Source organism: Adiantum capillus-veneris, chromosome 17, assembly GCF_014529385.1.
Source record: "Adiantum capillus-veneris isolate H3 chromosome 17, ASM1452938v2, whole genome shotgun sequence".
In the NCBI taxonomy this organism is placed as follows: Eukaryota; Viridiplantae; Streptophyta; class Polypodiopsida; order Polypodiales; family Pteridaceae; genus Adiantum; species Adiantum capillus-veneris.
The window spans coordinates 5,858,342-5,930,430 of record NC_140947.1 but is presented as its reverse complement, the minus strand read 5'-3'; the positions used below and the strand labels follow the sequence as shown (position 1 = coordinate 5,930,430).

Genomic DNA, 72,089 nt, shown 5'->3' with positions numbered 1-72,089 from the left:
CAAATCTGTGAAAACAGTTGAAAAACTGTATCCCAGTAACACTCTGGTGAGTCTATCGCGATAGACTCAGAAATTCACTGTAGAAAAATCAAAATTCAAATCTGACTTCATAATTGGGTTCAGAAGGCCCATTATACCCTGTACACAAAGTTTGAGTGCATTTGGACATCTACAAGGGGTACTTGGTGAGTCTATCGCGATAGAAATGTCAGGGAAAAAATTTGAGAATTTTTTTTGAAACCAAGTATACCACTAGGTTTATCATTGCCTAAGGAGTGCACACACCAATTTTGGGCTCAAAATGACCACTTGCAAAAACATCAGATAGAGCAACTTTCCAAATTACATCACTGTTTTGGTCATAACTTTCACATACGGACTCCAATTCCAAAACTTTTTTTATCAAAACGTAGCTTGAGAGCAGCACTACAGATCTTAGAGTAAATTGACCAAAATGGTTGCCAATTGACCAAAATGATTGCCAACGGCATACATTTCATTCAGTTTTGAAAAAAACGATGTTTAAGGCCTCAAAATGCATCCGGAAGTCAAGGGTGTCTAAAACCGACAATTTGAGAGAATTGTGAGAAAAAGCTCACGGTTTTGGACATAGTTTTGAATTTTCCCTGACCAAAACACTTGAACACACTGAGAGAGGTATTACTACAGCAAGCTAGATCTATTAATCCTAGAAGTCATGTCTACATCAGACTCAGACTCAGACTTAGCTTATACAAGCACATGGATTGCAGGGATAGATGAGCACCCTCCCAGAATAGATCTTCCAAACCTACAGTACAGAAAGACCAATTTTGTGGAGAGAGTTTGGACGTATAACCATGAAAGTGAAGTACTATATAGGTATATTAATGGAAATCAATTCAACCTTTACAGTTGCTTAGAGCCTTACCCAGATGAGTTGACAGAGTACAAGCTCTTATATGTCTATACATACGAGGTCCACCGAAAATGGACATCTTTATTTGTTGACAAGTATGGACGAGAATATAGAGCTGTAGAAAGCACAAATCCGCGAACCAAATTAGAGATGAGTGGATATTTGGTCAATGAAGGACCTCAGATACATCCACCAAACACAAGAACCTCTAAGAGAATTCCAAAGAGGGGACCACCGCCTGGATTTCCTCCTAGAGTGATAACGAGAGATGAAACGATACTAGAGAGGAGTATGGTTCCATACTTTGCACCCCAAAGTATAAGACCATCTCAACTCAGAAAATGGGTAAATAGAAAGTACAATGGCATAGGAGACCCATACGCCCATGTCTCGGCTTTCAAGCAAGTCCTACGAGCAGAACGAGTAGAGGACTTCCACACGCAGTATGAGGGTTTTGGACTTACATTGGAGGACAATGCACAAGCATGGTTTGAACTATTGAACTGAAGAGAGTTCACAACCATTGAGAAAATGTTGGATGAATTTGTCCAAGAATTCTCCAAGAGGGGCATAAAACATAACACCCTTCCTAAGATTCAAGAATTTAAACAAGGCGAAACAGAAACATTGCGACATGCAATACTGCGTCCTACCCAAGAGTTACCCACGCCAGAACGTCAGATCCTATGCTTCATCAGAGGACTTAGGAATGAGAATCTCCAAAAGTACCTATACATGAAAAGATACCAAACCTTGGAAGAGGTGACCAAAGAGGCAGTTGACCTAGTTGACAATTGCAAATTCTATGAAGAGGGTCAGAAGAAGATGAATGATGCGAGTGAGAAAAAGAAAACCGCTAATCTTGAGGATCAAAGAGGGAATCTAGGACAAAACCAAGTAAATGTTGAGGAGCAAATCATAGAGAATGTGATGAAACGCATCAACCACTCTGACAGAGTACCAGCCTATAGAGTTCCTCAAAGATGAAGGTGCATGACATGTGGAGGGGACCATCCGACGCAACATTGTCCTGACTATAGACCTAAGACTCCACTAGGGTTTGAGCATGTTATGTCTCAACCGCCTAGATATCATCCTGTAGCGGAACAAGTGTTCTTAAGTGAAAGACCCATAGCTGCTAGAAATGCATGTGTGAATCATGAGCTTCAAATAGAAAGATATGTGGTAGATCAGGGGCCACTTCAAGGTCAATATCAAGTATTGCCACAACAACCAATACGTCCATGTGACAGATGTGGTAGTAGTGATCACTTGTGTAAGGATTGTCCACACCATGATATCATGATAAATGTATATTGTAATGAATGTGCAGTCACACATATGATTTTGGATTGTCCTAAGCATCCAAGAAAGAAAGGTAAAATGCAACCACATGTTACCTTTCCTTCTACCAGCAAATCAGAGAAAGAACGAGCCACAACAAAAGGAGAGACGACAACAACAATAGAGCAAGAAACAATTGCAAAAGAACAGGTGCTTAAACAACAAGAAGATGAAAGTAAGCAAGTTGCTCCAGTAAACATTGTCACAAGAGCACAAGCAAAAGTGCAAGAGCAGAAGCCTACAGATGGAGAGACTAGTAAGAGTTCCAAAAGCCGTAGAAACTCTAGACGAGCAAGAAGGACTAGAATGAAAGGGAGACTAGAAAGGGAAAAAGGGGAAGAAAAGGCTATTACAGCTGAGTTGGAAACAACTCAAGAGCAACAGACACAGCAAAGGGAATTTGAAACCCTTAAACCAGCTGAAGCACCCAAGAGTGCTAGTTCAGGAGGATCTGTCCTAGTGGACAAAGTGAATGAGCCTTTAGACATGATTTTACAGGCTTATGAGGCTAGATTGGCAAATAGACAGACCTTAGAACAAAGATGGATGACCCATCCTTATCCCGAACTAGAGAAGCAGAGGCTAGAAATGTGTAAGCAGCTCATTAAAACTGCTCAAGCATTGCTAGAACCACCTCCACCAGAAGTGAAGGATAGGATAGTCACCCCAATGCACAAAGACGAGAGCATTAAAGTAGACGAATTGCCTAGAGAAGAGGTGGATCATAGGGAAGAACCACTGCCAAGGTCGCAAGACTCGAGGGTAGTCCAAAATACAACAGATGAATCAATGAGGGATTTCCCACCTTATGTTCCTATAGTTGAGGAGTAGTGGCCAGAGGAGTTATGGAAGGCTGTTCGAGATGCCCAAATAAGAGAAGAGGATGCTGGACCAACACCATTTCTTGAAATCACATTAGATAGACCACAAATGAGTGTTGATGCGAGGTCATATCATGGTGACGTAGGATCGATAGCCTCCGAATACAGTAGACCTGCATCGTTAAGAACTTTGCCACAGTACATGGGAGATTTTGAGGCAAAGTCTGAGATTGTGAGAGTTCCATCATAGAGGCTAGGAGGGACAAACGAATTGGACACAAAAAATTTGACTGACTTGCTATCCACGCCAATGAAGTGCACAATTACGTTGGCAGAACTTTTGAAAATCAGGCCAAGTATGTGGATGGATATAGGAAAATGCTTGGAAAAAATTGGGATCAAAAGCCCGTTAAGGTTCCTGGAAAAAGAGCTAGATGAGATCGAGAAGCCTAGATCAAATGTAAGACCGGTACCTCTGAACAAAGTAGGAGAGTACTGTGAAGGAGAAGATGGTAATGCCACTTTGCCTGTCGAGTACAATGGGATTGAAACGAAAGCTATACTTGACAGCAGAGCAGGAATTGCCATAGCAACAAAACAAATATGGGAGAAATGGGGTAGGCCCGCCTTTAGAACAACCAAAATAAAATTAAAGTTAGCGGATGGGCATGTGGAAAGACCCATGGGATTGCTAGAAGCGATAGTAGTGTCTTCTTGTGGTATAGAGTATGTGCACACTTTTGCCATAGTTGACTTTGGCAAGAAACATAACTATGAAATCATCCTTGGAAGACCATTCATGAGGCAACTCAAGATGGTACAAGATTGGGGTTATGATTATCTATACTTGAGACATGCTGAAACCACAACACGTGTAAATCTGAGAAATCATAGTTACCAAGATGTAACTAGAACGCCCGTGGAAGATTTTGATTCTGCAACACAAAGTGGATCAACAGACCATCCGTGGATGGGCAAAAAGAAAGAAATCTGGATGTGCGGAGCATCGGAGTGTAGTGACTTTGGGAGAAATGAGAATTCCTTAGAGAGGGTCTTAAAAGATGATGCTTACATAAGAGAACCTTTTCCGAAAGACGCGTTAGAACCGCTAGAGTGGACTCAGATATTGGCTACTTTGGATGTCTGTGTTAATGAGACCACACCAACAAAATTTTGCGATAAGAATGGGTATGACATAGTCCCCTACTACATGCTAAGGGTCATGGGTGAGACAGATGACGAATCTGAGTATGAGTTCGAAACAGGGTTATCAGCTATGGGGATAACACAAAACCAGATACCTAGCCCGAATACTGGTCATATAGAAATAGGTGCTCTTTGCGATCAGTGTGCAATAACACACTTGATTACAAATTGTCCAACTTGAATGCATAGTACAAAGGAGGAGCCGCAAGTCAACGAAGAAAAGTTGAAGGAAGAAGGGCTAAGATCCAAAGAAGATGCTTCAGGTCCCCAGCGCCTACAAACAAGCAATATGAAGACTTGGAATCAATCAAAGAAGAGGTGCAGCAAGTGATAGGAAGTTCAGACACTATTGGTGACATTTCAACAGCTGAAGTCGAGGAAGAAGAGCCTATGACTCTACAGGAACCAAATGCTGATTTTGTCTCTCCAAAAGACATATCAGAGGAAATGGTGGTCAAGCAGGAGCTAGAACACACAGATGAACTCAGAAGTGTGAACAATGAAGAAGAAGACGCAAGGAGTCCAGGCCAAAGATTGCTCAAGTCACTCAAGAGAACACAGGCAATCTAGTACCAAAGAAGATCAACTTTTTGCTAAGTGCACAAGACGGAGTCAAGATGAATTTTATGGTAGAAATTGATACAAATTCCACGACTAATGTCATGTCATATGGCATGTGGTTACTTCTAGGTAAGCCAAAGCTTTATGATATTCAGATAAAGGTAAATCTCTCACCTGAAGTGGATGTTATAAGTATGGGGATTGCAGAAGCTACTCTCCAACTACACTCACAGAATGTCAAAGAAAAATTCTTGGTGGTAGATTCTCGACAAATGGGAACACACTTGATTTTGTCCAAGCCATGGGCACAAGTCTTTGAAGACGAGCCTGAATCTTCAACAATGGTCATCACACAAGCTATCAAGTGGCAACAGAGGTCAAGCCTACAACAGTTCAAAGATTCTTGGCTATTGAAAAAGGCAAAGCTAAAGTAAGCCCACAGTCTCTAGCCCAGCCAATGCAAGTGCAAGACAAAGCCTCTACATCAAAAGCCAAACCATCAACAAAACAATGGAAACCCAAGCAAAAAGTCTATCAACCAAAGTTTCCATCGCACGAAAGTCTCCAAAGGAAGTCAAAACAGGTCAACCAAGTGCTAGTATCCAAGGCACATATTAAAGTTAATGATCTAATTTGGATACAATCACAGGAACAACCTCAACAAGCAAAGGTAACAGGATGGATCACATCAAGTGAGTCAATTATTGCACAAGGCTACAAGAAAGGAAATTCAGATGTTTGGGTCAACAAGCCCAAAATAACAGCCTGGCGATATCCATCCCATGCCAACCACTCAGTCAGGAATCAACAAAGCCGTCAACGTCAATCACATAACCCAACCAAGAGAAAGGACAGGTACAAAAAGCAAAAGAGAAGGTCTTCCACTGGACAAACCATACGACAAGTCTGGGTAATGAAATCAGAATTCTACCAGACTACCCAACAAAGTCAAGTGAAGATCACCTCCAAGCAAGTCCAAAGATTCATTCCAGTCGAGTTACTCGAAGCACAAGGATTCTATGAGGGTAACTTTCAAATTTGGTTACCTAATGTAGTAGCTTATCAAGGAATCACCAAGGAAAAGCAAGAAACATCAAGAAATCAAGAGCAGCCACCCGCTACACCCAAGAGTACTACAACCTATAGATGGATCCCTCATCAATTACTACAAGAGCAAGACTTTTACAAAAGTAACAGCCATATTTGGAAATTAAAGACAAGGTACCATCAAGTCAAAGAAGAAACAAGGCAAGTGGCAAAGGAGATCACACCAGGCCCAAGAACAATGTGTGTTCCAAAATCCACGATTGAGGCTCAACAACAAGAAAGATACACAACTCCTTTACAGCCTCTTAACAACAAAAAGAAAGCAACAGTAAATGCGGAGGTCATAGTTTTGAAGAACACTATCTGGAAGAAGAAGACTTCATCAGCCATTGCTTCAACATCATTACCTGTCTCATCAAGCGACCACAATTTGCTACCAAGGAATGAAGAGCAGATATATGCCAATGTATTGGACAACATGGCATCTCAAACAGAAACTAATGAGAAAGGCCTAAACATCAAAAGCATATGGAATTGGATTTCAGGCCGTGATCAGGTAAGTCCAAGTCGCCTTTAAACTTACATGGCATAAGAGTCTAGAGTCGGGCAGCTAAGCCACAAAATGAGCAAAGTGTTAGACCCAAGCTTCAAGTTAATACTTTTCTGTGGTCTATGAGTCTAGCTAATAGGTATAAGCTCAAGCTGGAGAGTTGAGCATACATAAATTCATGTCGCTCATGCTGGAAGATATGAGCATAAGAGTCAAAGTCCATATAATATATAAGGTGGAGAAGGCGGAGTAGTCCAAAACAAAAACACTCATGCACTTGACACAGTGAGGAAGAGTGGAGAAACCTCGACAGCAAAAACCCTTCTTGTGAGTAGTGAAAGCTTTTGAAGCACTCATGCTATATGTTTTTCTTGCTACACTAACTCCATGAAGAACCCATCAATACTTTTCTCTTGCACCGCATCTTGTTTAACATGCATAACTCTGTGCAAGCATATAGATGTCCCATCATTGGACATATGCATTAGGCACTCTTTTTTATTCCACCCATGCACTTACACACACAAATGACGATGACCAAGCGGAAACAGGTTTTATAAGCCTTTGCTCAATACAATGACTTTGACTTCAAGCTACTAACACTTATCCATGTATATCAAATCCATACTAGTAGCCATATGGCCATATGTACTTTAACTCAGCATAACTCTATAACATCAGAACCTACGTACATATAGCCTCGCATTTAATTATGACTAAAGACATTTTTTTCCACTGGATTTTTCCCTTTAGTTTTATCCAGGTATCCAAGACCTTCATTTTGTATATACGCTATATTTTACTTTTACTCCTTTATTTTTTATAACAACAAATACAAGAAGAACCACGATATCCCCACACTACTAATTGAAAATCTACTAACAAGTCAAAAGGGAGAGGCCAAAAAACAGCTTGACAAAGCTTCAAGTCAACTTACAGGTACAGCTTCCAGATAACAACCACAGGAAAAGCATACTAGAGCTACAATGACAACGAACTGCTGCACCAACAAGTAGATACAACCTCATGCAATTCAAGATACAACAACCAATCGGAGGGGGAGAGTTCCAGGCTTCAGATACACTACAGGTACAACTTCAAGGCAGCTTTAACATCACGCAAAGCAACCAACTGCAGAAGAGGCTGCCACAACAACTTCAACCAACACCAAGACATCAAGAACTCGTCAAGGCCAGCAAAGACATAGGGTCTTGTCGGGGACGACAAGAATTCGGAGGGGGAGAGTGTTGAAAGGACGCCCTTTCAACAACGTTTCCATAAAGAGTCCATTAAAGATTCCTCAAAGATTCTGTAAAGATTCCACATGAAGATGGTGATGAAGTAATGAAGATGAAGATGGATGCTGCAACATAAAGATACGAGTTCATGGACGTCATCGAATATCCCGTTATTATTATTTTGAGCCATTACGGTCACTTTTGTAATGTTTACGGGAACCTCATATTTTAAATCGGCACTTGTATTTTGGCCGCAGATGCTTGTATAATGAGTAAAGCCAACTCAGTTTCTTGTAATTAAGCTCTGTAGAAGCCTAGGGACAATTCAGGTCATTTGGCCGGACATTAGGTTTGAAGGCTTTGTATATAAGGTGAAACCTAAGGCTTTGTAAGGAACACATTACGTTATCTCAAATAATTTACAGTCGTGGGTTCTGCACCACAGAGAAGTGAGCTTCACGCACACACACCGTCGTGCACACTAATCACATTGCAGATATGAGAGTAGGAGCGTGTTAGCATCGAGGAGCTCTCCGTGTCGACGCAAGCAATGCAAGCCGAGGACCACATCGCGAGCGCGCCTGCTACGAGCTATATTTGGTCGTAAGTACCTCAAACGACATCCGTTCTGAATGATCGAGTAGTCGTTAGAATCAAGGCGAGAAGCTCTTCGTGTTGATGTATTTGTAGATCAGTTTCGGACACTTTGGAAATTGTTGTTTTGAGTCTATCGCGACAGTGATTAGAGGTCTTACAGTTATGGTTTTCAGGGTTTAGGTGTTTGGCCACATAGGATATGTCCTTGTGAGTCTTACCCTCCGATTTCGAGTCATTCCGATATGATTTGAGACTGTTTCGAGCTTGTAGTGTTTCGTAGGATGCGTTGTATGTTTCTTTGCTTTATGGTAGTGTTGTGGTAGGATTAGTGACTGTAGAGTGTTGTTCGTGTCTAGCTTAGGGTTGAAAACCCAGAGATTGCCTCCATGCCCTAGTCGGGTCAGCTACGTCCTTGGATTGACAGTTTGTTGGTCTGTGTTCTCGTTGTGCTCCATCGTCCGTCGCGGCAAACCCGCTAACACAAACTAAGGTAGCAAAGCACAAAAAAACCAGATCATTATCCATTTGTAAAGATCAGTTATATGAGACCAGATCTGTATAAATGGAAAATTAGATCCGGCTAATATCCAATCACACCAAAGATTAAGCCGAACATATAAAGTATGTGTATAACCAGTTAGACCAGGCCAGATCATCAAGTATTAACTCCCCTTTTTTCTACAATTTTGAATGTAACATAAACAACTGCAACTATCAGAATATGCAGCATAACCAATATACCACATTCTAGTAACCAGAATATCTATGCATAACCAGCACCACCACCAGGCATTCAGCCTTATACTCACCATCAGTATCAAAAAATCAAAATAGTAACCATATGCATGATAGATTTGATGTCATATTCTAGCACAGTAGCAAAGGATTAAGTAACCCTTTGCTGATGTGTAAAAGATGTACCCAGTTCCTCATTCCATATCACCACCAGGCATTCAGCCATATATTCACCATCAGTATCAAAAAAACCCGAATAGTAACCATATGTATGACAATTTTGATGCCATTTTCTAGCACGGTAGCAAAAGATTACGTATGTATGCAGCCAAAAAAAAAAAAATACTGATGTGTGAAAAGCTATACCAAAAAATCCCAAATGAACAGATCTTCCAATAGTTTAGATGTTTTTTTTTTTAATCCTGTTTATAATCAAACAACAGAGCACGGGTTTTGCATTGAGATAAAAAACCTGTGAGCAGACGCAATCCCAAGCAATTCTCCAAGTTGCCAAGGGAAACCAAGCCTAAGTGAAGGGAAGAACCCCTCACCTTATATAGTGGAAGAGGCAGGAAAGATCTCCGAAAATAATCACTTGTGGCGGTGCCGCGGCATCCTAGCATCGGTTACTCATGAGTGTAAGAGGTTTCCGAGCTAAGACTCATTCAACGAGAGGGAGGCAAAGAATCTGTGGTAAGCAGCCATTCATTACGTGAGCCCGTATGAGTGAGGTCGTGTTGCACTAAGTGTCGCGACAGAGTGATAAAAACCTAATACAACCGATCAAATCCGAAGCTGCCCAGGTAAGAGGCCAAAGAAGGAGTTTTAACTAAACTAGGTAAGAGATAAATTAGGGGGTTGCACCCACAAGGTAGCCCGAGGGTTTTTGGATAGGAATTTATAATTTATGGTGGATAGCTCTAATTCCCCCAATGTGATCCACATAAAAAGCTAGTAGTTGAATAATAAAGCACATGGTAATCTCCCATAAGGCAACAACTCAAGTTACAACTCGAGTTCAAGCAGTCGGATGTTACAGTGATTCAGAGCATAGTCAACAACTCCCTTCAGATGAGGTGCAGCCCTATAGCAATAGAAAGCAGTATTTTAATATGTAAAGCATAAGGTAAAATTCCCCTAAAGCAACAACTCAAAACCACATATTTGTAGCCAAAACTAGTGATACAGGACATAATCCGAGCCCCATACATCTATCAAGGTCAGATGTTGTGACCAAGTGTGTGTGTGTGTGTGTGTGTGTGTGTGTGTGTGTGTGTGTGTGTGTGTGTGTGTGTGTTTAATAGTATAGTCACATCCAACATACCATCCTCATCACGGTGCAAAAAAGGTAGCCCCAAAAGGGGCTAGAGTATTTCAGGGTTTAATGGGAGGTCCTTTAATGCATAGGCTTAGGTCTATATTAATGTAAGGGTTTTTTTAAAGGGTCATTCCAACCTTAAAGTATAAACAGAGGTTTAGTCCCCAAAGGAATGTTTGACAACCTCATTACTTTATTCAAGCCTAAATGGTGGAGAGAGGGAGCTAACCGCTGAGGGGGATATAGGATTTAAGCCATTAGTCCCCATTGTAGTGTTTAATGGCAGACCATCCTTACCATGGTGCAAAAAAGGTAGTTGCCCTAAAGGAGGTATCTGGCTTTAATAGCTTTAATGCATAGGCTTAGGTCAAAATAAAAGTAATTAATCACTTTGAGACAGATATTTCAAGGTGTAAGATAATTCAATAGTGTGATATGTGTGTGTGTGTGTGTGTGTGTGTGTGTGTGTGTGTGTGTGTGTGTGTGTGTGTGTGTGTGTGTGTGTGTGTGTGTGTGTGTGTGTGTGTGTGTGTGTGTGTGTGTGTGTGTGTGTGAGAGTGTGAGAGAGAGAGAGAGTGAGTGAGAGAGAGAGAGAGAGAGAGAGAGAGAGTGCGCGCGCGCACACATGTGTGAGGTGGGGGAGGTGGAGGACAGGGGGGAGAGAATATTTTAGGGTACTGCTTTGAAATTGGGGGGTCCTCTCCATCCATCTCTCTCTCTCTCTCTCTCTCTCTCTCTCTCTCTCTCTCTCTCTCTCTCTCTCTCTTTTGGAAAAAGTTCCTTTTGAGTGTAGTGCCATATAAAATCGCTATAAGATCTAGAAAAATCCACATAATTATTTGTACAATATTCCTTGATCCACCATCATGAGCTTTTAGGGAGGAGGAGATTTTTTTTCTTAAGAGTTATTGAAATTTTCTCTAAGCTATTACATTGTTTGTAGGTATAGGGTAGGGGGGTCATAGTAATGCTACGAACACTATATGTAGAGGGTTATTTCAGTGCTTCAATTATCATAGATAGGTTGCTAGGGTGCTACATAAGGGAATAAAGTGTCATGTGGCGAGATCATATTCTCAAAGCTACCACTTCCAGGGTTCTACCTTCAAGGTTCCAATGAGAGCCTAGGTATGCTACCAGATAGTGTGTGCGGGCGCATGCGTAGCTAGCATGCATCAAGCAACAAACTAAGCCTCTCTGGAAGAGATGAAGGTAAAATACGTACCATAGTTGTAAAATGTCATTTGCATTCTTGAACAAGTTGCATATCAATGTGTGTAGTTGCATGCTCTCTCTTACCTTCATGTCTTTTCTCAAGGGAGGCTTTGAAAGACACCAAAATTTGATGCCCTTATGACTGATTCACTGCCCGTCTCATAATAGAGCCTTCATCTGCACAGCCGGATCCTCTGCATCTCCTCTTTCAGCTCGTGAATATCATTGAGTTGGAGAGCATCATTGAACAGTGTTTGCCAAGTTTTCCATTCCACAATCGATCGCTCATACCAATCCTGGAGCTCATCAATAATCTTGAAATATGTAAGGCAATCGACTGGTTCTGGATGTTGAGGGTAACGACTGGTTCTGGATGTTGAGGGTAAAGTGCTGGAAAAAATCTTGGCAGTTATGTCTCTCTTGTTGGGAAGGCATACAAGAGAACTGGAGAATCAGGCACGAGTTCTAAGAAATTGAGAAAAGCCTGGTTCTCTTACTGCATCATTTTTCTAGTTATTCTGATCAGCTGAAATAGTTTGCGGAGAGCAGTTGCCTGTTCTCCGACTGACATTCTAGTCTGAGGTCCTTTACTAGTGGCTGTCTGATCTTCAAGAATGGCCCGCACTCTTTGATCCAAGACTCCTCTGGCAATTTGCATCTGGACCAGAACCTCTTTCAACTGATCCCTAACATCCTTCATAAATTTTTAGGTTGGCTGGTTTCCCAGCAGAAGTTCTAATTCAAGAGCAAGAGAGCGACAATCTGCAGAAGACTGTCTTTGCAAATGTGGGTTGGTCACTCTCTCTTCAGCAATGATTATCCATTCAGGAACCCTTTCCAACAGTTGGACTGTGTTGAAACATACCAAGCTTTAAAAACACTCTGGGATTTCAACTTGGCAGTTTGTTGAAGCACGTTGTGTGACAAAATCTGACAAAGGTTAATGGAAACCTTTGAATCCAACGTCTTGGCTAGCAGCATACCAAAAACTTTCTCGGACACATATGTTGGATTATTTTTAAGACTCACTGCTTCAACTACAAACCTGTAAGTAGTAGAGGCCTCCAGTCCTGCCACTGGAATCCCTTGACCACTGGCTTTTCTTTTGCGCTTGGCAGCTTCATCCTCCTTTAGGACTATACTGCTCTGCTGTGGGGTTTCCACAGACGGCTTGGGCTCATTTGGCATCCGAAATGCAAAAGCAATGTCTTCTGGTGTAGCAAACACTTTTTTACCATACACCATAGCACTGCCATCTTCGGCATTGAAAGAGTCAAGAACCTGCTTTATGATGGCCGCGTCAAAAGCGATTCTTGTAGCTTGCAGAACTACCCGTAGATCCATAGTTGCAGCAAAGCCATAGCTTGGTCGGTGAATACGTAGCACTGAATCTTGTTGTAAGGAATGATGGGAAGGCTTTCCTTTGCAGTAATGACGATCGCTTGGATTTCCTCGAGAGATTCCTGCATCTTGTCTGAACGCTTCTTCCTACCCATACACTATGAGGATGACGAAATAGGTGAGGAAGAGGAAGACTTACTTGATGCTTCAAAGTCGTACCCAGGTGTTGCTGGCAAGGCTAGTTGACAGTCGACTGTCTCCTGAGAAGACGAAGTCTGTGGGTGTAGCGAAGATACCTCAGAGCTTGGCGATGACGAATGAACAACTGGAGGAAATCATCGCGCAGGAGATTTATGAGAAAAAATGCCGACTCTCCTTACTGTTATACTCGTTCGCACCATAAAATCTCCACCACTCGCCGCTCCTAGACTTGTGTGTGTTGTTGCTGTCATGGCAGACATGCATTGGACAAGACTTCTACCCATCCTTGAAACGATTACTGCTGGCGTGCCATCTGACTGTTAGGCGCTTAAAAATTGAAAACTGTGTTCCCAGTGATATTGGACTGGTTCCCAGTCTGGCTTGATCATATTGGTACTGATCCTGGGATCAGTCTGGTTTGGTCCTACTGGAACTGGTTCTGAAACTGGAACTGGCTGCACATGAAAAAGCCCAAAAATATCTGATTCTGGTATCCTGTGATCTTCAGTTCCTAATTCCCTAGTACCTTGTTCCTAGCAGACTCTCTAGCTTCTGAATAGTAGAGCTTGATCTTCGCACCATTATATACTCCTGGCAACATTAATCCAGATAGATCTTTCAGTCTTACTGTGCCATTGGAGAAGACCCAGTCTACCTCAAATGGTCTTGCCTAGGCAATCTTCAGGTTTGGCTTCTTAGGACCCAATCTAGACTAATAGAGAAGCACCAAATCCCCTTTCTAAAATTCACGGACCTTAATTCGGTGATCATGCCAGTGCTTCCTTCGTTGCTGAACAATTTCTTGTTCAAGCATAGCGCGTTTCCTAAGTTCATCTAACTGCATAAGTTCATCTATGCGCTTTTTCAGATTGTGGTTGAAGTCTAAGCCATACTTCACAGCCATTCTCAGACTTGGGATAACAAACTCCATAGGAACCACAGCTTCAGTGCCATACACCATTCTGAATGGTGTCAACCCAGTAGTGACCTTGTAAGTTGTCCTATACACCCATAAAGCAGTCTAGAGTTTCAAATCCCACTAATCTGGCTTCTTCTACACAACCTTAGTGAGAATAGTCTTGATTGTCTTGTTACTACTTTCAGCCTGTCCATTGCATCTGGGATAATAAGAAGTAGATTTTCGATGCTTGACTCAAAGCATATCCAATAGAATTTCCTTGGTGTCATTGATAAAATGTGTTCCCTGATGTGACACACTCTCTATCGGACATCCATATTGACAGACAATATTCTCAAATAGAAACCTTGCAGTTGACTTGGCTCTGTTGTCAGGAAGAGCCTTAGCTTCAACCCACTTAGTGACATAACAAGTAGCCCTTACTATGTACTTGTTCTTTCTGGGGGTAACCTTCTTAAAAGGTCCCATAAAATCTAAACCCCATTTCATGAACACACCCAGTGGTTGTACTGACGTTAAAGGAGTCATATCTACAGCTGTAGGTCTACCCATTCTTTGGCATATGTCACAAGTTTTACAAAAACTTCTAACACCAGTAATTAATGTTTTCCACCACAGACCAGCTTGTAGAATCTTCTTGTAGGTAACTTCATTGGAAAAATGTCCACCAGATTCGCCATTATGTGCCTCTGAAATGACTTGCATTCTCCCTTCCATAGGCACACAACGCCAAAGAATACCATCAACACCTAATCGATAGAGTGACCCTTCAATGATAGTAAACTTCAAGCTTTTGATGACCAAAGCTTTCTTCTGGTTCTGCTTCCAGTCCTCTGGGAAAGCACCTTGAGAAAGAACCTGATAAACATCATACCATTCAGGGTCAACTGATTCTCCTAATTCCAGCTGAACTAAATTAGCATCCACTGGTTCGTCCCTCAAGGGTACTTCTGAATAACCCTCTGTACTTTTGGACAGGAAATCAGCTCCACAGTGATTCTTGCCAGGCTTATGAAAAAGCCTGAATTCAAACTCCATTAGGAACATCATCCACCGTATCAGCCTGCCTTGAATAATGACTTTATTAATCGAGAATAGAAGAGCCTGATGATCCACATAAAAATGTAATAGTTTGCCTAACAGGTAATGCTTGAACTTTGTAGCGCTGAAAACCATTCCAAGGGCTTCTCGCTCAGTGGTTGTATAACCTTGTTCATCCTGACTGAATGCGCGACTGGAAAACTAAACAGGATAATCAGTCCTTCCATCTGGGTGAGCCAATATCGCCCCCATTGCAAGTCCCGAAGCGTCCACATGTACATGGAAAATACTGGTTTACTGATAATGGCTTTTTTTAGATTCTGAAAGCTTTCCTCACACTCAGCAGTCCAATTGAACTTATTGGTCTTCTTTGTGTGCTCGTATAATGGTACTGCTTGAGAAGTAAACTTATGCACAAACCTTCTATAGAAGTTAACATAACCCAAGAAAGAGCTTAGCTTAGATGCATTTCTGGGTGCTTTAGTTTGCTGAACACACTAGATTTTATCGTTGGCCATTTCTATTCCATTACGGGAAACCACATGTCCTAGTAGCTATCCCTTCCAGACTAGGAAAACGGATTTAAATGGATTCAAACAAATCCGCTTCTCTTGACAGCGTTTGAAAACCATTTCTAGGAATAGTAAGTGTTGTTCCTCATCTGAATATACAGTAAAGTCATCCATAAAGATGGCAAGGAACCGATGAATGAACTCATTAAACATTTCCATCATACACCGCTGAAAAGTAGCTGGTGCATTGCACAGCCCGAAAGGCATCACCAGACTGGTGCCTTAGCCTCAGTAGCAGTAGGTGCAGGTGCGTCTGGGCATTGAGCCGCGAAATGCTCATACTTTCCACAAGTGTAGCAATTCAAACTCCGGCTCTAGAAGTTGCCACGCCCTCTGCCTCGGCCCGTACCCGCTTGGAATCGGCCGCGTCCTCATTAGGAGAAATATGAACCTTGCATGGGCCTTGTAAGGAATCCTAATTTGTAGGGATTAAGATTAATGTTGTGTAGGGTTAAGGGGACAAGGGCATTCAAGAAGCTAGTTTTGAGTAGACTTTTCTAGCCTTTTTTTAGACACATGTAGGATGTGGACCTAAGAGGTCACTTTCTCTCTCTAACTTTTGGAAAGCGAAGGGAGTAAAGGGGTGTGGCCACATCAGCAAAAACGTGGGTCACTAAGATCCAAAATTTGACTTTTTATCAAAAAAGTTATTTTTACTTATTTTTGACTTAAAACTCCCTCCCAACATATATACACATCAAAAAATCATTTTTTGATATTTTTTTAAACCTACAAACACTAAAAGTCCACTTTTTCAAAAAAAAAATCCCAAAAAATAAAAAACCTTTGTTCTCTCCTCCTCCTTCCTCCTCTCTCCCTCTCCTCTCCCTCCCTACCCCCTTCTCTCCTCCTCCTCCCCTCTCTCTCCCTCTCCCCCCTCTGCCCCCTTCTCTCCTCCCATGTTCCTCTCCTCTCCCTCCCTACCCCCTTCTCTCCTCCTCCTCCCCTCTCTCTCCCTCTCCCCCTCTGCCCCCTTCTCTCCTCCCATGTTCCTCCCTCTCCCTCCCCCCTCTTTCTTTTCATTCTTTGCTTCCTCACGCAACAGCTGCCATGGTGCTCACGGACATCACAAATCGTATCCCTCCACCACCATGTACTCCGCACAACAAAAGTGTACATATTGTTTGTCCGCGGTGTTTGCACCGAAGGCCGTACGTGAGGGTGAGCAGAGGTCATCCCAAGATCGTCATACTGTCGGTGAGACAAATGTGTATGGTTCTTCAATATCTTGGGAGGGGAGAAGTAGGCTTGTTAGGCTATTGCAATTGGTTGTGTATGGGTGCAGGTGCTTCTTTGCATTCGTGGATGCACGAATGTCAAGCTCTTCAGCTCAAAACAGTGGCATTACAAGAAACAGTGGGTGCAGCTTAGAGAGGTCAAGTGTCACCACTTTTCCTCTAAAACAGCCTTCTTTGTTACATCTTGCAGGTAGGTGCTTCAAATCCATCCTTATTAGAGGTGGGTAATCTCATCCTAATGCAAGAATGGCTCAAGGAACTAGCATAACATGAAGCTTTTACGGTGGCACAAAGCTCTCCTCAAGCAATGTGGCTCCCACTACACCAAAAATCACTATGCTAACATGGAGAGATCCCTAGTAGGACAATACAACAACTTTTCATCAGCAGCACACCCTTTCCTAACATGAGGGCACCCCCACCAGAGATATTTTTATGTGATAGGTCACCCCATGAGCATACCATGTCATGGAATGGATGTAAGAACTATGACTGCACTACCCCTTGGAAGTTGTTCACGAATGTATGTTTATCAAAGTTAATGAGAAGAAGTTTGGACTTTTTTGTTTGTTGATGTGTAAGAGCACTCTTGGTCTACCATATTTTAGATTGTTTGATAAGTTAAATAAGATTTGTAGTCATTTAAAGTATCATTTTTTTTTTGTAAGATTGTACATGAGAAGACATGATAAAGTACAAGAGATCTTGACGGAATAAACCTCGATGAAATTCCCACCATGCACTTGTGACACCATACCTCTCCTTGAACCCTTTGACTTCTATCGTTGTGGGGAGTCCAATGGGGGGCTATTTTCAAATTTTTAGCATAACTTTTTTTTGAAGGAAATTTTGGTTATTCTAAAGTTTATACACAGTCTAGGAGTTCATTCGGATTGTTTTTCTTCAGTTTCAAATTTTGACCGAGTACACTCCTTGGAAGCCACTTTTGAAGGTGTTAGGGCGAGATTTTGGGAAAGTTTTGTATGTAGGAAATACTGTCCTTAACACAATAAAAAACAATGGTTCTTTGAGTATTTTTAGATTCCATGGTTTTAATGCTCGTTGGAGCCCGTAGATTAAGAAAAAAGTAAAAAATGTATGTCAACTTGCACATTGATTTGGGGAGAATGCGAGCAAGATATGATTTTTTATCATCACATGATGGTCGAAGAACGCGATGAGATGAACAAATTCATGTGAGACAAGCCCAGACAGATTCGGAGCCGATTGAAATCTAGAAGCTGTTGAAAACAACCGAAAAGTTCATGGCCATGCATCAAAAATATGCTCACACGGTGAAGGAGGTGCTTCAAAGCTATGGAAATCAGTATAAAATGCAAGCAATAGCGTTGGAGGCTATTCAAGAAGTTGTAGAGGCTCACATCATTTCAGATGACTTTGCAATGATAAAATGATTAAGAGTTGTGTCTATTGTCTCCATAGTGATTTGGCTTTTCGGTTTATCCATGTGTTTTAAGTTAAGTGGTTTTGACCATGAAGAGTTAAATTTAAATCAAATATTAACATTTTTGCCATCCTAAGGGGCAAACAAAGCTAGAAAATGCAAAAAAAAGGGTGGCCACAAGGGCGCGCAGATGGCCCATCCAGTAGTTTTGGATGGCTCATCTGCGCGCCCTTGTGGCCACCCTTTTTTTTTTGCATTTTCTAGCTTTGTTTGCCCCTTAGGATAGCAAAAATGTTAATAGCTAATGAAACCAGATGTTTATGTAGCATGAGACTAGATTTTTATATTGTCCAATGTGATTTGGCCTTTTGGTGCAGGGAACTAGTAAGTTGAGTTGAAGGAAGGCATAATGTGCTTGAAAAGTTAAATTTTACATTCATCTCACCTTTTCCAAGGTCCTGGAGTGCAACAATAGCCTAATTATGCAAAAAAAAGGGTGGCCACAAGGGCGCGCAGATGGCCCATCCAACAGTTTTGGATGGCTCACCTGCGCACCCTTGTGGCCACCCTTTTTTTTGCATTATATGGCCTTGTCTGCCCCTTATAATAGCAAGAATGTTAATATTTGATGAAACCAGATGTTTATGCAGCATGAGACTAGATTTTTATACTGTCCAATGTGATTTGCCCTTTTGGTGCAGGGAACTAGTAAGTTGAGTTGAAGGAAGGCATAATGTGCTTGAAAAGTTCAATTTTAGGTTCATCTCATCTTTTCCAGGGTTCTGGAGTGCAGCAATAGCCTAATTATGCAAAAAAAGGGTGGCCACAAGGGCCCACATATGGCCCATCCAACAGTTTTGGATGGCTCACTATGCGCGCTTGTGGCCACCTCTTTTTTTGCATTATATGGCTTTGTCTGCACCCCAGGATACCATTTTTTTTTAAGATTAAGTGAAAGCAAATCTTTATGCAACATGACAGTACAAATTCCACTTCTTTTCACTCAGATGTAATTAGAGCTCCCCCCCCTTTCTTTGTGTTCAAAGGTCCGGAGCATTCACTATGTAAAATTTTCCTATATCACGTGCGTTCACTAGAATGGATTAAAAGTACCCCTTATAGGCCTTATCTACACATGTTTCTGCAACTTTACAAGAATATAAAATCCCTTCTGTTGAACACATGTGCTATGTTACATATACTTTAGTGAACTCCCCATGTCAACGGCCTCACAAATCCTGTGCACTAAACATTAAACACTAGAAATCGACCAAACAAGGAGCCAATTTTTACTTCCTTGTGTCCACCTAGTGTTCTTGTGAAACATTGCTAATGATATATATTCAACATCCCCAAATGTGGACATCTTGACAAAGTTTATGATCCACTTTAATAAGAATAACCATTAATGATTAAACTGAAATCAAAATATTGCTTGAATTTCTTCAAGGTGGAGTGATTAAGACTTGCGACTTGAATCATCGTACAGGCAAATCAAAATATCCATAAAAGTAAACAATATTTCTCAGATCTGTATGAAACTTCAGTAATCTAAATTAAATACTCTCACTCAATGCGACACCATTTAACAAAAAAACATATTTATATTGCATTTATAGAGGAATCCATCCTCATGAAAAATAATTACAAATGGAGACAATGTTGTTGCTGTTAGGCTTATCTTACAAGTATTTGTCTTCCTCATCCAGAGATTCATATACACTTGAGTATTTGTGTGTCTGACACTAGGGAAGATAGTAGTACTATATGGATGGCTTCTATGAGAGCTCCTAGAGAGTCCCTATTGGTTCAAGATTCTAAAAAACACCTACTATTCTTATCAAAATCTTTTAACATGGTAGTGAAAGGTTCCTCAAGGAACAAAAATATAGTGATTTCCATCTCTGCACATGGTTGCTTGCTCATGTCCTCTTAAAACAAGTTGAATCTGTAAGTAAACAAAAGATTATGTGAGCACAAAGTTATAAAGTACAAAATGATATCATTCCAATTATCTAATGACAATTATACGAAGAATAAATTACAAAAAAAATCGTTGACGACTCTCCATAGATAACACAACTTACTTACATTGTGAGACTCAAATCACATGCTACACAACTATAGATAGTGCACCAAAGTCATCAACAAAATAGCACCACCCAGTGTTATGAGGTGTGAAGCCTAAACACTGAAATCCATAAAGAGGTTAATTCTCTCCAGCATGATAAACTTAAAGATGGAGATGATGTTAAGCTCTGAATGTAAGCTACAAGGGTAGTTTTCTTACCATTCTATCTTTATGTTGGAGATGAACCCTTGCAATGCCCACGCGATATTCACACCTCCTATTGTTGTGGTATGCAACTCATGTGAGCTCATACTTTTGCCACCTTCGGGAGTAGAGGTTTCCATGTAGTGTGAGTGAATGAAAGTAGAAGGAGTAGAATCTTGTTTCATGTTGTGATGGAGATGAGAGAAGGGAGAGGAGCTAGCTTGGTGTGAAACTATGTGGTGGGTAAGGGGAAGAGATGGAGGAGGAGCTTGCTTGGTGCTACAATGGAGGTGGGAGAAAGCTAGCAGAGAGATAATGATGGACTATAGGGGGTGCATGTGGTTGTTGCAACAATGGAGAGCTTGGAAAAGGGTTTGTAGAGAGAGAAAAACACTTTTTAGCTATAGAATAGGTTTGGAAAGACTTTGGAGGGTGAAAATGATGTTTTGATTTGTTTTTTTTTTAAATCAATTTTTTGGATTTTTTAGTGCACGTTTTTAACTTTTGCAGATCAAAAATACTTTTTTGACCATGAAATAGGTTTGGAGACCTTTTAAGGAGGGAAAACTTGAAATTTGAAATTTTTTGAAAATTTGAGATTTTTAGTGTATTTTTAAATCCGGGCCAAAAAGTGGGGGAAAAGAGGTCAAAGTGGTCCCCCCCCCCCCCCCCCTCTTTCCCCTAGCCACCTCCCTTACCTTCTCACTAGGTAAGAGACAATTAAGAGGTGTAAGGCTACCTTGTCCCCCTACTTTTTTGAGGGTATAGAGTGTGTCCACCACCCTCTTCCTATTGGCTGACCTCTAATTAACCTTAATCCCAAAGGGCCCCTAGAGGGTTCATATTTTTCCTAATGTTGACCAGTACCACTGGTACCTGGTCTCTCCTCCTGAGAAACTTTGGCGGGTTTTACTTTCACTGGTTCAATATAGGCTACCACTGACGGTCTTTGCCCTTCTTAAAGTGATGAATCCTGATACCACAATTATTCCATAAATGACCAAAGGCCTTACAGTAAGCACACTGTTGGCACGCATTGAAAATATGGTCCTTGGATTTGCATTTCGAACACCAAGTCTCCATTTTCCGAACTGGTTGTCTGGTGTGGCTAATCTCGGAAATCTGCCTAGCCATCTCTTCAATCTTCTTAGTCTAGGATCCCTTCTTGGACTTATCCTTGGACCGTTCATTAGAGCTACTTCCAGAGCTACTGGACACTTCACTGGAATCAGAGCTCTCAGTAGAAGAGCTACTGCTACTGGATCTTCTCTTTTTATGGCCCTTTTCCTTCTTGGCCTGCTGTTCCAACTTCAGTGCCCGTTGTACCAGATCATTGAATTTCTTGGTTGGAGCTGGTACCTCCTGATCCCTAAGCTTCTTGCTTCGAAAACCATTCAGAAACCATGCACGTAATCACTTCTTGGACGGCGGTTCCTGTAACTGCCTGATTAGCTCCTTGATTTTTTCCACATAGCTTCGGACTGATAGATTTTGCTGCTTGATCTTATCCAGTTCACAGAGGATATCTTCATGCCCTCTGTTATCGGAATACTCCAGTCTGAAAGCTTTAAGTAGTTTGCTATAGGATCTAAGCTGACAAGCGGGGTAATGGTAGTACCACTTTCTCGCTGCCTCCTTCAAGGTTTGCGGAAAGTATTCCCCCCAATCATCCTCATCGATATTCTTTAGCTCAGCATACTGCTCAAAAGCCTGTATGTGAACATCTGGATCATCCTTCTTGCCTCCTTTGAATACTGGAAAAGAAATTTTCAGAAAAGATGTGTAATCATTCCGATTACCATTGGTTCTGTCGCTTCTCTTCTTAGATTCTGAATTGCGTTTGGGAGTCTTCTTACAGTTGTCAGTATCGACATCCCAATCAATATCTGTTTTTGTCTCTATGTGAGTGTCCTCTCTAGCCTGTCTGCTAGAAGTGCGGTGACTGCCTTTACTACCTTTGGTACCCTCATCCCCCTGCCTGGACCGAGAACTTTTGACCTTCCGTGCTTCCCTTTCTGCCCGTCTGCGTCTAGAGTGGCTGGAATGCTATGAGTCCTGCGTCTCATCAGCCTGACTATGCTCCTCATGAGCCTCAGTGTCAGTCACCTTCTCTTGCTTAGGGTCAAATACTCTTCCCGACTCCTCAGGAATAGGATTAACACGGATGGTGGATTTCCGGCCACGATTGGTTTTGGGTGTCATTGCTATAGCTGAGAACTTCCAACTGGGAGAAGAGTGTTTTTGTCAATGAGCTTCAGCTCTAGCCACCGTGATCGCCAAAATGGAATTGGAGTTGATCTCTTGAGATAGCTAATTCCAGTGTTAGAAGATTTCAGCTACTACTGGTGATGTATTAGTTCAAACAGTAGACTGGACAAAGGAACAGAAACTGAACTGAAATACATCTACTGGAATAAGAACCAGACTATGTACTGAGAATGATATTTAGATTCAGATTCGGATTCAGAGTACTGAGTACAGAGTAAGTGTAACTGGAATATACTGTTGTAAGTGGAATTACAGATGAAATGTAATGTACCCAACATTTATCCATATAAGTCATTTCAATTATTTTGCAAAGTAATTGAGATTCTCAATTTTGTGAGTCATCGTGAGTTTATCAGAGCAATCGGACTGAAAATCGGGTTCAGAATCCATTTATTTATGATCTTTCTTTATGTGGAACAATAAGTTTATGTGGGAACCTAATCTATGTGTGAAGAAAAAGCTTAGAGATAGTATTTTTAGGAAAGAAAGAGAGGTGAGTCAAAATTAAGATATTTCTTTCTTTCTCTCTTTCAAAATAGAATGGGAACTTGTAAGTATAGAGCTTTTTAAAATCGCGCATAGGATTCGCGTACAAAAAAAAAAAAACCGCGACGACGCGCGAGCTTTTTCCTTCTCCTATTCTTGAAACCTCTCAGTATTCTTAGCACCCCCCTAGAGCCTATATAAAGGACCTTCCTCCTCTCACTTTGAACACACATATCTACAGAAGCGGAAGCTCTCTCGCAATGACGCGCCGGAGGAAGCCTCTCTCCCTTAACCTCTCACCTTCAAGCCATCTCCATCTCCAATCTTCGACGTGCCTTCACCCGATTTGTGGACACTCTCTCTCTCTCTCTCTCTCTCTCTCTCTCTCTCTCTCTCTCCATCCAACAACGCGCGTTTCTTTTCTCCATTCCGAAGCTATGGCTCCGAAGCGTGTAACACGAAGTTCTAAGGACGCTCATGCCGTTGCACCACCAAGGAAGGTGGGAAGAAAGGTGTCAACTCCAAACGTAGCTCATGCGGAAGCATCAATCGAAGAAGAAGTCGAAGCCGTCCAACCTCTAACACAAGAGTTAGCCGCACGCGGTCCAAATCCGGTAAGACAAATTTATAATTATGCATTGCTATTCATGTTGACTTGGGAAGCTAAGCATAGGGAACCCCTTAAACCGTCCGAAAAACGTGATTCTATCACATGAAACAAGCATATGTTTTCATAGACTAGTGAAAGGACTGTTTGATAAATTGTTACTGTTTGTTGGATTGTTATTGTTTAATCAATTGTTATTGTTTGATAAGCGGTTTCTGATTGATATAAAGAATTGGTTGATCATGTTTGATGAATCATTTAATGAGAAGAATTGTTGAAAGAATATATTTTGTTCTCGCGAGTAGCGAGATGATTCCACGGATAGCGGAGATTAAGCTGAGGTTATCGGCTCTCTTTTGTTCCTCGCGGTTAGCGAGATGCCTCGCAGGTAGCGGGATGCCTGGCGGTTAGCAAGATGCCTCGCGGTTAGCGAGATGGGAAGGTTGCGCAATTCGTGGTTAGCGAATAAATCCTTTGCAAAGGCTCTGTTGGTTAAACAGAGAAAGTCCGCAGGTAGCGGCAAAATCATGAGAAATTGAAAAAGTTGTTTTTGTTGAATAATAGGGTTGCCTTCATTAGCATTGTTTGGATTGTTTTGGTATTGTTTGAAGGGCTGTATAAAAGAACCTGTGTTTGGAATTAATTAAGGAACACTGTTTGTATATGTAAAACAGTGTGGAAAAAAAGTGTGCGTGTGGGGTGGAAAGTGGGGACTGGCTCAGGTTGCCAGTCAAGGATGGGTGGACTCGATTAATCGAGTACTTTTCACTTTGTCTCAATTAGTTGGAGATTTATCTCATGTCATAATTCGGATTTAAGGATGGCGGCCGTGCCTCTTAAACGCGAGAAAAAAGGCGTTGTTTTTGGATCCTTAATATGTGAAAGGGATTTCTTCTCTTATAATGTAAGATCTAGAGTCCATAGAACCTTTAACCTCATCGACCTGGCTTGTGACGTAGGGTCTTGCAACTACGAACACAATGGGGGAAGTTTTCTTCTCTTTCGTTGCTCGTATCCTTGCTTCGCATTATTGGAGTAGGGTGTCGTCAATGGATTTAGAGGATAAAGAAGGCTATCTTCCAAGTCGCCCCGATCTTTTAGGACGGGGACCTTACAGTTGGTATCAGAGCCTAAGTTAAAAAGATTTAGTTGACCACTTCAAGCTTCCTCATGTGCATGGTTTTCTATCCTCATTATGAGACTCGCAGGGGTATTACAATATGCCGATTGATGTGTATCATAGTTATGGTTGAAACCTCTATTATGTTTGCTCGTGGAGAGATCTTTTGTAGACTCCTATATGACATTTTGATGACTTTATGATTAAACGATTAAGTTAATTCTACAGAGATATTGTTTGACTGGTTAAGTCATGTAAGTGAGTTTTTGTGTAGATTGAATGAGCCATGACTGGTTAAGTCATGTGATTGAGATAATCATGACTGGTTAAGTCATATGATTGAGTTTTGACGGATTGGATAAGTCATGACTGGTTAAGTCATACGAATAAGTTTTGATGGTCAGGTTAAGTCAAGATTGGTTAGGTAATGTGATTGGGTTTTAATGAATCGGATAAGTAAGGATTGATTAAGTCATACGATTGAGCTTTTAGTGAGCTGGATAAGTCTAAGTTTCGAAAGTACCCTATTGATTTGAGTTATTACAAACATTGATGTATACTCAGGGGAATCCTCAAATCACTTCTACATTGAAAAACCCTCAAAACGATGCTCTCTATACGGAGATTCAGGAGAAGAAGTTGTTGCTCAAACAAATGCAACCACCTTCTTTTAAAGGAGAGGGTGATGATATTGAGAAAGAAGCAGAAGTATGGATTGAAGCTATGGATGATTACTTCTCTGCTGCAAGGACAACACCTGCAAATCAAGCGATGTTAGGGATGTTTCGCCTCTCAGGGGAAGCGAAATTATGGTGGAAACAACATTGTCGTGACATGGGAGTGTTGGAGAACTCTCAGAGTTGGTGGGAGATCAAACAAGCAGTGAAGGAAAGATATTTACCTCCTGCCCATAAAGCAATAAAGATGAATGAGTTCTTTAGCTTGAAACAATACAGTTTATCTTTGAAAGAGTACTACTCAAAGTTTGTAAAGCTTAGACGTTATGCACCGTCAATGACCATAGAGCAGCAGGTAGCTCGTTTTTGTCAAGGATTAAGAGAACCCATTTGCTCGCGATTGGAAGCCTTGAAACCTACCACCGTACAAGATGCTTTACTATGAGCCAAACCTTTAATGAAGGAACAAGGGATTGCAAAAAGAATTGAACGGAATCAAAGTTTCAACGATAGACAACCACAAAGGGTTTATGCTGCTAATGCGACAGATTCTCGACACTTAAATATTCGATGCTTTGAATGTGGAGAGTTGGGACATTATCGAAACTCTTGCCCACGACTGAATAACGAAGCAGCCGTAGTAAGTGAAGCAGACTAAGAATATTACCCTTTTAGAGATAATAATGGTCATTACTAATTGGAGTAGGAGTATCCTCAATTTTTCTCGAGATGAGGACATCTCGAATCTCTAAGTTGGGGAGATTGTAATGTACTCAACATTTATCCATATAAGTCATTTCAGTTATTTTGTAAAGTAATTGAGATTCTCAATTTTGTAAGTCATCGTGAGTTTATCAGAGCAATCGGACTAAAAATCGGGTTCAGAATCCATTTATTTATGATCTTTCTTTATGTGGAACAATAAGTTTATGTGGGAACCTAATCTATGTATGAAGAAAAAGCTTAGAGATAGTATTTTTAGGAAAGAAAGAGAGGTGAGTCAAAATTAAGATACTTCTTTCTTTCTCTCTTTCAAAATAGAATGGGAACTTGTAAGTATAGAGCTTTTTAAAATCGCGCATAGGATTCGCGTACAAAACAAAACAAAACAAAAAATGAACCGCGACGACGCGCGAGCTATTTCCTTCTCCTGTTCTTGAAACGTCTCAGTATTCTTAGCACCCCCTTCCTCCTCTCACTTTGAGCACACACATCTACAAAAGTAAAAGCTCTCTCACAACGACGCGTCGGAGGAAGCCTCTCTCCCTTAACCTCTCACCTTCAAGCCATCTCCATTTCCAATCTTCGACGTGCCTTCACCCGATTTGTGGACTCTCTCTCTCTCTCTCTCTCTCTCTCTCTCTCTCTCTCTCTCCAACAACGCGCGTTTCTTTTCTCCATTCCGAAGCTATGGCTCCGAAGCGTGTAACACGAAGTTCTAAGGACGCCCATGCCGTTGCACCACCAAGGAAGGTGGGAAGAAAGGTGTCAACTCCAAACGTAGCTCATACGGAAGCATCAATCGAAGAAGAAGTCGAAGCCATTCAACTTCTAGCACAAGAATTAGCCGCACGCGCTCCAAATCCGGTAAGACAAATTTATAATTATGCATTGCTATTCATGTTGACTTAGGAAGCTAAGCATAGGGAACCCCTTAAACCGTCCGAAAAACGTGATTCTATCACATGAAACAAGCATATGTTTTCATAGACTAGTGAAATGACTGTTTGATAAATTGTTACTGTTTGTTGGATTGTTATTGTTCAATCAATTGTTATTGTTTGATAAGCTGTTTCTGATTGATATAAAGAATTGGTTGATCATGTTTGATGAATCATTTAATGAGAAGAATGGTTGAAAGAATATATTTTGTTTTCGCGAGTAGCGAGATGATTCCACAGATAGCGGAGATTAAGCTAAAGTTATCGGCTCTCTTTTGTTCCTCGCGGTTAGCGAGATGCCTCGCGGGTAGCAGGATGCCTGACGGTTAGCAAGATGCCTCGCGGTTAGCGAAATGGGAAGGTTGCGCAATTCGCGGTTAACGAATAAATCCTTTGCAAAGGCTCTGTTGGTTAGACAGAGAAAGTCTGCGGGTAGCGGCAAAATCATGAGAAATTGAAAAAGTTGTTTTTGTTGAATAATAGGGTTGCCTTCATTAGCAATTTTTGGATTGTTTTGGTATTGTTTGAAGGACTATATAAAAGAACCTGTGTTTGGAATTAATTAAAGAACACTATTTGTATATGTAAAACAGTGTGAAAAAAAAGTGTGCGTGTGGGGTGGAAAGTGGGGACTGGCTCAGGTTGCCAGTCAAGGATGGGTGGATTCGATTAATCGAGTACTATTCACTTTGTCTCAATTAGTTAGAGATTTATCTCATGTCATAATTCGGATTTAAGGATGGCGGCCATGCCTCTTAAACGCGGAAAAAAAAGCGTTGTTTTTGGATCCTTAATATGTGAAAGGGATTTCTTCTCTTATAATGTAAGATCTAGAGTCCATAGAACCTTTAACCTTATCGACCTGGCTTGTGGCGTAGGGTCTTGCAACTACGAACACAATAGGTGGAAGTCTTCTTCTCTTTCGTTGCTCGTATCCTTGCTTCGCATTATTGGAGTAGGGTGTCGTCAATGGATTTAGAGGATAAAGAACGCTATCTTCCAAGTCGCCGCGATCTTTTAGAACAGGGACCTTACATGAAAGATTACAATGAGTATGATGTGTCTTAAGAATATAAATATAGACAGAGTATAGCCGACAGCAACTGCCAATGGTTGACAACTCAAGTACAATTGCCAACAAATGCCACCAAAATGCTAACCCGATTATGCTCACGATTATGCCAACCCGATTACAATGTAATGGGTCCTATTTATATGCATTGGGTTTACCATGGTAATTACCGTAGTAATTGTAGTAATTACTAAGTGATTCACTGCTTGTCTCATAAGAGAGCGTTCCCACCTAGTGAAACTGTCTCAGCCATCTACAATGTGATCTTGTAGTCCACCATAGCATGTCATGCTTCGCCGGTGCTTTCCTTTGTGCCAAAGATGCTTCACCATAAGAAAGACCTCTTTGAGAGTGGAATAGCGCATACTCTCCTCTAATAAGCAAAGCATAGGGTGATGTACATGTCTCCTCCTCTCGTGGCCCCTTCTTAGTGATGGCTTAGGATGATTCTGGTGGTGAGAAATAACATGGTGCAATGTAGATGAATCGATCCTATGAGAGCTAGAGGCCAATCCATATGTATCTAGACTCAGTGTCATGGGCTACTACTGTGAGCCACCCCTTGACTACTTGCCTAAATAGGATTGCCACTCCTCCAAAGCTTCTTGATGGGCCATGTCTGGTGGTGGTCCTACATGCCAACTCGTAGAGGTAGTCTCCTCTTTAGACTCAACGTGTTGTCACTAGCAGTACCCTCCCCTCCATCACCTACTCCAATCGTCCAAGTTGTGCCCATAGTGATCCGTTGCAGTATAAAAGTACAAGTTGTGCCTCTATCCATAGGCTAGCTTGTCCCCCATACAACTCATACAACTAATCGACGGATCAACCATGTGATACGAAGGTGTTGTATGCCTCTCATAAGACCTCAAGGATAAGCTCTCTTAAGTTACATTTTGGCACTTCCACCAATCCCCCTCGTTAGTTCCATCTTACCCTCGAGTCTCTTAATGATCGCTTTTATGAGCTCCTGTTTGACCGAGCCCTTATCTACCTCCAGAGAGAGAGAGAGAGAGAGAGAGAGAGAGAGAACAATTTTAACGTCATAGGAAACCATCCTAAGAGAGAGACTTACTTCACAAGGTTGACCATTAACCTCCAGATTCACCTGTATGCAGCAGATGCAATGATGGAATATAGCAATGGTTCTTCAAAAGGTTCGACATTAACCCACAGTTTCGCCATCGTGTTGTGGATATACCAAGAGTAAGTATGTGATTAGAACTTACCATAACGAGTAGGCGATGTCAATCTTGTTGCCGCTACTCACACTAGCTAGGATAACCTCAAAAATAAAATCTGGGTCCATGCAAGCAGTGCCAGCTCGGATTTTCATGGCCTACATCCATACAACAAATATGCCAAAATGTATACCGCTCAGGGGTCACATTAGCCTCGTTTCAAAAGAGACGGCATGTGATGTATTGATTTAAATTATTCCAATACAAAAGATGGCTCATGCTGTTTCTTCTCCAGTCCCGCCATGAAAGATAATTGTCAGCTTGTATTGTCTAATTGGCAGCTTGGGGCCTAGTCACAACAATAATATAATCACTGGAAAGTTTCACCACCTACTAACTCCAGGTACATTGTCTTCCCAAAAATGATGAATGAAAGATTTCCTTGGAAAGAATAGGGTATTGAGATTATGTACATAATCAACGGTATCCTCGCCTGGAAACTCCAGAAAAGCAAAGTGCCTTACATTTAATTGTCGCTTGCTATATTTATACTCGTCTCCTTCCTGGTACCAAAATTGTCCTGCCGTGAATTCTCAGCTCCAAAATCTAACCGCCGAAATTAAAGCTAGACTTATCAGTAGGACAATAAATGAAACCCATAGCCATGTGGGAGGACGTTGCCAAACATTTTTCCTAGAAACAGGATTCAGAATTTGTCTTTGGGATCTTGGCTGTTTCCCCAGAAATCCTTTCCCATTCCTGCCGGAAGGAGACTCTTTAGCAGAAGTTTTGGTCAGTTCTTCTGCACCAAGCTCTTTCTCTCTGTCCTCTACTGTCTCTGCAGTGTTTATGTCTTCAACGCCAACAGCCGCCTTTTTCTTTGCCTTTTTGGCTCTCTCCTACAAAAATAAGAGTTCAGTCAGCAAGTTACGACTAGTGTATTAGCAAGCAGCGAGAGCCCTGGAGTTCAGGCAGTAACAAGAACTCGAATTACCTTCTCTCTGCGTTCCGCCTCTTTCTGTGCCCTGAGCTGAGCCTTCGCTTGTGCTCGCTCAGCCTGCCTTCTTTTTCGCTCCGCAGCTTCCTTGGCTTTAGCCATCTCCTCTTCACGTCGTTTCTCTTTGAGCTCTGCAGCTTGAGCTTCCTTCGTGGCCTCATCCTCAATAGGAGCTGAAGCTGTAAATACAGGCGGTGGTGAGGAGAGAGAAGATGGAGGCCTGTTATTGGATGAGCTTTGACTTGACTTCCCTCCAGACTTTTTCACCTCCACCACTTCCTTTTTCTGCGGTACACTGCTCGAGGGCTCCTGCAACATCTCTTCTTGAGGCTGTTGAGCCTTCACTTCTTGTAGCCCTTTGACATTGTTCTCTTGTGCAAAAGAAGCAAAACTTTTTGCTGCAGTCTCCTTCCGTGAGCCCATCCTCTTTGAGCCAGACTCAACATCCTTTGGCTTTGTCTCATGGGCAAGTTCGGCATCACTTATAAGAAGCAAGGGTTCTTCGTCTATGCCCAAGGACCTCCCATCCATTGTTTCCAGGCGCCTCAAAGTGCTTTGCACGTTATTTTTTATATACCTCTCTCTAAAACTCGAATCATTGTTCCAACACCGCAACATGCTTTCCACCTACAGAAGGAAAAAAAGAAGGGTCTTTGCTTAAAAACAGACATCAATTTTTCAGGTGCAAAAGCATTTACAGATAGATAAAACAAAGAACCTGATCATTGCAAAAGGCTGACAAAGCCTCTACATTCTTGGAAGAAGCCAGCTCTTTTGCTTTTCTGAAATTGTCCCTGTACTTGTAGAACTCAGCATTCTGCATGTCAGCACTAATGTCAAAAGCAGCGAAAGTTTCTACAGCAAGAAATACTACACATAAAAACTTACGACCGTTCACGTTTTCATTGCAGCCGGGTTTGCTTTTACAAGAAATACAGTCTCATGTTAATACCAGCCGCAATAAATGGGTCAACAAAGCCAATTAAAAAAAGCTGATCAAAATATCACGAGTAAAGAAGATCTGAGCCTCAACCATTGCAGAGAGGCCTATTTCCATCCGTACATGTAGGGAAAGATCTGATCATGGCTCTATGGCGCCCTGGACCATTCGTCAAACTGGGATGAAACACATACCATAAGCTATGTAAATAGCATCACACAAAATCCGATATGGCTCCATGACTCCCTGGACCATTTGTCAAACTGGGACGAAAAACAAAAGACCATGAGCTATGTAAATACCATTCGTCAAAATATGTAAGACAAAGTCTCTCCTCCTAGTGCATAGGGGACCCTCTGACCCTCATACACAATGATAAAAAAAAACCTATGATTTCAGAGATCTTTGACGTCTGCAAAGACTCCTAAGCATGCAGGGAATCAGATGGCTTTCGGAGAGATCAGCTCCAGCAAAGATCCCTTAGAATCATTATTAGCCTTACAACCACGGTAAAAACAGACAAAATCTGGCCTTAACCTGTGCAGCTGAACACACCCGTATAATAAGATTCACCCCAGTTGAACGTATTATGGGTCTCTATCCAAGGAGTTTCACTGCAAACAGAGATAAGAGGGTGTAGATAGAGAGAATCGGCTCTAGGGAACCATCAGTACATAGTAGGATCACCAGTAGCTGTAGTAGTTATTGGCTGGTGACTGTACAGCCGCACAATCAATTAGAACCGAGTACATGCACCTAGAAATAGGACCCGCTACTTCCATTTTGGGGTCTGTGGCTCTAGCAATCTGTCTCTCTCTCGTTGACAATCTTGAGCAGAGCTCTGTTGTACTCATAACATAGTTACCCAGAACAAGAACGAGAATGGGAACGGGAACGGGGAATGGACCCCCCCACAAGCCCCCCACGGGAATGCGTTTGGAACATGTAAGGTGCAGCGGAATGAATGTTTGAACTTTGCTCAAGATGAGTGCTCCGAACTGTGCTCAAGGTTCCTTTTTCTTATGGAAGGGAGAGCCTTCCGTTCTTAATGAGAGAGTGCAATGATCACAAACAAAGCGAATGGACACTATGTGTGCAAGTGTATGAGTCTGAGAGATAGAGAGAGAAGAGAATACGACACCAGAGACGTTGTAAAACCCTTCTCCGAAGACCCCACTCTCGTCGGCGAGAGTGGTCTACTATTGATTGCACAAACTGGGATACAAACTGAATGCATGTGATTGATGCAAGTCTAAGCTAGATCGATGACGACGACGGGGATGGCGAGACCGATCTAAGGGCTGAAAACTGACGCTTCCTATCTCCTCTCCAAAAACGCTAATGGCTGAATTCTGTCACTGATTCGCTGCTGTCCCAAAAACGCTGATGGCTGAAATGTTCTGGCACCAAAAACGCTGAAATGGGCTGGTTCTTAATGGCTGAAAACTGCTGGTCTTTACCAGCTGAAAAATGCCATGCAAGGGGGCGACAAAGGCCTGTTGGAAGAGCCCAAGGGCTGAGCTCTGTTGCGGCAAATGCTGGGATAAAAAACGCTAGGGCTGGGACTGTCTATCAATGGGTACTGAGGCTGAAAACGCCAAGTGCTGGGACTGTTGGCGATGGTTCTTGCTGATGAAAACGCTAACTGCTGAGGTTGTCTTGCAGTGATGCCTTGATGAAAAACGCTAGGGCTAGGGGAGTCTGCTTGGAGGAGAAAACGCCACCAAGGGAGGTTCTTGCTGAGAAGTTGCCTGTTGAGCACTGGTGCTCCTGCTGCCTCTTCTGCCAATTAGTGCTAGTCTAGGTTTGCTTATATACAAACTTACTCAATTTGCCCTCCCTACTTTCCAACAAAAGTCACTTAAAAATAATAAGTGAAAAAAGTCAAAAATAGGGAAAATAGGCTAAATGCACTGCAAAATTCCCCTAAAGGATTCTGATGGATTCCGATGGGAATGCTTATGATCATGCTGTGCGCAACCAGAGGATATGCATCTACACTAAGTGACTGGGCATGCACGGTCTGCGAACAGGCTGACAAAAGTGCCAGATCACTTCTAAATCTAGACTGACTTGACTAACTGAACCCTTGTCGTGCTGTATCTTGTCCACGAACACATAGGGTTGGATGTGTCACGTGACAGAACAGGAGGGGAACGGAACAAGGATTTTGGAACGTGCTTTGGAATGGGGTGTTTAAAATGCTTGAATTAGCCTTGTTTCAGCTTATAATATAGTAACTTACAGAGCTCCAATATTCCAAAAAGAACCATATGCAAGGGTGTTTTAAGGTGACATTTGTTCGCGTTCGCGGTTGTAGACGTAGACTTGGACACTTCTCAACAAAAAATGATAAAAGCCAAATATGAACCATGAACCAGAAAGTGACCCGGAACGGCGTTCCCAAATTGACGGAACGTGCGTTCCCGGTCATGATCCAGTTCCGGAGTACGTCCCATTCCGGGACGCATTTCTGGAACGTCATTTCGAAACGTTGAGGGCCCGGAATGGGTGTTCCTTATTACTATGACTCATAAGCCTTTTGGGAACTCTTGTACTCCTTTGTAATCCAATATTCAATGCCATTCAATTGTACTTTTGACTCAACAATTTGAATACATTAATTCCAGTTGTCTTGTTGTCCAAAATCTCATTCTGCTCTTTCGTTTAAGATGTCTGTATCGTTTTCATCACGTTCATCACAAAACTGATTCTATTCGTCCTCTTCGATCTGATTTGACATTTGACTCTGAAGTTCTAACCTAGAATAGCTGTCAAGTGACAAGTTCATTCCCTTTTGACGATCAAGGTGGTGAGCTACAGCTCGTCACAAAATTGATGACGTGGCTGCCCACTAGACCCCAACACAATCCCGAAACTGTCGGGGTAAAATGCTGACGTGGCACTACCGTACGGAAGCAGAGGAATTTGCGGAAAGTATGCCACGTGGCCAGCCATACGGACGTCGACCTTTTCCGGCGCTTTTTACGGAAGTGATTTTCAGCTTTTGGTTGCGTGAGTTTCTACGCAAGGACTTAAGAGGGAGAGAGCTTTTAATTTGCTTTATTTTGCCAAGATGGCTTGTGAGAGAAAACCTCTTTTGCTTTATTTATGAAGAGCTTTTGATTCTCATCTTTTGGGAACTCTGCTTTTAGCATCCCTTTTGTAACCTTTAAATATGTGAGCAGGCCTCTCACAACTCACAGCATCTGGACGCAGAGTCTGAGTGTGAGCGCCTGCCCGCACTCTTGTACTTTGAACACAAATTAATACAAAAAGAAATACCGAAAGGGGCGCCAATCTTTGGGGCCAATACCTCTAGGCACGGAACTCTGTCGGGCCAGTGTCGAATCAATTGTGAATTGTGAACTACTTGAAGTGATTATTTGTGGTGTCGTGGTGGATTCTTGACTTGGAATGTCCAAGTCTGTTACAGTGGTATCAGAGCACGGCCGTTTTTCTTCTACGGCAAATCCGATCCCTAATTTTTTTTCCGCGGCACCGATGGCTTCAAGCAAAGATCAGACGACTCCCTCTGCATCCGGAGATGCGGGAAGGGATCACAACGAAGATTCAGGCAAGGAGTATGGCCCGCCTCGGCCTACTCATGCGGAGCGTCGAGAGATGGAGCGTCAACGATTGATCGGCGACACAACAAAGATGATGCTTAATTTTGCCAAGGACCCGAAAATGGCAAAATATATAAGCAAGACCTCTTTGGAGGAGGTGCACTGTCACCAGGAGGAGTATTTTTCCTGTTGCCTTTTGTAAATAAGTATTAGATATATTTATTTTATTTTTACTTGTTTGTCCCAAAACCCTTGAAAAGGTGCAAGTGGACATTGCATGGCCAGTGTGAAACGGCTGCAGCCAAATGGGTTTCTCACATCGGGGATCTAGGTCGGTCAGACAGGGACTGCCCGGGCCAGTTAGCACTGAATTCTGATGAGTATGGAAGCTCGTGTGCGCCAAACTGGAATTTGGGCCACTCGTCAAGTCACTCCAACTTTATAAGTTGAAAGGGGCCAGTAAATTAACCCACATTGTAGATGGTGGTCAAATGGTAGTCTTCAATGATGGTCAGGAGACCGATAGGGACGCCATGGAAGCATCTCCTAAAATTTAGGGAACTGCTATTTTTGACCAGAAAATGTGTTCGCGTCATTAGCTCTGGAATGACAAGGGGAACATTTTATTGCTCTGCTGTCAAGTCAACTGACGCACCAGTTGAGATATTTTTAGCAGGAAAAGCCCAAACTCGGAAACTGGGCAACGTGTCAGCCTGTGAGCGATTCTGCCACTCTGGGAGGCAAAAACGAGCTACATATCAACAAAGAGGGCGCCATTTTCAGCCTCAGGTGGATTGTAGCAGGTACAGAAGCTATGGAATGCTTACCTTGCCCTCTATGCACAGTATGGTGACGGGAGTGATGCCCCGCACGCTACATACTGCTCTCTTTCTCCCCTACGTACAATATGTTATGCCCCACTAGTGGGCTTCTCATTTGACCTATGTACAGTTCTGGGGTTTTATGCGCGTTTGCCAAGGCAAGAGCCTTCTGAACAGGAACAGGATTAGCTAATTGCTAATCCCCCACAGGTACGCACAGTTCCATCACGAAAGATTGCGAGTTTGGAGAGTTTTCTCGCGTGAAAACTCGTCCAATTCACAGGGGAACTGTCCCATTGCGTGCGGGAGCCCTTGGGACACGCGTAGGCGTGTTCGCTCCGCTAAAAACGATCCGAAACAGGGAATTACAGCCTGCTGTGTTTTTCTGCAGGTTTAGGGTTTCGCACCTAAACTGCAAGGGAACATCGGGGGAGTCTCGTGAGAACCTTGGGATGCGTGTACAGGCTTTTGGGCTCCCGGCAGTGAAAAACAGAGAATTACAGCCCGCTGAATTTCTGTGACAGCTCACCAGAAAGCTTCCAGATATCGAGGGAATCCGTCCTAGACAGGTGTTTTTGACCTACAGGGGTTTTTGCGCCGTTATGCTGTCGAAATCCGGTCGAAAACCTGCGTTTTCAGCCCTCGCCAGGTTTGGACAGCTTTGTGAAAGCTTGTGCTAAGTGGTCGGATCGTCTACCTTAATTTGAATAAAGAAATACCGAAAGGGGCGCCAATCTTTGGGGCCTACAGGGTGTCGGTCTCGTGTGCGCAGTGACATTCTAGTCGCTGGACGCAACTGTGTTCTCTTCCCTTCTCAATGCTCTGTGTAAAGTTAACAGGTAATTGAAATAGTACCGCCCTCTACGTTGTACAGGCCGGTTATATGCACACGCAGTGGCAAAGGACCACAGAACCACCCCGAAAACCCGCTCTCAAGAAACCTCCTGCTCCCAAGAAGTATATAGAGAAATAATTAGAAGAGGTGGTTGATGCACAAATTGCTCAACTTTTTGACGCGCAAAATAAAGATAAAAAGCACGGCAAAAAGCAAAAGAAAGGCGCTGACTTCCGGGTTATTTGGGTCGTCAATCGACTTTTGAAAAGGCAAGAAAGCAGAAGAAGCATGTTTGATTTGAAGGAGTACCCAGTTCTTCTTCTTCTTCTTCTTCTTCTTCTGATGCTCACCTGACTCGAGCGAAGAAGACTGAAAAGCCAAAAAGCGAAGCAAAAAGCAACGCTTCGGCAAGGGCAAGAAAAAGGCAAAGAAGCCTAAATTTCGCCCCGTGAGTGACAGTTCTACAAAGGACTCATCTACAGACAGTTCAGACTCTGATGACAGCACTTTTATGCAAAGAAGAAGAATTTTTACAAAGCCAACCAGTATGACTTTCTGGAAGACAAAAGCAAGAAAGTCCGAGAGTTTAAGGAAGGTGGACAGTCAATTAAATTTGACACGTTTTCTGGATATAGAGATGCTTTGAAGGCTTTGCCTTTTGTACAGCAGTTTGACATCGCTTTCGCAGGAGGGCGTTACTCAGAGCACTCTAAGATCCGTAGAGCTCCCTCTTATTTTAACGGGAATGCTTGAACTTGGTGGTCCACGCTTTTATTTCTTTTTGGTTGACTCAAGAGTATGAATGCGACATACGAACTGCTTGGAACCATCTTCGGATGACCAAGAAGGATATAGTGGATGCTTATTGCGAGAGATTCTGGAGCTCTTTTCTACCCGCCTCTTCATTTAAGAAGACCTCGTTCAAGGAACAGATGCGGTTTACCTACAGAGATCCGAGATCATTGCTTAGAACAAAAGTCAGCTTCCATTCAGGAGTTGATGAGTCATGGGAAACGGGGTTTTGCCATTCACTCTGGCAGTCTGACCTACCCACCGATGAGATCATGACACAAAGAGCTGAACAGACTTCGACAAATGAAAGTAGAAAGAGGAAGAGCAACCCAAAAAAGAAAGATGCACGACCCAAGCTTACTCCTCAGGAGCGGGCTCGCTTCATTAGGGAAGGGAAGTGCTTTGAATGCAGGGAAACTGGGCACATCTCCGCAAAGTGCCCTAACAAGGCACCGAATGAACAGGATGAAGAACGGCCAGAAAGTTCCAAAGCAGCTGAGAGACGTGGCAAAAAAGGCAGATAAAAAGCAGAACTGGTACCACATTGCGTGGGGCTTGAACCGAATCAAATGAATGAAAGTACAGACTTTGCCACTTTTGGGGCAAAATGAAAGATCAGGAAGCTCCTTTGAAGGAGCCAAGGGCAACTTCTTTTCACTTGGAATTGGCGACTCGATTTGGGAATTACACCCGATAGGCTGAGGCCACAGGCTGAGATAGTTCGAGTGGCACCCGGACAGGATGTTGCCATTACACCAAGCATTGGCAAACTTCGTTTGCAATGACATGGGTGTTTAGGGCACGAGGAGTTTTACGTATATGCCTTGGAAGGTTGTGACGTTCTACTCAAAATCCCTTGGTATCACAACACCAACGTCGTGGTTGACTACCAGGCCCTTGATGAACTTCAATTTCTTTACTCATTTTTTTTTGGGAGAGAACTGAATGATGGAAGAAGGTCGAATATGTTTTGACCTGAACAAAAGAACGCCAAGATTTTCTCCACTCATGCCAATTGCTTTTCAGAGGGCCTGCCAGGCAAGTCACCATCCACTCGTCCTGAAGATCATACTATTGATTTGATACCTGGAAGCACACCACCGAACCGGCCACCTTACCGTGTGCGCCGAGCATAGAATGAAGAGATTATGAACCAAGTGAAAGACCTCTTGGAAAAGGGTCTTGTCCAGCCTAGTACTTCACCGTATTGCTCTTCAATGTTGTTGGTTTTGAAGAAAGACGGATCTTGGAGAATGTGCATCTATTATAGAGCTCTCAACAAAATCACCATCAAGAACAGATTTTCGATTCCTAGGATCGATGATATACTCAACAGATTACAGGGATCCTCGTGTTTTAGCAGGATTGATTTGAAGAGTGGATATCATCGGATCCAAATCGCGCCCGGAGACGTCTACAAGACAGCCTTTCGGACGACTTTTGGGTTATTTGAGTTTTTGGTGATGCCTTTTGGCCTAACCGATGCTCCTGCAACATTTAACCGGATGATGGACAGGATTTTTTGAGAGTACAGGCTATTTGTTGGCACTTTCTTTGACGATATCATTGTTTTCTCTAAGGACATAGTGATCATCTGCTTCAGGTCTTTCAAGCATTACGAGATCACAAGTTGGTGATTAATGCAAAGAAAAGTGAATTTTTCCTACCATAGATACACTTTTTGGGACACACTGTGTCAGCAGATAGAGACTATCCGTGATTGGCCCGATTTGGAGAATGTCCATGAAGTTGGAAGCTTCTTGGGATTGTGTTCGTACTATTGGCGGTTCATTTGAAAGTTTGCAGAGGTTGCTTCCCCTTTGCATATCTTGACACAGAAAGGAGTCCCTTTCTTGTGGGGGCCCACAGAAGTGACTGCCTTTCAAGAATTGAAACAAAATTTGATTACAGGACCAGTTTTTTGACTTTGCCAAATTTGCAGAAGTCGTTTGAAGTATATTGTCATACTTGTGGTCGTAGTTTGGATGCGGTCTTAATGCAAGAAGGCCAATGTCATTGCCTATGAGAGTCGATTGTTTTCAAGGCCGAAATTGACAGTACACTTTTGGCGGCTATCCATGCTCTTATTCACTGGCGGCATTACCTACTCGGAGCCGATTTTACGATTTTCACAGATGATGGGAGTTTACGCTACTTCTTGTCCCGGAAGCAGTGATTGGAAAAAAGCAGATGCGGTGGGCAAACATCTTGTCACAGTTTACTTCCGGATTGTCCATGTGCGGGGACAGAAGAAATTGGTGGCAAATACTTTGTCCCGAAAGCTGTTGGTTCTGGCTATTTCCGCGATACATCATAGGAACTCCGAGGATATGGTCGACCAGTATGCCACTGATACAAATTTTGTAGATGTATTCAGTTGAATACAGAAAAGGGAGATAGTAGCGGACTATTCCATTCGGGATGTCTACTTGATCAAGAATATCATGTTGTGCGTTACACAACCGTTGAGGGAAAAGGTTATAACCGAATGCCACTGTCCGCCTTATACGGGTCATCGCGGCATTGCTACCACCTTGAGAGGGGTAGAGAGATACTTCTTTTGGCCGAGACTCTAGAAGGATGTGGACGAGTTTGTGCGTAGTTGCTTGGTACGCCAGAAGGTCAAGTTTGACAGGCATAAAGCACAGGGATTGTTACAACCTTTACCCATACCCACCCGCCCCTGGGAAAGTATTGCAATGGATTTCATCTCCCGAGAACACAGCGTGGGCACGATTGTCTATTGCCCACGTCTTCAGATTACATGGCAAGCCTGAGACGATTGTCTCCGACAGGACCCCTGGTTCACGAGTTTGTTTCGGACGGCTATTTGGGAGAACATAGGCACGCGGTTGCAGTTCTCGTCATCGTTCCACCCGCAAACTGACGGGCAATCAGTGATTGCTACTTCAGTGGTATTGGATTTGTTGAAGTCTTCTTTGTTGGATCAAAAGACTACTTGGGAAAGGTTTCTACCTTTGGTGGAATATGCCTACAGAAACACAATTAACTCTTTGATGGAGAAGGTGCCATTTCAGATTCTCGAATCTGCTACAAAGGTTCCACCCTTCCTTAGCACGAAAGATAAGATTTTTCTTTGAAGCCGACCAATTCACGAGGGACTTGGTCCGGAAGGCTTTGTAGAAATTTCAGGAAAGACAGAAAAAGGCAACAGATCGCCGTTGTCGCGATTTGAAATTGAAGGAGAATGATTGGGTGCTCTTACATTATGGGAAGGCACGCCCGAGAAAGAAAAAAAAAAGGGGGGAAAGGAGAGGCTTCTTTGAAAGCTTAGCATGAGATAATGTGGACCTTTCCAAATTCTCCGAAAAGATAAATGATATCTCTTTTGGACTGAAGCTGCCAGAATACGTAAGAGGATTCACAATGCTTTTCATGTGAGTCTCGTAAAGCCTTTTGAACGCGATGTGCCCGATGATGGGAAGCCAGAGGTGCAACCCGAATTGGACGAAAACAAGCAGATACTCGTTCTAGAACAAAAATTGGCACAGAAAGAAAGAAGGTAAAGCGAATTGACGATGTTGGTTAAATTCAAGACCTACTTCGCAATGGATGCGAAGCGAATGGAGGAGGAAGACCTAGCAGATATTCCTCGGAATGTGAATCTTTACCTTGAAGCTTTTGGTTTAGCATAGTCTCTTCCAAATGGAACCCAGAATTCAGCTTGGCCGGAGATCTGGTGCAGTGGGTTTGCACAAGAGGGGAGTTACTCCGCTCCTTTGTCAACAGATGCCTCGATTTTTAAACACTAGAGTCACTGATGTCTCTGTGAGCTTCAGGGATACTGAGAGCTGACAGTATTCTGCTGGATGACTTTATGAAATGGAATTCCTGAATATGAAACTGATTTGTTCTTGACTTGTTTTTGAGTGCAGGAACTGATAGACGAAATGACTACAGCAAAATGATCTCAAATAGATATGGTTGCAATAGGGGTTAATCAATCGGGCATCTATGAGGTCCTGAGTGGATCTAGATGCGATTGCTAACTGCATCGCCGATAAATCATGGTCTAAGATCCGAATAAATGTTGATTGTGATTTGTCATGTGATATCTTGTGATGTTTAGTGATGTCGTGTGATGTCGTGTGATGTGACTGTCGATTGGTACATGTGCTAGATGTGTGTTCCTAGTGCGTAGGTACTAACAGTCGATGTCTGCTAAGGCAGTTTATGGCTTCTGTCTACTTTGCAGGCGTAATCGAGGGCAATTACAATGCTTTCAAGAGGGGGGTATGTCAAAAATTGATGACGTGGCTGCCCACTAGACCCCCACACAATCCCGGAACAGTCGGGGCAAAATGCTGACGTGTTACTACCGTACGGAAGCAACGGAATTTGCGGAAAGTATGCCACGTGGCCAGCCGTACGGACGTCCGCCTTTCCCGGTGTTTTTACGGAAGTGATTTTCAGCTTTTGGCTGCGTGGGTTTCTACGCAAGGACTTAGAGGAAGAGAGCTTTTAATTTGCTTTATTTTGCCAAGATGGCTCGTGAGAGAAAACCTCTTCTGCTTTATTTATGAAGAGCTTTTGATTTTCAGCTTTTGAAGCTTTTGGGGCTCTACTTTTAGCATCCCTTTTGTAACCTTTAAATATGTGAGCGGGCCTCTCACAACTCAGAGCATCTGGACGCAGAGTTTGAGTGTGAGCACACTCTTGTACTTCGAACACAGATTAATAAAAAAAGAAATACCAAAAGGCGCACCAGTCTTTGGGGTCAATATCTCTAGGCACGGAACTCCGCCGGGGCCAATGTCGAATCAATTGTGAACTGTGAACTATTTGAAGTGATTATTTGTGGTGTCGTGGTGGATTCTTGACTTGGAATGTCCAAGTCTGTTTACAGCTCTTGACAAGAACCGGTCTCCTATCTAGAATTCAGAGTCGATCAAATATTCGCAATGCAGCCAAGTGTTCATCAAGAGGAAGAAGACCCACTACAGTGTTTGCTGAGAACCATGACCACATCAGCACAGTTGCTCAAGAATAGGAACAGGCTCTGATGAAGATCCCCAATCCCAGAATGAGGAAACTAATGTCGATCCAGCAAAAGAGGCAATGAGGGGCATAGGGCTTCTGAGCATTCAGCTCAATCGAGGAGACATCATTCAGAGAGAGCTGAAAGACACTCTCATTCACATGGGTCTCGGAATTCCGATCTGAAGGGCAAAGCGAAAGTGCATATTAATGTTAGTGATGGCAAAAGAACGTTGTCACATGCAAAAGCAAATCAGAGAGATGAACCTCATACTGTCCCTGAAACAGATGATAATTATAATGACAGATGGGATGCCGATACAAATATCACAGCAAGCATACACATAGGGAAAAGAAATCTGATCACAAGGAAAAACCAAGACGCAGAGAGTGAGAATCGGATTATCATAGATCTTGGCAAGGGGAAAGATCCAATGACTTGAAGGTTGCTTTTCCAACATTCAAAGGTAGTAGGAAGGACGACCCAGATGTGAACATCCAAGCCTTCAAACAATACACTAACCAAAAGGATATTGATGAGGATGAGTGTCACGTGACACATCCAACCCTATGTGTCCGTGGACAAGCTACATCATGACAAGGGTTCAATCAGATCAGTCAGTCTAGCTTAGGAAGTGTTCTGGCACTTTTGTGAGTCTGTTCGCAGACCGTGCATGCCCAGGCATTTAGAGTAGATGCATATCCTCTGGTTGCACACAGCATGATCATCAGCATTACCATCAGAATACATCAGGAGCAGTTTCCAATGCATAAAACCTTTTTTTTTCCCTATTTTTGACATTTTTCACTTATTTATTAAGTGACTTTTGTTGGGAAACTGGGTAGGGCAAAATGAGTAAGATAATATATAAGAAAACCAGGGCTCGCACTATCGGGCAGAAGTGGAGAAGGTGCAACACGCAATTTACTTGCAACATGCTACCCTCTCTCCCTCTCAGCAAGACAACCTCCCCCTCAGCCTGGCGTTTTCAGCAAGGGAAATCCAGCAACTTCAGCCCTGCCCTTGGCGATTTTCAGCAGTGTTTTCCATCAACGATTTCAGCCCTGCACTCGGCGCTTCCATTAGCATTTCTGCAGCAGCGTTTTTAGCATTTGTGCCAGCGTTTTACAGCAGCGATTCCAGCATTTTCAGCAGGGGATTTCAGCAAGCAAAGGACCAGCAGTACAGTGTTTCTGCAGCGATTAAAGGACAGCAACTCAGCGTTTTCCAAACAGCCTAAATCAGTGTTTTTCAGGCAGCAGTAAACAGCGTTTTCCAGCAAGTAAAAAGACAGCAGATTCCGTCGACGTCGTCCCCGCCGTTTCCGCCTTTCGCATCATAGCTTCACGAGTTTGCATCAGCATCTTGTACCTGATTGTGCAATCAATATCATAGACTTCTCGCCATCGAGAGAAGGGCCTTCGGAAGAGGGTTTGACAACTTCTTGGTGTCGTATTCTTCTCTCTCTATCTCTCAGTCTCAGCACCTTCACGCACACTGTCTATTCACTTTGTTTGTGATCACTTGCACTCTCTCATTAAGGGTACGGAAGGCTCTCCCTTCCGTAAGTAAAAGGAACCTTGAGCACAATCTGAGCCCGATCGGATCACTCATTCTGAGAAAGAACATCATTCACTTCCCCTGCACCTTACATTGGTATTAGAGCTTTGGCAGTGTTCTGTATCACTCACAGAAATAACCACAGAATTTTTTTTGCTTGTTGCGGTCACACGTAACCCAAGTCCACTTGGGCGTGTCGATTCCTAATCGTGTTTTTGAAGAGAGACAGGAAACCCAAGAAAGAAGAGCTTGTCCACCCTCCCCTTGTGCCTCTTTTCACTCATTGAGAGTGGACCGTGCACCTAGCAGCCGGCCAATCGACGTGAGATGGGTAAAAGCAACCTTGGTGTGAGCGCAAGGCCGCCAAGGGGTGCGCCCGCCGAAAAGAGCAACACTCGGGTGAAGAGAAGATCCTTCTCTAACACAAATTGCAAGCGAAAGAAGAAACTCTAGAACCTCAAGATCCCCAAGAACTTCAAGACCCTCAAGATCCCAGGACCCACAAGAACCAAGTTCCTCATGAACTTAAGAACCAAAGATCCCAGTATATGGTCATCACCCGAAGCGGAATGGATACTTCGCATGAAGGTGATGGGCATGAAAGTAGTGTTAGGTGCAGCGGAATGAATGTTGTTCTTTCTCAAGATGAGTGATCCATATTTGCTCAAGGTTCCTTTTAGTTCTTATGGAAGGGAGAGCCTTCCGTTCTTTATGGAGAGTGCTATGATCACGAACAAAGTGAGTGGATATTGTGCGTGCAAGTGTATGAGATTCAGAGAAAGAGAGAAGAGAGATACAACACCAGAGACGTTGTAAAACCCTCCTCCGAAGGCCCCACTCTCGTCGGTGAGAGTGGTCTACTGATTGCACAAAGTGGAACAATGATGATGCATGGAACTGATGCAACTGGGGACTATGTCGGTGACGACGACGGGGACGACGATGACGACTTGAGGGCTGAAATCTGCGACCTTCTAATTGCTGTCCATAAAAACGCTATGGCTGGAAATTTGGGACTGATACGGGCTGCTGAAAACGCTGGCTTTGGCTGCGTTTTGAGAGGCTGAAAATGACGATCATCTAGGGTTGAATCGGCTGTTGTCTTGAATGCTGAAAACGCTGCCTTGTCTGCTTCACTGAAGGCTGACAATCAAAAACGCTGGCAACCCTTGTAGTGTTAGTGAAAATGCTAGCTATCTGGGAATGTTGGCGATGGTTGCAAGGCTGAAAACGCCAGCTTGGGGGAGGTGATGGCGATGACCAAACGCTAGGCTGTAGGGGATGGATAACGCCAAGGTTGGGGGTGTTGCGGGGTTCTTGCTGAGAGAGAGAGAGAGAGTACCTGCTGCCTGGGGGCCTGTTGTGCTCCTCGCTCATCTGCCAAAGAATGCTAGCTTTGGTTTGCTTATATATTTTCTTACCCAAATTACCCTACCTACTTTTGTTAGAAAGTCGCTTAAATTAATAAGTGAAAAATGTCAAAAATAGGGAAAATATGCTAAATGCACTGGAAAAATCCCCTAACTGACTCTAATGGATTCTGATGGGAATACTGATGATCATGTTGTGTGCAACCAGAGGATATGCATCTATGCTAAGTGACTGGGCATGCACGGTCTACGAATAGACTCACAAAAGTGCCAGATCACTTCTAATCTAGACTGACTGGACTGACGGGAACCCTGTTATGGTGTAGCTTGTCTACGGACACATAGGGTTGGATGTGTCACGTGACAAGTAGTGAAGAAGAATTTCCTCACCAAGGAGGTTTTCTTGACCCTCCCCCTTCGCCATCTACATAGAGATTGCACCAAATCCTATGGAGGCTTTGGTCAAGACGATGATGGACATGATGGCACGCACAACAACAAGAAGCGAATCGTGTTGCGAGGGCTCAACAACAAGAAGTGAATCGCATTGCCATGGCACAACAAGAAGCGGATCGCCGTGCCTTGGATCGCTAAGCACGCATGGCGGCCAAGGAACGAGAAGAAAGAAAAGCAGCAAGAAAAGCACAAAAAAAGGCCAACCTGGAACAAGCGCGCTTGGCAGCCGAAAAGAAAAAGGAAGACTTGGATCGTGAACACAAAGACAGTATGGCAGCCTTGGAGCGCGAGCGCGACGCACGCGAAGAAAGAAGAGCAGCCTTGGAGTTAGAGCGTGAGACCCAACGAGAACAGCGCATGAACAACTTGGTCCTACATGTCTTCACCTCGAAGTCCGAGCCAGCCAAAGATGTTGGTAGTTCATCAAGTGGCGCAAGCCGAGATTCGGACTCCAACAACCCAGTCTCACAGAGAAGGACTTTAAGTAAGTATGATGGTCTTGGTTGCATCAATTTAATGCTTACTTTGCGATAACTAAGAAGACAGGCAATAGCAAGTTTTTAACGGCAGCAATGTACCTTGCCGATGATGCCATTAATTGGTACCACGCATGGCAAGAGGCACAGTTAGCCGCACACCTAGAGGAAGCCGACAAAGACGCGCCCCTTTCCTTCAATTGGGCCGACTTCCTAGACAAGCTCAAGGTGTGGTTTATGCCACCCCAGTACCTCGCACAATTAAAGGGCGATTGGCGCGCTCTCAAGCAAAATGGTATGCCAGTTATGTCTTTCTCTAATCGTGTTTTGCAGCTCAGCACTCAATTATGCAAATCGGATGCGGAGCCCAAGGAGGAATTCCTTTATGGATTGGACGAGTATACCAAGTTTGATGTGGAGATACTTGATCCAATCGATCTCAACAAGGCGGTAGCGATTGCTCTCGCACAAGAGATGAAGCACAATAAGGGAAAGCCTAAGAAGAACAAGACTTCTCAAGCAACCTCGCAGACTTCTCAACCCCCGCAGAATGGTAAGAACGGTAAGAACGGTAAGAATGGTAACTCTTCTAGCCCATCTTCCTCTAATTCTTTGGAAAAGAACTCTAACAATGAATCTAAGGGTAAAGCTAAAGCACCTGCAAAACCTAAGCTAACACCGGATGAAAAAGCTACAAGGAATTATAGGAGGGTGCATCACGGTTGAAGAACAAGTGATTTATGCTAAGGAAGGTAGATGTTATCAATGTCACGTCAAGGGACACATTAAGAAGGCTTGTCCTAAGACAACCCCACCCAAAGAACCAAAGGCACCCACAGCAACCACAAGCACTTTAATGAACCAAGCTGAATCTTCTCATGTCTCTGACACACACATTGCTGAGTCTCTCATGAAGTGCTATGGTCATGTAAAGGGTCAGCGTTTTATCATATTGTCTGATCCAGGCAGTATGCATGATGTGACTAGTGCCTCTCTTGTTGAGAGAGCCCGCCTAGAGGTTAGTCAGAAATCTCCTCTTGAGGTCTCTAGCTTCGCTCCTGGGATGGACTCTGTTGCTAAATTGGCTTTATCTTACAGAAAAATAATTCTGAATGAATTATTGGATTTATAAGTGAGAGGGTTTTCTCGCTTGGAACACCAAGAAGATAATTCTAAATGAATTATTGGAATTTTAAGTGAGAGGGTTTCTCACTGGAGACATCCGAGTACAGAGTATCCCTAGTGCGTCATTCAAAGTAATGACGGGAACACTCTGAAAGGGAATATCTGTAAGGCCACCAGGAACGGGTACTTCTGATGCGTCATAACGGATGGGTGACAGGGAGCAGTAAGAAGTATCCGACCATCCGGGAACGGACATCTCTGATGCGTCATAGGATGGGTGACATAGAGCATCGTGAAGGGGATTGTACCGTAAGTTTGGTAGGAAAGGACTAGGTGATGGGTATTCCTGATGCGTCACAAGGCGGGTGATGGGTGCATCAGAAAGGGGATATCCATAGTCGAGAGGAAATCCGAACTGGAAAGAGGAATACGCGTAAAGACGCAAGCACAAGAATAAAGATGGGTTTTGAGAAGCTTTTCTTAAAAAGCGAAAAAAATTTAACGAGTTTTCTGGAAAGAGCAAACGCTTTCCCGCGAGGAAACAGCTCTAGCCATACTTGAGAGGGGATGCCATCAAACACATTTCCAGAAGCCCCGCACGAAGAGCTGGCTATTTGACACTTTGGTGACACCAGCTCTTCTATACGCTGCCCCAATGTGGACCCCAGGATTATCAGAGCAAGCTTGGAGCAGACTCGAGAGGCCACAGATATTGTTGCTTGCTCAGATGATCTGGAGCAAGCCATCAGTCCCACATGATATTGTGGGAGCAGAGTTCGGTGCCCCACCCATGGTAGTGGAGGCGCTATTCAGACAGTGGGATACCTCCACAGGCTGCGAGACATGAGGGCAGATAGACTACCTCGCCTTGCTCGAGGCCTCCCGCAAGCTAGCAGACTCTGGGGATGAGAGATCATGGTACGCGAGTGTGACTAGATGGCTTCAGACATACGGCTACTCTATGGACAGATTGCCTCCCTCACAGTATGATCCAGATGCACCACGCCAGGCCCTCTCACACATTGAGAGGAACACAGTTGTCAAATATGAGCTCATACAGAGGCATGTAGAGCAGACTTGGCTCACACCTTCGCGGCCATTGACCACGAAGATGGCATATTACAGAGATCATTTCCTTATGCTCACAGAGGACAAGTTCATACACAGGCCCCACTACATGGATATATATCTACCACATGGCATGAGGATAGCCATCGAACAACTCAAAGTATCATCGCACCAGCTTGAGATAGAGAGCAGCAGAGCAGCACGGGTCCCACGCGATGCCAAGATATGCAGATTATGCAGGCAAGAGGTAGAGTGTGAGAGCCACTTCTTATGTAGATGCCCTCACTATGCGGAGATCACATCACGGTACCCCACTCTATTTGACAGGCCAGAGGTCTCATTACAGACAGTGATGACATCATTAGATCAGAGACTACTTGGGAGACTCTTGGTGGAGATACACCAGCATAGAGAGAGAGCCCTCCAGACGGGGGAAGGTGGAGGATCGGACATGCAGACACCTTACAGACTACTTCCAGGCTAGAATACCCATGCAGCCACAGCCATCCACACATTAGGGGATGACTTTGATGCGAGCTGAGGAGGCCAGAGCTAGGCGGCGACCACGACTACCAGGATATCGCTCCAGGGCCTCTCAGAGACACAAACGAGAGGTCCAGGCCATCAGGGATCGGCACACAGCATATATTCAGAGGAGGGCAGAGCAGACACTAGACATGGTGGGCATAGCCAGAGTCCTCACATCAGGCTCACGAATGTACCAGATACTACACCCTGCCATCACTACTGGATGGAGCTGATGTACCACACCACCCCCCTCCCTCCTCCCCTCACTCTCACTACACACATACATGCCTCTTTATGTACACCGGATGTTTTGTTATTACCCAGTCACCCTCACATTTGCACACCGGATGCTTTGTTATTACCCGGTCACTTACCACGCTACACTTTGTACACCGGATGCTATTATTACCCGGTCATTTTGCACATACCAGAATTCCAGAGGATATTCACATTTTTGAACATGGATCTGTCTCATAGGCCAGTTTTCTTTGGCCTTTTGAAGACGTAAATAAAATCTCTCTCTCTCCCTCTCTCTCTCTCTCTCTCTCTCTCTCTCTCTCTCTCTCTCTCTCATTACCATGGAAGCAAATGCAGAGCACAGCCACCGACCTATAAAGAAATACCGAAAGGGGCGCCAAGGTTTGGGGCCAGTGCTCTCTTACCACACACAAGACGCAGAGTGGCGGAGTTCCACCCCACATCTCTTTCGATTCAGTTGTTATTGAAGTGCTTGAAAGTTTGTGTCGTCTATTCTTTTCCGTTGGCACGTGGTGCCCTCCCATTACACCAAGAAACTTATTTCTTCCATATAAAATCTTGGGTAAACATTTCTAAAACTAGCATTTCTTTTGAAGACCAATTTTTGCTCGTGTGGTTTTGATCTAGTTATTTTGAAGTTTCAAGTTTCATGTAAGCCATGAGTTCTTTGCCACCTGATACACCTAATTCGTGCTTTACTTTTGATATGTTATACAATGTGCATGATCATTCAGTGTCTAGCTGTCAACAGTTATATCGAAGGTTTTTATGACACCTCTCGAATGGCCTTTCGCACATGGACTTAAATCTCCAAAACCCGTTTCGAAACCCACACAAAGCTCAAGCTTCATAACAAAAAAAAAAGCATCAAATCAAGTAATTTTCAGGGAAAAGGAAACAGAAAATGCTTTTCATGCAAGAACAAGAAGGAAAAGCAAAAGGCATAAACTACTCAGGGTTTAGAGAGAGATGTTTCTCTATGCTCTAGGCGGAAAATATGCCATAATTTGTAGAGAGAATAAAATTTTAAAGAGGGCAAAACTGCCAGGCGAGAGAAAACCGGTCTAGAGTGAAAATAGTAGACAGAAGAATTAGAGAGAGAAGAGAATCTTGAGAGAGAAATTCAGCACGTGGTGACTAGCAAACAATGCAGTGATAAATGTTGCGCCTTTTACCTAGAGGCAAAAACCCTAACCCTACAACCATCACAATGCCCAGCTGTTTTTTGAGTTTCTATTTGCACAAGCACTTTTACTAGGCTCCTAAAAAGGACCACTTGTGCGCTCAATTGTACCCATCTTGTGTTGGGGATTCCAAACATCATTATAAGGGCTGTTGTAGAACACATGCGAGTGCTCTCAAATTCATATCAAAAAAAATACCACGAGTACTCTTCAATTTGTACAAAACCATTGCTGTAAGAGCCAATACTAATCAACCCCTCCCTATGTAGGTGACTGTCTATTGAAAGTTATTTCAGTTCTGTTGTTTCAAATTCTTTGCGGTCCAAGTCTACAGTGTGCCCATCTAGTTGTGCCAGCAGATTTGACCTTGTTCTATACCACTGCTTCTCATGAGGGACCAACTCACCTTTCTTTTTGCTTTTCTCATTGACTAACACTAAAGCAATCAACCCCCTTCAGTCCTGATAATCACTCGTGTACTCTACAGTCTCCCCTTCGTTGATCACAGTCATTCAGCATGCAGTTATCAGCCATTTGACAACTCTTTCTCACTGGCATTCTTAATATGCAATGCTTCTAATCATGTGATTATTCAAGTATTAAAACACTGGTGATGAGTGCCAAAAAGGCCAATTAGAACTTAGAATGACTGACGCTCCCAGATTGGGAAAAGGGAAGCACCCTTACCTGCTCACTTAAGTTCTTCTTAAGCTCTTTGCATGCACCAAGAGCTGAGGCCTGAGAGTGCTTTGCTGCTTCCAGTTGGTCCACCAGCTCATCTATTTTTACATTCAGATCCTCCAGATCTTTTTCAATTGGCTTACATTCAAGTCGAGCCTGGTTTTGATTGGCTCTTAGGACATCCAATTCTCTGTAAAGTATCTGAACCAAAGGCACTATTATTGAGAGAAAGTCAAATCCTATGTAATCATCTAATGTGCCAAAACAGCAAGTACTTACTTCCAGTTGGTCCTGGATGTTCTCCTTAGGACCATAGCTTTCCAATAGATGAGCATGTTCTGCATCATTGGCACAAACTTGACTACGTTGAGACTCTAGTTGCTTGATTTCCCTGATCAGTTGTTTCTCTTCTTTCAGGGGTATGCTTTCATGCTGGATTCGGTGCTGCAAGCTTGCTATCTATAACATGTAGTTTAAACTCTCAAAGTTGATTTTTTTTCTTTTTAAAACAAAATTCATTGTAGTGATGACAAGAGCACTTCAGTACAGTGCTTGCCTTATTGTCCAAATCCTCCTCGGAAAAGATTACATCTTCTTTATACTTAGTGTCTGAAAGCCTCAATCTGTTTAGTGCAGTCTGAAGCGGATCTATTTCCAAACGCTTCTTTTGAAATTCATCCTTACAAGCCCTCTCTTTGTCTCGCGCAACCTTCAGCTTGTCAAGAAGTCCAATTTTACTGGCCTTTACAAACCCACCAAACAAGCAAAAACAGTCAATTTTAATATCTCAAACACAAAGAAGCTGCTGAAAATGAAAAGTATTTGAAAAAGCCACCTCAATGGTAAAGAATACCGACATTACATAAAGACACTGACAACGTTCTCTTAGGCTAACCTCCAATGATCAGAGACAAGACTTACATTTTTACTGCAATAAACATTCACAGGAATCATAGATTTACAGTACAAGGAGCGAGCTTCCTCTGCTTATGTTAAAAAGTGTGCATGTCAGAATCATTTTACTATGCTATGAGCAACACTTCGAACAACATATGATCATTTCAGAGAGAGAAAATCGCTTCTTAACTGAAAGAGGCAACAATCTGCGAAACCAAAACACCCAAAAATGGAACTCACTCTTCTCAACTGCAAAGCAGCACGAATAACATCTCGAGTCTTGGATGCCTCCTCAAGCTGCAGCTCAGCAAGTCTGATCTTGCTTCTGAGATCGCTATCAGAAGCTCTGGGCATTCTTACCATGAAGAACATACGGCGTCGAGATGAAGGCAATGTTTTTTCAGGTGCATTATGACTAGCTGCAAGGTTCTCCATTGTTTTCTCTGGTACACTGGCAGCAGAGGAGATTTCCACAGCCATCCAACTTGGCACATGCTTGCCTTCCTCCATCTCATCCCTCCATTCATCCGTATGTTCCCTAGAATCGAGCAGGTCAGGATCAGGCCCAAGATCACATCTTTTATGCACCTCGGAAGCTCTCCCGTCCTCAACACCACCAACATTTGCTAAAGACGCTTGTGTCATACTATCTAGCCTCACGGCCACCACCTCTTTTGAAGGGCCCTCTCCGCAGAGATCGCCCCCATACGATGGCTCCTTGGAGATCGCCTCATCCTGCTCTACAGCAATACCTGCAGGCAGCGCCCCATTGCAAGGAGAAGAATTCATCTTTACAAACAAACCATTGGAAGTGGGAAGGACTTCAGTACTTGTGGCACAATTCTCAGATCCAAGCTCCATGACTGCAGCTTATTGATGGGATCTACGACTACGGCAACGAAACCTGCAACTCGATCGAAGACTTGGTACCATCAACGTTACAATCTGCTTAGAAGTGAGCAATGCATGGCGTTACGAAGAGGGTTCAAGTGCGTTTTTTGTCACCATATTTTTAACAACAGTTTTATATAATCCTCGGCACCACAATTTGCCACGTGGAATTTCAAAATTGAATTAACCTGAGCATTGTGACTAAAAATAATGCATGAGAAGACGATGGTGATGTTGATTGCGAAGTAAGCGACGATGTAGACGCTGGCGATTGTGCTTCTTGCCCCTAGCGACAGATCAGCCTACACCAAGACCATGAGAGAAGTGCTTTGGTTGACATGTATGCCGAGTTGTGGAGTGCATCAATTGTTGCAGGATATGCGCACCAACGGCAATCCAAGAAGCTCTAGGCCCTTTTCAAACAGTGTGGATGTTGGAGGATGAAATAGTAATGATAACCTCTCTCTCAAGAGCGTATGTGAATTGGCCTACATCTACGTATGCAAAGTTTGTAACCATGAAGAAGAGCATTCAATAGCTCTATGAAGTAATATTTGGTGAGTTGCAAGAGAGCATTGAGGTGAATAGGATGCAAGTTTGGCAAGCCAAAGAAGCTCTAAATCGTTCACCTAATAAAAAATCCTTGAAAAAGCACAAGTTCCTGGTAAGGTTTCTCTAAGTTCTCGTTGTGGTTTAAGTCCTTGATGTACTTTGAATATTGTGGGCTTGTAGAGAATAGATAGTTGTGGGTTGTGGCCCAAGCCGATGTGTGAGGGCCTGATTTCACTCCTTGATGCACTTTCAATATTGTGGACTTGTAGAGAAGTACATACTTGTGAGGCGCAAGCTGATGTGTGAGGGCATGGAGAATTATGAGCCATGACATATTGTGGTTTTGCACAGAAGTAGAGAGCTCTGTTATTAAAAGCTATCGCAAAGTCTTCTGAGGTTGTGGCACGCGAGCTCTAGCCTTATGGAAGCATGAAAAATTGTACGGTTAGAAGTGCATCAACTATGATAATGTTATCACCTTGTTGTGTTAGAGCAGTTGCTCGCACTTTTGAGTATATTTTCAAGTAAAGTTGTACGGTTAGAAGTGCATCAACTACGATAAAGTTATCACCTTGTTGTGTTAGAGCAGTTGCTCACACTTTCGGGTATATTTTCAAGTAAGTTTTTTTTACCGTACTTGATGTTTATCTTGTACCGCTAGAAGTGCTTCAATTACAATGATGTGATCACCTTGTTGTGTTAGAGTAGTTGCTCACACTTCCAGAAAGATATCCAATGACCAATACAAATTGTTTTTACCAATGTGATTTGTAAAAAATCATCATAATGTAGTTACAATTCAAAATTGATTGTTGATAACCAATGACCATCGCGTTGAGTTAGAGTATTATGCTCACACTTCCGAAATGATTCAATGCGACAAAATATTGTTTAGGGTACAATTCTTATCATTTGTAAAGTATCCAAAATTTATTTCAAATACCTAAACAGTGATTTATATTCTCCTTTTGGATATGTGCATACAATGCAAAATTATTGTTGGATACGATTGACTATGTACTGCAATTTTTTGGCATAATCAATTAATAAATTGTAAACTAAAAGGATCCAAGCTACAACATTAAGGGTTCATCAACTCGTCAATTCTCCAGTGTTTTGGAGAAATGTGGAAAAGGTTGTCAATGTTACTAAAGCCTTTGTGGGCATGTTGCGCTTCGTGGATAAAGACTCTTTTGTCTTTGGAAAGGTGTATTGGTATATGACAAAAGCCATTGAACAGCTCAAGGACTTTCAAGGCTACACTGGTAGAAAATATTTCTAGTTTCATGCGTAGAATTTCAATGGACGCAAATGCACACGCTGTTACACAGCGTAGCATTCGCTTTGGATCCAAATTTTCAGCTCCACAAACAATCCTCCAATTCAAAAGTGATTCGTGGTTTCAAAGTTGTGTGCATGCAATTCTTAGGGTTGGATGAGGGGAAAGATGCATTTCATAAACGTGTTGACTATGCCAACAGGGTTGGTATGTTTGGTGATTCTTGGCACATTGATGCCATCAAAAAAGTTAGCGCACCTATGTGGTGGAAAGAATATGGTGGAGAAAAGATAGAACTGCAACACATAGCTGTCAGAGTATTATCTATTGTTGCTTCAAGTGGTAGTTGCAAGAGAAATTGGTCTGCATTTGACTTCTTACACACTAAGAAGAGAAATAGATTAAAGCCAAAATGAGTTGAGGCTCTGGTATATGTGTTTTATAGTATGAGACTGCTGCATGCTCCAACCAACACTGCGATGAGAGCAATTAAACATTGTTTTGGTATAAAGTTGGTACAGAGCAAACGCATGAGGCAATTGCTTCTAAGGTGCAAAGTGACGGTGAGTCATAGTGGGAGGTGGCTTCAGAATGTTCAGACATGGAAGAAGTTGATGACATGGTTCCGGTGTTTGATTGTGACGACATTGTTTAGAAACACATTTGGTACAACGTACTTGCAATCAGCTTGAGTTAGTTGGCCATATCTTATGATCTCTCTCTTTTTTCCATGTCAATTTGTGTCATATGATTGTCTATCGCCTTTAGTTTATACTTTTTGTATTCAATTTATAACCAAGATGAAAAAGAGACAAAGCAATAAATATATGAGTTGATAAAATGATTACAAAACATTGGCTTGAAGGATTGCAACAATAGAAGTTATAGATTTTACAACTCAGCATGCTGAGTGAGATCTGCCAAAATCTCATTCCAACAAAATTCATTAGAGCCAAGAGATGCAAAGATCGTCGGTGTAGCCAAAAATGCGTTGAGGTTGGTTGTGGCAGCTGCAACGTCTTCTTCTACAAGGGGACCAAACTTCTCATTGTACTTTACAAGCTTGCTTTGAGCTAGTGCAAGCTCTCCTCTAGTGGCATCAAGCTGTGTCTCAAGCTCTAACACCTTTAATCTCAAGCTTGCAGGAGTTTCACCTTTACTTGCTTGGTAAACTCCATGGCTTACCGTCTCCACAACGATTTCATGCTCCTCTAGCAAAAGAATGACATGATGCTTTTGTGATGGTTGGGGTTTTTGCTCGTTCTGCATTGAAACCCTGTCGACAATACAGCCAATCCCAATGCCAGTGTTAGAAGGCTTATCATCTTAGTTGACTCTCTTGCCTAATATATGTAATGAGTATAGCATTGTTGAATAAAGCATATGGCTGTACGTTTTGCCGTACATGTCGAGGCTGGGAGCTTGCCTATGCAGTGTGTGCAAGCCTTGAAAGACTGCAAACACACAACTAGAAGCGCCTAGCAAGCTCAAAGGGACAGGGCTGTGTCAGTCACCGCTCAATGCTTCCGTCGTGAAGGATCATGTGTTGCGAAGAAGAAGGAGCCGCCGTCGATGCCGCACTCAACCGCCGCCTATGTCGTTGTTGTGCTCTCTCTCTCTCTCTCTCTCTCTCTCTCTCTCTCTCTCTCTCTCTCTCTCTCTCTCTCTCTCTCTCTCTCTCTCTCTCTCGCATACACACACACACACAAAGACACTTGTGAGCACACGAAGGAGAAGGAGAAAGAGATGGAGCAAGAGCACTTCTTAGCTTACACCTCCGAGAATGAGGATTTTTAGGTCAAATTGACCTTTTATAAGAGTTTGGCCCATTCACACAGGGCGTCCACGATAGGCGATCAAGTAAAAATAGTGTCAAATGAAATAAGTGGTGCGCCTCTCATCAGCGATCACCTACACACTTATTTGACCAACAAGCCCGGCCCCCGACTCAAAACAATGTGATATCCATGGATATTAAATGGGCTAACATCCATTTGCCAAGGTCAGCACCAAGTGATGGGGAGCGTTGGGCAGTCACCAAGCCTCCTATTCGCCTAGTATTGACTCCATTCCCCAAGGTCTTTACTCTCGCTTGTAATGGCTTTAACACCAAGGTCAACACCAAGCGATAGAGAGCGTTGGGCAGTCACCAAGCCTCCTATTCGCCTACTATTGACTCCATGCCCCAAGGTCTTTATTGTCGCTTGCAATGGCTTTAACACCAAGGTCAACACCAAGTGATAGGGAGCATTGGGCAGTCACCAAGCCTCCTATTGACCCAGCATTGACTCCATTTTTTGACTTGTTGGTTAACATGGGTGGACATCCATTTTCCAAGCTCAACACCAAGCGATGGGGAGCGTTGGTGGGCAGTCACCAAGCCTCCTATTCGCCCAGTATTGACTCCATGCCCCAAGGTCTTTAATGTCGCTTGTAATGGCTTTAACACCAAGGTCAACACCAAGCGATAGGGAGTGTTGGGCAGTCACCAAGCCTCCTATTTGCCCAGTATTGACTCCACTATTTGACTTGTCAGTTAACATGCTCCCCTTCCTTTCGATCCTCGGAAGCTATTGAGATGAAGACCGTTCATTGAGGTGGAAGAGCATTCGAGATTGAATGTCCTTAGCCTTCTTCATCATTGTAAAATCAACCAAAATTGGCACAGTAATTGCATTCTCATATATAATAAAAAAACATATGCAGTTGTAGGCACACAAATTGATTGGTAACAGAATATTAAACAATTTGTTAGCAGTAAAACATTAAACTGTAATATAATTAAACGCATAAGTAGTTGTAAAGGTCAAAAAATAAACAAGTCTGGGGTTGCTAATTTAACGGTCGAGAGGACTAGAGGTCAACTATTAATACCATGGGTAGGCTTCTCAATTTTCTCTGGTCAATTAAGCTGTTTAATTGCGAGAGCAAATTATTTGATGTTCAAGGGCTGACTAGAGGCTATACCTAGAAGACCTTGTAGTTAAGCTACGATAAAAGGAATTACTCATGAAATCATCGCCTGAATTATTCCCTTTGTTTGAGCCCCCAAAGTATTGATTCGATTTTAATGTGTGTGCTTATTTTGTATGCCTTGAGCTTTTTGCTTTTCAATGAAAAGCACCCACACGGGGAATCTCTAGGGCTCTAGTATCTAGGCAATACATTTGTGTGAAGTACTAATTCAAGCCGGGATTTCTCTTCCAGCTTAAGTTTTTACATTGTGGCACTTTTGATTATTTTTTTTGTTCTTTTTTAGCATTTCAATTTTGTAACTTTGGGGGGTCAATGACATTGTTACCCTCCCCACGCTCATCACACTAGTAAACTCCCTTTATAATACTTAAGCTAAAGGTCAATAGGGACTAAGCCCACTAGAAAGCCCTTGTACATTGCACACAATGCTGCCTAAATTGATTAAGAACCTAAAGTAACCATTGATTATTAGGAAGGCATTCCCCATGGTATTAAAAAAAGATCTCCAACTCCTAACTTGGTCAAACTAGCTTAGTCAGACTGCTTGATTCTGAAACCTAGACAAGGGATTATGACAGAAATTTATATAGAATCTAAAGTTTAATCTAAGCAAATGTGCTGAATATTGTGATACCAAACACATTTGATGTAATGGAAATGGCCTATGAACTTAGAGAATAGCGGAATTAAGAGAATTGGAGTGAGCAACTTTGAGAGCATAGATGGTGAATTTAATTGGTGGTAGCAACTTAATCATAACACTTAATTAACTCGGCATGAGCAATACCTTTGCAAGAGAGAGAGAGAGAGAGAGAGAGAGAGAGAGAGATTTTAGAGAATATGACAACAGTTGAGGACCGGATTTATGTGGAGCCGGTCCCCCCTCCAAAAGGCATTTGTATTATAGATTCTCTCATTAAGAGAGACTTGGTACAATACAATCTTTGTGTTCCTTGAGACCTCTTTGGCAGTATGGAGATGGAAGCTTCATACACCAAGCTTTTGCATAATATCAACAATCAATCTTAGCTTGAAAACAATCAAGAACTCGTGAACATCATTAGTCTTTGTGTTCCCTAAATCATTTGAGTGCATGAGGATGTATACTTTTATGCATCAACTTGTGCCTAAAGCAACAATTAATCTTCCTTGCAATACAATTAATCTACTTGCATTAAGTAACTAATCTACTTGCAATAAACCATTAGCCTTCTTGCAATAAGCATAACATGCACTTTGTGGAAAGCGCTAACTATCCCAAGCCTCAGTCCCAAGACCTCAAACACCTTCGTAGGTGGAGAGAGCTAGCAGGGAATGAGGGTAGGGAAGAGGAAGAAGAAGTATTCCATAGGAGAAAGAAATAATTCCTCACTTATCATCACTCTTCTTGCTTAGCATACATAATAGCATAGTAATGAAGATGGAGAATATGGAAAGCTTAAGCATTGAAGCATAGATCTTGGTTGGATTTGCATTCCATAGCCAAGAGTGTTGGTGTAGGCTCTCAACTTTTCAAGGAGCTTGGAGAAGGAGATGGAGCTCTTGCACCTTGCCTAGCACACAATGAGAGTGTTTGTGAGTGTGTGTGGGTGAGTATACCCCCTAAGCAACCCCCTAGCTTGCTTGGGTTGTGTGAGTGTGCGGATGCGGTGCGTGTGCGGAGAGTGAGAAGGAGAGAGAGAGGGACAGAGAACAGGACACAGGATGTGGGTGGAGCTCCCAAATCTCACTGTATGAGCACCATGTGAGAATGTGAGTGAGAGCTCCTTATTCTTTGTATGTATAAAGAATAAGGAAATAAATGTGGGCAATCGGACACTGGCCGACGGACACGGTCAAAGCACAGTGAGGCACACCGCCTTTACCTAACATTCTCCCACTAAAGGTTGTGTGCCGATAAGTGGCGAGAAGACTAGCCTACAACTAGTATATACAAGAGGTGAGAGAAGACGACTCTCAACCTATACCCACTGGCTCACTCCAAACATGCTCTAGTGTAGATGCAACATGCATACCACTAGGGCTAGAGCTACGATGACACTCATGATGCAGGTATCAAGTGACGACCTGCATGGCTCCACATTGCACAATGCCAATGTCAGTCATCGCACGACTGACAACTCCCACTGCAAATGCACCAACCGCATAAGCAAGATCGGGTCTCGAGACCAAAAGGTCAGACATGAGAGACCCGAAAGCTGACGAAACATGCACTATGTGTGCCAACCTATCCCTGTCAGCAACCTCAGTGCCATATGCATCCTCATCAGGAACCACCTGACTATGCATCACCATGTCAACATCCTCTGGCAAAGGCATATCTGCTGAGAATGACCGCAAAATCAAAAAATCAGCACCACTGCAATCACACACAGCTGTCTGAAGGACACTGTCTCCCTCAAACGTATCAGATGCATCATAGAACAATGCATCGGTCTCTGGCTCAATCGATGTCATCTCAACGGATGACTGACCAAGGTGTGCATCCCTAGAGATACCATTGTCTGCGTGAACGTCACCACAAGACAAATGCACAACCTGCTGTGTCTCACAAGAGCCTGCCTGCTCTAATTGCCTAACCTCATTAGGCACACACACAACCGTCTCACTGCTCTGCTGACACAAAGGCAAGGCAGCATGCAACCCACTAGCAAAGGAAACCCGTCTCTGCTATCTACATGGCTGCAACCATGTCATAGAGATAGTGTCATCTCTCACGTGACTAACATGCATCGGATATGTGCTATCAACACTAGCACCTCTAGCTAAAACAAGCTGTCCACGATGCAAACTAAAACCGTGCTCATCTAGCACAACATGGCACCCACTGTCTCTCAACTGACTCAAGGAGACCAAACTCCGAGTCAAACTCGGGACATGGCGAACATGCCTCAGCACTAGCATTGCTCCACTCGGCAATGACATCCGAATATGTCCTGCACCAACAATGTCATGGACTGAACCATTAGTCAAGCGCACATGTCCAAGCAAACCGCTAGCATACGAGCAAAAGTACTCGCGTCTCAGTGAGACGTGAAATGAAGCATCAGTATCTAGCATCCACTGCGAAGGTAATGTGCCATCGCATGACATGAGAACCTCAGGAGTAAACATGGAAGCAAGAACGACCTCACCGTCGTGTGTAGCCTCATACACAAAATCTGCCTCCGATGTAGTCAAAGCTGAAGCATCCAACCTGTACTGACGTTTGCATTGTCGCATCTTGCGAAAACAACGCCTCTGAATGTGTCCTGTGTGTCCACAGTGCCAACAAGTTTGCAGTCTCCGTCTCTGAGACCTGCACCTCGCTCTAGGCGTATCTCTGGACTGTGAGGTGCCATATCTCTGACACAACAACTGCCATAAATCTCTAGTTGTACGTGCATGCATAACTATGCAATAGACTGACTCTACTAGGCTCAACATAATCGTTGACCGCGCTAGTGCATCCAAGTCCTCCCACGCACTGTCAGACATGGACTCTGGCCTCGCATCCTTGCCCTGCAGTGGCAATGCCTGGCCCAAACAAGTCAATGCATCAAGCATATGCGAGCTCCACCAAGCGAAATTTGACCCATCAAATCTCGTAACAAAGAGCTCAAACTCTGACGTGCATACTGCCATGTCTGGCAACCTGTACAACCAAAGAGCAGTTAAACCAATCCAAAAAACTGTCGGCAACCACACAATTGAGACAGAACCAAAAAAGAAAGTGCGGAATAGCTTGATGCACAAGTACGCAGAAGGTCTCCCACTAGAACCACAATCTGCAGGCAAAAGAGATGGATGCGGAATACACGTCGCAATCCAAACTGCCAAACACTATGGCAAACAATGCTCGAGATAACAAAACTCTCCCACCCGAGAGCAAACCACTGTCTCAAGCAAAGAAAGTGACCAAGAGGTCAAGCGCACTAGCCTCTACAATAGGCATACATATCTGGCAAAATTTCGGCAGAGTCTCCTCTGTAACTAGAGCAAAAACTCAACAGTAAATCGCAATGGAGACAACAACAAATGCCCAAATGGACAATCCGGGAATGTACTCGTCCGGAATCACCTCACAAAGTCTTACATAGAGCCAAACCGCTCTAGCCAGAGTATCACTCAACGGCGCTACAAATGACATACATATGTGAGTGAAAAACTGCTACCAAAATGTGTCAATGAATGACCAATGTGCCAGATAACCATAGCATACACAAATCCTCACTCCTATGAGAGTGGGTACAAGAACACCAAACTGTGTCCAAACTGACAAAACCTGTCAATGTGAGAGTCAAGCTCGATCACAAACTATGGCGAGTAATCTCCAACCACTATCCACAAAAGCATACACAAAGCAAAAGCTCAAGACACCTGCTGTGTCGAAACCGGTATGCAAGCCAAAACACTACAGAAGATGTTCTCAACTGCAAATGGCAACACTTGTGGGAGTACTAGACTCAACCTGAGCCGGGAGTCAAAACTGGAAGCTCCAAATGGCCGAGCACACACAGCTCAAGACCAAAAAAGCAGAGCAAAACATGCTCGCAATGCACCACCAAAAAGGGAAAACACTGCACGCAAATCCTGAGTGCTACAAGCAATCGCAATCTCGATCGCACCAACAATGCGCATAAAACTCCTCGGAAAATTTCGCCAGAGTTTTGTCAGTAAAACGGCCACAAAACCAGTAACCAAACTGACTGCACACTCAAAACCATGAGCAACCAAAGCGCATCAAAACGCACTCCAAATGCATGCACCAATCTCCACACTTTGCATACATCATTGCAAACACCTGCAAATCTAGTACACAAATATCTGCTCTACTTGTGACTGCCAAAAAACATGCTCGAGGCATACATTGTCGAGCTCAAAATGCAATCACATTAGTCTCCCTGAGCATCAAACCACATAAGGCATACATCGTATCCTCCCACCTGTGAGGAAACTTGCAGCAAATATCACTCTCACATTTGAGAGCAAACCATGTGTGGAATCCTCGACACACAATAAACAATTGCTGCTGCAGAAAATTCAGCGTTCATAATTTTAAAATTCTGATATGATGAGCGCGTCCAAAGCGTGCCAAAACCCCAAGGTAAACTCCTGGATCACATGTATCAGAGTCCGGGTGTGAAAGCTATGCCAAAAACCTCCGTTTCGGCCCAAAAACGCAGCATAAACTGCCAAAAGAGGGCTGAAAAATGCATCTCCTCAACCGTAGCTCGAATGAAGTTTTTGATGGCTCAAATGGCTTCAAAAGGGGGGTAAATCGCCAGGACAACTCATCTGATGGAAACGCTCTCGAAAAACTGAATTTGCCGATGCCGAAGTCGAAACCCTGTTTGCACTCTTGAAAGTGCGCGCGCGGAAGCGATTTCGGGAATGAAACCGGCTTTGATACCAGTTGTGAGTGCGCGAATGCGGTGCGTGTGCGGAGAGTGAGAAGGAGAGAGAGAGGGACAGAGAACAGGACACAGGATGTGGGTGGAGCTCCCAAATCTCACTGTATGAGCACCATGTGAGAATGTGAGTGAGAGCTCCTTATTCTTTATACACCTTATTCTTTGTATGTATAAAGAATAAGGAAATAAATGTGGGCAGTCAGACACTGGCCGACGGACACGGGCAAAGCACAGTGAGACACACCGCCTTTACCTAACAGGTCGACCCCCCCTTGTAGCTCATGCTTGAAGCTCATTGGACCCCTCCAGGCCTAGCCAATCATAAGCAGGAGGCATTACAAGCACCAAGGGTAGCCTTGAGACAAGTGTCCCCCTTTCCCCTTTGAGAGAGAGGACTTGATAAACGCAAAATCAATTAATTAAATCCCCTAAATTATCATTGGACCCCTTGGGTGGCCAACCAATAGGCTTTAGGCACACCATGAGGGCAATATGAGGAGGAACTTGACAAGTGTCCCTTTTTCTTTCTTTGTACCATGCATGCCTTGTGTGAGTGTGTGGGTGTTCTCTCTCATCCCCCCTCATGTAGGGCTTGCCCCCTCCTTGTAGGGATTGAATCTTTGACTTTTTGACACCTCAACCCCTCATGCATAGGCCCAGTTCCCACCACAAGCTTGGCCCTTAAGCACTTTAAGCTTGGGTTGGGTTCTCACCTCAAGTGCAACCTTAACATCTCAAGCATGTCAAGCACCTCAAGCATCTCAATCATTAAGCACCTCAAGCATCTCAAGCACCTCAAGCACCTTAGTCATCAAGCATGACAAGCAGGACAAGTACCTCGAGCTGGGTCGGGTTCCCGCGCCTCAAGCTCAGCCCTAGCTTACCTAAGGTGAAAGGACTTTTACACACATTATTGGAGGTCTTCAATGAAGCTAACCCTAAGGTCTTATGCTCCATTGGTTAGCCTTGCTCTTTGATAGAACATCTCTCATTTGGGCTCCTTTACCATTGGCCCCGTGTTGAGATAGATCTATAAGAACATGTCTATATCTTAACCCTTGTTTCCGTTTATTCTCCCACATTAAGTGATCAGTTTAATATGAGAAAATCATTTGGGTTGGTTAGATATTAGTTTTTATGACATTACCTCTCTCTTGAAATCATAGTCGTCCTCGACTATGAGGTAGAGATGGTAAAGTCTCACCCGTTAGTCCATTGGTCTTAGTGGGTAGAGGATCCTTTTTTTACCCTACGACATCATTCTAGAGTGGATGACTAATCCAGTTGGTGCTTGAGAGACATTGTCTGCCGCGAGCATGTCTGCTCTTTTTAGTCCATATGATACTTTCAAAGTAGAGTGACAAGTTCTACTTAGTGTTTGGGAGACGTAGTCACCACAAACATGATCCTAAGTATGCATACTTCTTAAAATTTGTGCACGAAACATAAAAAGAAAGTCTTGTAAGACAAAAACATGGATCATTTAAAATGAATTTCTTTTACATTCTCTTACTCTTTTGTGTCATTGTAAGCATCATTAACAAGGTTCATATTATCCTTAAGCTATGTTCTTTGCATACATTTAGCATCTTTGAAAGGATAATTCTTAACTTAAATAAGATAATGTCAGTAATCTTACCATTTCTTAATACCTTGTGTTCCTGTCGAAGGATGAACTTGGGTTGGAGCTCGGTTGCTTCATCCTCGATCTCTAATGGGTCTACATTTATAGCCTCTATTGGTGGCTCTCCTTAATAAGGCTCGAATAGGCTCTCATGAAAAATGATATATATGAGCCAATAGTTGGGCAACTTTAATTGTTTAGTAAGACCCAAAGAAAGATTTCTTTTTCTTTAAAGGATAAGGCTCTTTTATGCCTAATGGCAGGAGCCTCTTTTGCCTAGCTAATAGATGGATATAGCCTGTTTAATCTTCTAAAAAGATTCGTTTTGATCTCGGCTATACTCCTTTTCAATGAAGATCTTCCCAGGTACCTTAAGCTACAAGGGACGTTTGGATCTTCCGTCTTTAGCCTCGAAAGGTACTTTCCCCTTAGAAGTATGTTCATGTTATTAGAGACACACTGTTGTTAGGGTAAGTACTTATCCCATTTTGAGCATTGATCTACCTCGAATCACAAGCTTTTAGTAGATCAAGGAACATTAGTTTTCTAATTTTCCTTTTGGCCATCCGTTGGAATAGTAGGCCAACATAAGAGGGTTACTCTAGTTCTGATAGAGACTCTATCAGAAATTAGTGGTCATGGTAGGATTTCTATCCGACACAATTAGATGTTGGCATGCCATGGTCCTTCTATCATACTTCATCTTTTGGTATACCATACATTTTGAAACAAACTCTTGTATGTCCTTGTTTCTTGGTAAGCCAATACAAGTATGCTTTTATTCCTAAAAGAATAAATTCGAATTCCTCTTTGCCCCGCATATGGGAGGAGCATGGGAAGTGAGGAAGATATAGCCTATTGAGGTATGGAAGATAACTATCCTCTAACGTGAGTGGTTCTTTTTCTACCATTTGTAAAGGCTACTATTATATCCCTAAAGCCTGGGTTAGAAGCATATTTAACTATCATAAAATATAGTTCATTGTAAGTTGCTATTGATATCCTATCTACCCTTGGCCATCGGGAAAGTGCATCGGCTACATGTTTGTGCTTGCCAGCAATGTGAGCAATGTAAAATTTAAATTGCAAAAAGAAATTTGTCCACCTCATTTTATTGTCGAAGAGCTTGGTTTGGATCATGGATGGAGTCCGCAAGAAGTACTTCCATGTGTCAACGGCATATAAAACAGCTCATAGTTCCTTTTGTATATGTCCAGCATTCGCTCATTGGATTTGAGTCTTTGAATCTTGTATTCTATGGTATTCCCTTCTTGAAGCAAATTTTTGCTTGAAGGCATGCATCCAGGCATTACATTGGACCTCAAATAGCTTTTAGAGATCCCGTAGTGTAAGCATAAGTTGAGAGATAAGTTTCTCTTTGAACTTTTCAAAAGTATTTTTCTCTCTTTGTAGTCCATGTACACTTAACGTTCTTTTTTGTTAAGTCATGTATTGGACCTGCTATAAGCATGAATTTTTCCTATGAAGCATCTCTAGTATGCACTCATACCTTTAGAGCTTCGCAACTCATGTAGACTCCTTGGATTAGGCCATCTTTTTATTACCTCTACCTTTTGTGGTTCCATACAAATACCACCTTTAGAGATAATGTGACCTAATTATTGAATCTCTTAAAAAAAATCCACTTTTCTTTTGGTTAGAGGAAAGCCTAATCTCTCTCAAAACTTACCAGTTCATGCTATTGCCTTTTGAACTCCTCTTGTGGAGCTTATAAAGCTCAATAAGGAGGCTTATTAGGCAGTGAGCTTCGTGGTAAAATCTCCATTGCATGGTCATTGTCCCCTCATTGTGGAGATAGCTCACAGGGGTATCATCAATAAAAACATTTTGGAATCCATTTAGGAATGTAGAAAATTGTAATTCCTATTGATTCTCGTCCTTTTTTTTAATTGTTATTGGTTGAAACATTGAATTCATTTACAGACTTTTCAACAAAAATCATGTATATGAATATATAGATTTTCATTAACTTACGAAAAGCATGCATATTTACATGGTATAGGATGCTACCCGACTCATAAACATGTATGTACATATCTCCTAGCTTAGGAAAAACAAAAGCCTTTTGCTATGAGCATCCTCTTTTGGAGTTTCTAGCATAGAAACTCAAGGCGGCTTGTTGCATGCATTTCTTTGGGGACAAGCACGATAGACATGCCCTTGTTGTCCACACTTGTAGCATTTGTTATCCTTACGATAACACTCTAGCTCTGTTGGAGAGAGTCTATTCTTACCTTTGTAGACTCCTTTCTCCTTAGCTTTGTTATCGGTGTTGCTAGAGTTGCCTTTGGAGGAAGTTTGAGCATTATTCCTTTCTCTAGGCTCATTTTGATCCTTCACTTCCATGGGCTTAGAGTTTCTCTTAACCCCTTGTTGGAAATTGATTTGAGAAGCGACCATAGTATGGTGTATGACCGCCGATATGGCATTAGTCCTTTGTGAGTTGATATACTCAGCCATCTCGTCAAAAAGACCCGCACAAAACTGTTGCTTTTGCTCCTCAAAGCCTATCTTTTTGTAGACACTGGCCTTGAGAAGTAAATCCCAAAACTTATCTACATACTTCTGGATAGACTCGTAGGGAGAGAGTTTCAAGCTTTGCAATTCTGTGAGGACATTGTCTTTAGTGTTGCTTGCCAGAAATTGTTTCATGATGGAGGCTCTTAAAGCCTTCCATGTCCTTGGAGCTTTCCTTTGGGCTCGTAGGCTAGCCCACCATTGATGAGCGGAGCTCTGAAAATTCATAGATACCTGACGCAGTTTAGAGGACTCCATAAAGTCCTCATCACCAAAGGCCACATCAAACTGTTGGATGAAGGCCAAGATCTTGTCCGTAGCACCAAAGGTGCCATCATAGGTAAGAAAAGTGGTGTCCTTTCCTAACTTCTTCAGCTTCTTGTACCTTCTCCATACCGGATAGGACTTGCGATGGCCTTTCCTTTTGGGCTCTTTGAGAGAAGAGCCGCTACCTTCATTGGAATATGAGGAAGGTGATGAAGATGGAGAAGAGGGTGACCTCTTTCTCTCCTTTTATTTCTTTTGGTACCTCTCTTCCTTTTTGTGATAACAAGGAGGAGGACTTTCCGGCAATCTTTCTCTCTTGGGGGGAGTTGGAGATCGTTGAGGCTGCCATCTTCTTGGAGCCACATCTTCAGAAGTATTGGGAGACTCACTTCTTTCTCCTTCTCTTGGGGAAGGCTCTATAGTAGAGACTTCACCTTTCTTCTTGGATGGAGGTAAGCCTGCTAGTAATCGTTTAAGCGCTTCATATGGGTTCTCCTCTTCTCTCACCGTAGAGAGCCCTCTCTTGGAAATCTCTTGAAGAGACTTCTCAGGTTCTCTCTCTTTTGGGGAAGTTTGGAGAATCCCATAACTATGAAGTTGTTGGAAAACTTCACCTTGTAGGGTTGGGTTTCCCATAGCTTATTGCAGCTTAGAAACAAGACACTTGATAAACATTGGAGCATCATCATTAGCACCTTCATGTGCAAAATCAAAGTTATCAATACTCGTTCTACTCTCTTGATTATTGTCAGCCATGTTAACAAAATTTATGTATGTACTTAGTGTATGATTTGGCAATTCAAAACCTTAGTTGCCACTCCTCTTAGCCTTTGAAAATCGGCTCTTAAGTATCTACACCCATGGCTCAAAGTGGTTAATTATAGAGAGTAGACGAGTAGGTCTAACATAGCAGAGTTACCGACGGTTAGCTCCTTTCAGACTTCTTATGGCTCAATAATGGTAAAGCCGGTCCCCCCTCCAAAAGGCATTTGAATTATAGATTCTCTCATTAAGAGAGACTTGGTACAATACAACCTTTGTGTTCCTTGAGACCTCTTTGGCAGTATGGAGATGGAAGCTTCATACACCAAGCTTTTGCATAATATCAACAATCAATCTTAGCTTGAAAACAATCAAGAACTCATGAACATCATTAGTCTTTGTGTTCCCTAAATCATTTGAGTGCATGAGGATGTATACTTTTATGCATCAACTTGTGCCTAAAGCAACAATTAATCTTCTTTGCAATACAATTAATCTACTTGCATTAAGTAACTAATCTACTTGCAATAAACCATTAGCCTTCTTGCAATAAGCATAACATGCACTTTGTGGAAAGCACTAACTATCCCAAGCCTCAGTCCCAAGACCTCAAACACCTTCGAAGGTGGAGAGAGCTAGCAGGGAATGAGGGTAGGGAAGAGGAAGAAGAAGTATTCCATAGGAGAAAGAAATAATTCCTCACTTATCATCACTCTTCTTGCTTAGCATACATAATAGCATAGTAATGAAGATGGAGAATATGGAAAGCTTAAGCATTGAAGCATAGCTCTTGGTTGGATTTGTATTCCATAGCCAAGAGTGTTGGTGTAGGCTCTCAACTTTTCAAGGAGCTTGGAGAAGGAGATGGAGCTCTTGCACCTTGCCTAGCACACAATGAGAGTGTTTGTGAGTGTGTGTGGGTAAGTATACCCCCTAAGCAACCCCCTAGCTTGCTTGGGTCAACCCCCCCTTGTAGCTCATGCTTGAAGCTCATTGGACTCCTCCAGGCCTAGCCAATCATAAGCAGGAGGCATTACAAGCAGCAAGGGTAGCCTTGAGACAAGTGTCCCCCTTTCCCCTTTGAGAGAGAGGACTTGATAAATGCAAAATCAATTAATTAAATCCCCTAAATTATCATTGGACCCTGTTGAAAGGACGCCGTTTTAACAACGTTTCCATAAAGATTCCTCAAAGATTCTGTAAAGATTCCATATGAAGATGGTGATGAAGTAATGAAGATGAAGATGGATGCTGCAACATGAAGATACGAGTTCATGGACGTCATCGAATATCCCGTTATTATTATTTTGAGCCATTACGGCCCTTTTGTAATGTTACGGGAACCTCATATTTTGAATCGGCACTTGTATTTTGGCCGCACATGCTTGTATCATGAGTAAAGCCAACTCAGTTTCTTGTAATTAAGCTCTATAGAAGCCTAAGGACAATTCAGGTCATTTGGCCGGACATTAGGTTTGAAGGCTTGGTATATAAGCTAAAACCTAAGGCTTTGTAAAACACATTACGTTATCTCAATTAATATACAGTCGTGGGTTCTGCAGCACACAGTAGTGAGCTTCACGCACACACACCGTCGCGCACACTAATCACATTGCAGATATGAGAGTAGGAGCGTGTTAGCATCGAGGAGCTCTCCGCGTTGACGCAAGCAATGCAAGCCGAGGACCACATCGTGAGCCCGCCTGCTACGAGCTATATTTGGTCGTAAGTACCTCAAACGACATCCGTTCTGAATGATCGAGTAGTCGTTAGAATCAGGGCGAGAAGCTCTTCGTGTTGATGTCTTTGTAGATCAGTTTCAGACACTTTGGAAATTGCTGTTTTGAGTCTATCGCGACAGCGATTAGAGGTCTTACAGTTATGGTTTTCAGGGTTTAGGTGTTTGGCCATATAGGATATGTCCTTGTGAGTCTTACCCTCCGATTTCGAGTCATTCCGATATGATTTGAGACTGTTTCGAGCTTGTAGTGTTTCGTAGGATGCGTTGTCTGTTTCTTTGCTTTATGGTAGTGTTGTGGTAGGATTAGTGACTGTAGAGTGTTGTTCGTGTCTAGCTCAGGGTTGACAACCCAGAGATTGCCTCCATGCCCTAGTCGGGTCAGCTACGTCCTTGGATTGACAGTTTGTTGGTCTGTGTTCTCATTGTGCTCCATCGTCCATTGCGGCGTACCCGCTAACAGACCCCTTGGGTGGCCAACCAATAGGCTTTAAGCACACCATGAGGGAAACATGAGGAGGAACTTGACAAGTGTCCCTTTTGCTTTCTTTGTACCATGCATGCCTTGTGTGAGTGTGTGGGTGTTCTCTCTCATCCCCCCTCATGTAGGGCTCGCCCCCTCCTTGTAGGGATTGAATCTTTGACTTTTTGACACCTCAACCCCTCATGCATAGGCCCAGTTCCCACCACAAGCTTGGCCCTTAAGCACTTTAAGCTTGGGCTGGGTTCTCACCTCAAGTGCAACCCTAACATCTCAAGCATGTCAAGCATCTCAATCATTAAGCACCTCAAGCATCTCAAGCACCTCAATCATCAAGCACCTCAAGCACCTTAGTCATCAAGCATGACAAGCAGGACAAGCACCTCGAGCTAGGTTGGGTTCCCGCGCCTCAAGCTCAGCCCTAGCTTACCTAAGGTGAAAGGACTTTTACACACATTATTGGAGGTCTTCAATGAAGCTAACCCTAAGGTCTTATGCTCCATTGGTTAGCCTTGCTCTTTGATAGACCATCTCTCATTTGGGCTCCTTTACCATTGGCCCCGTGTTGAGATAGATCTATAAGCACATGTCTATATCTTAACCCTTGTTTCCATTTATTCTCCCACATTAAGTGATCAGTTTAATAATAGAAAATCATTTGGGTTGGTTAGATATTAGTTTTTATGACATTTGAAGCAGACAAATATGGATGCCAAAACAAAGACAAGTGGCAATGCTAATGGACAAGAAACACTTGTTCGTGTTGATAATCGCGCATGATTGAGAGTGAACGAGAGAAAAATTCCATGAAGTCCAAAATCTTAACGGCAGCACGTTCCTGTACACACTAGAAAACACAAGGAATACCTCTAGGAGGCACATCAGTGGGAAGAGGCACCAACCTTTATTGAACCTAATCAAACAACATAAGGAACCCTAACCTAAATATTTGCACCCCCCCTTTTAGGGAGTAGGGAGTTAAAGGAACATGATATTTGTAGAGATAGGAAAGTAACCCTAAGGCTAAACCCTTATCCTCGTCATCATTGAGAAAAAAAAAGTCATCATCCGTGAGACCATATGTGCCATCCGTGTAATCATGTAACTCTTCCTCATCATTCGAGGCACAAATGTTCACTAAGAAAGTCACTAGGCAACTGGTTATCATCTTGGTGAAGGGGGTAAGCTTGTGAAATTGGAGATACGTCCTCTACTAAGTATGGATCAGTCATGGTCAAGAGCAGGCATGACCAAAAAGTCTTGAGCTATAACCCTGTTGTCATAACTGACAGAAGTGTGCTAGATACCAAAAAACGTAGTTTTTTTCTTGTTGACACCCTTGACTTTGATAGTACTCACAGATAGGGATGGATTTCCTAATTGACACAACACCCCATATGATAGCAGATTATACTTAGCACCCATGTCCAGTAAGGCG

At 42.9% G+C, this 72,089-nt stretch overlaps 1 protein-coding gene across 1 annotated transcript; it reads right to left on the bottom strand.

Moving 5' to 3' along the window:
* Positions 1-29,772: 29,772 nt before the first annotated feature.
* On the bottom strand, positions 29,773-53,136 carry LOC147436750 (uncharacterized). Its single transcript, XM_086486177.1, has 7 exons — positions 52,391-53,136; positions 51,810-51,995; positions 51,533-51,712; positions 51,260-51,454; positions 31,310-31,408; positions 30,589-31,218; positions 29,773-30,493 (listed from the first exon to the last, which is right to left on the bottom strand). The coding sequence occupies exons 1-7, from the start codon at positions 53,009-53,011 to the stop codon at positions 30,188-30,190; spliced, it is 2,217 nt and encodes a 738-aa protein (XP_086342303.1). The 5' UTR covers positions 53,012-53,136; the 3' UTR covers positions 29,773-30,187.
* Between the last annotated feature and the right edge of the window lie 18,953 nt (positions 53,137-72,089).

Coding starts and splice junctions, on each gene's coding strand:
- LOC147436750 (XM_086486177.1), bottom strand. CDS start 53,011: ATGGAGCTTGGATCTGAGAATTGTGCCACAAGTACTGAAGTCCTTCCC. Junction 51,996..52,390: donor CTGCTTTGCAGTTGAGAAGA/GTGAGTTCCATT, acceptor GGGTTTGTAAAG/GCCAGTAAAATTGGACTTCT. Junction 31,409..51,259: donor AGAAGAACTTAAGTGAGCAG/GTAAGGGTGCTT, acceptor GCTGACATGCAG/AATGCTGAGTTCTACAAGTA.